Here is a 72,089-nt window from a genome sequence, read left to right as displayed (position 1 = left end):
ACAGCTGTCTATACCCTCACCAGTCAGCACTTACACTGCAGTGCACACTACACTACACACTACACTACACTACACTACACACTACACTACACTACACACTACACACTACAGAAGACAGCTGTCTATACCCTCACCAGTCAGCACTTACACTGCAGTGCACACTACACTACACACTACACTACACACTACAGAAGAAAACTGTCTATACCCTCACCAGTCAGCACTTACACTGCAGTGCACACTACACTACACACTACACTACACTACACTACACACTACAGAAGACAGCTGTCTATACCCTCACCAGTCAGCACTTACACTGCAGTGCACACTACACTACACACTACACTACACACTACAGAAGACAACTGTCTATACCCTCACCAGTCAGCACTTACACTGCAGTGCACACTACACTACACACTACACTACACTACACACTACACACTACAGAAGACAGCTGTCTATACCCTCACCAGTCAGCACTTACACTGCAGTGCACACTACACTACACTACACTACACACTACAGAAGACAGCTGTCTATACCCTCACCAGTCAGCACTTACACTGCAGTGCACACTACACTACACACTACACTACACACTACAGAAGAAAACTGTCTATACCCTCACCAGTCAGCACTTACACTGCAGTGCACACTACACTACACACTACACTACACACTACAGAAGAAAACTGTCTATACCCTCACCAGTCAGCACTTACACTGCAGTGCACACTACACTACACACTACACTACACTACACTACACACTACAGAAGACAGCTGTCTATACCCTCACCAGTCAGCACTTACACTGCAGTGCACACTACACTACACACTACACTACACACTACAGAAGACAACTGTCTATACCCTCACCAGTCAGCACTTACACTGCAGTGCACACTACACTACACACTACACTACACTACACACTACACACTACAGAAGACAGCTGTCTATACCCTCACCAGTCAGCACTTACACTGCAGTGCACACTACACTACACTACACTACACACTACAGAAGACAGCTGTCTATACCCTCACCAGTCAGCACTTACACTGCAGTGCACACTACACTACACACTACACTACACACTACACACTACAGAAGACAGCTGTCTATACCCTCACCAGTCAGCACTTACACTGCAGTGCACACTACACTACACACTACACTACACACTACACACTACAGAAGACAGCTGTCTATACCCTCACCAGTCAGCACTTACACTGCAGCACACACTACACTACACACTACACTACACTACACACTACACACTACAGAAGACAGCTGTCTATACCCTCACCAGTCAGCACTTACACTGCAGTGCACACTACACTACACTACACTACACACTACAGAAGACAGCTGTCTATACCCTCACCAGTCAGCACTTACACTGCAGTGCACACTACACTACACACTACACTACACTACACTACACTACACTACACACTACACACTACATAAGACAGCTGTCCATACCCTCACCAGTCAGCACTTACACTGCAGTGCACACTACACTACACTACACTACACACTACACTACACACCACACTACACACTACAGAAGATAGCTGTCTATACCCTCACCAGTCAGCACTTACACTGCAGTGCACACTACACTACACTACACTACACATTACACTACACTACACTACACACTACACTACACTACACACTACACACTACACTACACACTACACTACACTACACTACACTACACACTACACTACACACCACACTACACACTACAGAAGACAGCTGTCTATACCCTCACCAGTCAGCACTTACACTGCAGTGCACACTACACTACACTACACTACACACTACACACTACACTACACATTACACATTACACTACACTACACTACACACTACACTACACTACACACTACACACTACACACTGCACACTACAGAAGACAGACTACACACTACACTACACACTACACTACACACTACACTACACACTACACTACACACTACACACTACACTACACATTACACTACACTACACTACACACTACACTACACACTACACATTACACTACACTACACTACACACTACACTACACTACACTACACACTACACTACACACTACACACTACACTACACGTTACACTACACTACACACTACACTACACTACACACTGCACACTACAGAAGACAGCTGTCTATACCCTCACCAGTCAGCACTTACACTGCAGTGCACACTACACTACACTACACTACACACTACACTACACTACACACTACAGAAGACAGCTGTCTATACCCTCACCAGTCAGCACTTACACTGCAGTGCACACTACACTATACACTACACTACACTACACACTACACACTACAGAAGACAGCTGTCTATACCCTCACCAGTCAGCACTTACACTGCAGTGCACACTACACTACACACTACACTACACTACACACTACAGAAGACAGCTGTCTATACCCTCACCAGTCAGCACTTACACTGCAGTGCACACTACACTACACACTACACTACACTACACTACACACTACAGAAGACAGCTGTCTATACCCTCACCAGTCAGCACTTACACTGCAGTGCACACTACACTACACACTACACTACACACTACACTACACATTACACTACACTACACTACACAGTACACTACACTGCACACTACAGAAGACAGCTGTCTATACCCTCACCAGTCAGCACTTACACTGCAGTGCACACTACACTACACACTACACACTACACTACACATTACACTACACTACACTACACTGCACACTACAGAAGACAGCTGTCTATACCCTCACCAGTCAGCACTTACACTGCAGTGCACACTACACTACACACTACACTACACATTACACTACACTACACTGCACACTACAGAAGACAGCTGTCTATGCCCTCACCAGTCAGCACTTACACTGTAGCACACACTACACTACACACTACACTACACTACACTACACTACACACTACACTACACACTACAGAAGACAGCTGTCTATACCCTCACCAGTCAGCACTTACACTGCAGTGCACACTACACTACACACTACACTACACACTACAGAAGACAGCTGTCTATACCCTCACCAGTCAGCACTTACACTGCAGTACACACTACACTACACACTACACTACACTACACACTACAGAAGACAGCTGTCTATACCCTCACCAATCAGCACTTACACTGCAGCACACACTACAGTGTTCAACACTTGTTATAGATGATGTGTAAACGCATGAATGCATCATTTACAACACTTTCTGCATCCCCTAATCTAAAGTTAAACTATTCATCATTTGTAAATGTGTTACACATCATCTGTAGATTATCACTTCAAGAATCAATAAGGCATAAGATCTACGAATGTTATCTACGAATGATGAAACACAACGACCAATCTGAAAACAATTTAACAAGTCAGAAAACACGACAAGTCAGACAAAACGGAAAAGGTAGGTATATGTAGCGAATGGAATACTGACTGCTGATTGGATGATACATCTGTCAATCAAGACATGCAATCGTACAGCAGACTGCAGCAGGAGAATGGATCATTCAATTGACAGACATTGCATTCATGGGTGAACTATTCCTTTATGATCCAAATATAGTGGATTAAAAACACACCCCTGTTAAAACAGCTGTTATTAGTGATGTAAATAAAAAATGTAAAAAATTAAACAAAGATAAATTCATATCAGAAAATGTGCACATTTAGTGTAAAAAACTGTCACTGAAAACCAAAGTGACACATTTCACAGAAAAATGTAATAAAATCTTGGAATAACTAACTGCATAAGTGTGGATAATAGTGCAAAAGTGCTTTAGTTTGAAGGCGCCACAACTTGGACTTATTTACTTTAAATAAATTTTACAGCCAGTGCAATACTGGAGTAAATAAGTTAAGCATAATAATGGACTCTTAGGACATTTAAGTTGATTAACTCATAACTTGCTATTTATGAAACGCATTTTAGAAATTCTATGCTGTATAGTTCAGAAATAATAGGATCTTTTATAAATAATTAAGGGAAAGAGGATTGTTGGAATAAAACTGCTATAGGGTTTGAGCTACTTGTTGTGATGCTGCTTTGACCCTTTTAGCCTGGCCACTGTGTGACCCCTGACCTCCACACAGCTGAGGGTGTTCGGCAGACATATCTTCCACTGGTCTATAATCATTTCAGTGCATCAAAGTCTTTCATATGACATTTCTGCTCTGCACAACACATATCTCTCAAAAAAAAAGTGACAAGACCGAGAAAATGTGTGTTTTAGAAGGACCACAGAATATCCCCCTTTTTTATAGATATCTATACAGTTTGAAACACCCTCCATAGATTGTTCTAGGACACTGCAGGTCACACTGTATCATGAAATAAAAGCTAAAAAAGTAATTGGATTTGTATACGCACAACTAAATGAACTCATCATGAATATGATTATGAATAATGCATGAATGCATTTAAATGTTTCCCTGACATTAGTCACATCATTCTTAGTGATTCGGGTGACTGGCTCAAAACAATTGTGTCCAGTGGCTTTTACATGGAAGCTAGTTAAAGTGGCTAGCCGGGTACATTTAGTACCGGTCAAAAGTAATAATATTATATATTATATATAATATTGATATTATTATTTTTTTGTAAATAAGTATCTTATGTTCACCAAAGCTGCATTTATTTGATCAAAATTAGTGTAAAAAAAACCCTAAATATTGTAAAATAATAATAATAATAATAATTTTGCTCCATTGCTCCAGTCTTCAGTGCCTTTAGAAACCATATGCTGATTTGCTGCTCAAGAAATATATATTTTTATTATGTTAAAAACTATTCTTTTAATTAGAATGTTAAACTAAAATATTTTTGTGGAAACTGTGATACACCAACATTCAATCCACTGATCAAAAGTGACAGTGAAAACATTTGTAATGTTTCAAAATACACTATTTCAAATGAGTGTTGTTTGAACTTTTTAACTGTCTATTCATCAAAGAATCCTGAAAAAATACATTGTTTTCAACATTGATGATAATAATAAAATAATTTTATATGTGGAGTTTGGAGTGTTTAGCAGCCATCAAAATCCAAATTTGTTTATATTTACAAAACACAATTAAGTTGTTCAGTAGAAACATTGGAAATCTTTGTACTTTTGTCAGTTAAAAAAAGTTGAAAGAGAATTAACAAATCACAGATTCTTGATTTTATTGCATTTAACAGAATGTCCAAACTTTTCTGGATTTGGTATAATAATGGCATTATACACGTATTCCCTGTCTCTGTTGAAAAGAGCCTATTCACTTTCGAGGGAACTCAACGCTGTGTCATAACATTGATGCTATGGGAACACCCCTTGCGTTACCGGTGTCTGAAGCATGTGTGAAAACAAGCCAACTGATTGGCAGATGGCAGCCCTGCAACATCACATGCCACATACCACATACGCCGTGGTACAACGAGCACACTCAGGCGCTTAAGAGAGCAGCCAGAAAAATGGAGCGCAACTGGAAGAAAACAAACCTAGAGTTTTTTCACATTTCATGGAAAGAGAGCATGGTTGCGTACAGATAGGCTTTAAAAGCTGCTAGATCTGATTATTTTTCAACCCTTTTATAAAAAAATAAACAAAACCCTAGGTATTTATTTGAAACAGTGGCTAGCTTAACAAAAAATAAATCTTCAACCATGCAGCACAGCAGTAATGACTTTATGAACTTCTTTACTTACAATATTGATAATATCAGGGAGAAAATTACAGTACTACTACTACAGTATCGCATCAGGCAGTGCATTGTAGTCTCCTTGAGGAAAAATCCGATTCATTCATTGCTATAGAAGAGGAAGAATTTGCTAAACTCGTTAAATCATCTAAATCGACAACATGTATGTTAGACCCTATACCGACTAAGCTACTGAAAGAGATGCTTCCAGAGGTCACAGATCCTCTTCTTAATATCATTAATGCATCTTTGCCATTAGAGTACGTACCAAAAACTTTTAAGCTGGCTATTATTAAACCGCTTGTTAAAAACACGCAACTTGATCCTACAGAATTAGTCAATTACAGGCCGATCTCGAATCTACCTTTTCTGTCAAAGATACTAGAAAAATCAGTATCCTCACAACTATGTTCCTTTTTAGAAAGAAATGAAATCTGCGAGGATTTTCAATCAGGATTTAGACCGTACCATAGTACTGAGACTGCTCTCATTAGAGTCACAAATGATTTGCTCTTATCATTCGATCATGGTCTCGCTATTAGTGTTACTCGATCTTAGTGCTGCATTTGATACTATTGACCACAACATTCTTTTAAATAGACTCGAAAATGATGTTGGCATTAGTGGAATTGCTAGCCTAGATGCCAGCCAAACTTAGCCCCGCCCACAACATTTGAGGTCGGGAAGTTTGGTCTGGACTTGATCCGTTGTGGAGCAACTATGCTCAAACCAGAGCTGTTCGGACCAATCAAATTGTAAGGGCGGGCTTTATACGATGATGGACAGATGATCAACAGTAACGTTATCATCCACGTCACCAAAGAGCGCTTGGGTTGAATTAATTTACAACAAAGATGACTGCCGCTGGAGAATTGAGATGTGTAGATTCCACCATCGCGTCTGTTATAGAAGATATCGACAGCGCATCCATTTTAAAAGAGGAACAGAGAACCGCGATCAAGGCATTTGTCGATCGGAAAGATGAATGAAGAACATACGTCACTTACTCCGTTGCTCTGATTGGTTGTAGGTCTATCCAATTGAGTGCAGAGGCATTTTCTTTCCTGGTTCGGTTGAAACACCCCTTAATCACTTAGAGAGAACATAAGGGTTTTCTTCATAAGGGCGCTCCTTGTGACATCATAGGGCTGCCATCTGCCAATCAATTGGCATGTTTTCACATATTCATCAAAAACCGGTTCACGACATTATGACACAGCATCTCGTTCCCGGACCAGGGCTATATTAATAACCTATACGTTTATACAGACTTGATGAGCATAAGAGACTTCTTTCAAAAACATTGCTTTCAAATTTATATTTTGAATTTTCATTTTTAGGTAACCTATCACTTTAAACTTTGAATTAACTGGGCCTACAACATTCATTCGACACAAAATAATTAAAACCAGTAGTAATATCGAGAGTACACAGGAAAAGTCAGATTCTGTGACATTGAGTTGGAGGTATAGACTGACCTGATCAATACATGAAGCAAACTTCACAAAGGAATTCACAACAATATAAAGGGGGGAGTAGTGTTCAGCAGCCGGAGTAAAGAGTGCAATGCATCTGAGCCAATGTCAAACAGAGGTGAAGGGAATTCAAACTCACAAACACATTTAACGCTTTGACACGCTGACCTGTAGACTCTGTGAAGCACTGATGTGTATTCATGAGTGATAGCAAGCGAAAAAGCAAGCAGAAAAATGTGATAATACATTGACGAGCAACCACACACACTCACATAGCAGTAAACCATTTCAATAATTTCACTGAAGTAGAAGAAAAATATGTAAATGTGTACACACATACAGTTAAACACTGTTTATATGTACAGTACATATAGAGAACACATGTTGATTTATACTGCTGTTCTCTTATTATGTGTGGGCTGACCTTGAATCTCATGCCCTCGGCTGCTGCATTTTACTTTGATCTAAAGGCCACAGGTCAACATGAATACAGTTTCCACCCACAGAAAGACTCACCTCTGCTTTTCAGTGGCATCTGAATCAGTGGATCTCAAACAGTTTACATTGAACATCAAGTGGTCACCCAATACAGCAGCCAAATTATTTATTGTATGGAATGTGCTAATTTCACCATATGGGCAACCAATGTTTATGTACATAAATACAAGTTCACCAGTGTGGAGGTGGGAGAAGGGGACAGGATCCTATAGGGATTATTGCTTTAGCACTAAGTCATTTAAACATTCACAATAGTGAGCGGTAGTAATGAATAATAAAAACATTGTTGAATATAATGATAATGAAAGTTGAAGCCGAACCGTCATTTTAGATTGAATATATCATGCAGGCTTAGCCTCCTACAGGGAAGCAAGGTCATGGACAAATCTCTCAGTGTGACTGATATAAATTGAACATTTGTGAAAGTGAAATGTGTGTCCTAAGCAAACAACCACTTTATTGGCTTCCATTAGTTACATTTATAAAATAAAAAAATAAAAATTAAAAGTTATGAGTGAGATTTGTGTGTGAAGTGACCCTTGTTTAAATAAAAATGTGAGAATGTAAATTACTAGATGGCAGAGGAAGATAGTATGGCATAACATTCCAACAGCATGTCAAAAGCAATTCATGTAAGAGAGTGCACTCTGCATATTAAATGCTCTTTAAAACTATACAATCTGGCAATGCTTATTCTCGGCACCATCGTCCTCCCAGCTGCATGCGGGGAGCAGGCAAGAGAATTAATGAGCGAGATCAGCTCCTGTAACAAGAATGCCACAACATGTTACAACTGTCGTCCGATCCTGGTAACCGTCTGTGAGCACTGCAGTATGTGTACTTGAGGGCACTGCTGCGAGGAGAGCCCGTGGACCTGCTGCTGGCTTGCTGTTTGTGGATATTTGTTTTGCATTAACATCATAATTAAAATGACCTTTTAAAAATATACATATAGGTAACTGGAAACCACTGAATTGTGCTACACTTTTCTGTCATAATCCTTTGTTTACAAACAAGTATTCATTACTTCAGTTAGCTCATTGTTTCTGCCTTAAATTATTACATTGTTTCAATGCATTTTTTTGCCTAAATTATTGAATTGTTTAGTACATTTTTAGCTAACTGTGATTTGTATATATGTATATTTCTGAAATACATAACTTAGACAGTAACCTCTGATAACAGATCACTCTAAATTGTAATGTGGACTCGATGAAACGATGTGTATTGTGAAAAGCGCCGTACAAATAAATGTGAATTGAATGTAAATTGAATCAAACATGCAATGTGATAAGGTCAAGTGACAAATGTAGTTAAGTCACATAAGCATACTAGTTTATATTGTGGAATAATGCCTTGGAAAATGTCACCTCTTGTTTGAAGTCTAAGACTAGAATCATCCCTGATGTAGAAATCATTGAGTTATGCATATAACTGCTGTTCCCAGAAGAAGGGAAACGCGGTACAACATGTGACTATGGGACATTGCGCTCTTGCGCCATTCACTGAAGACACCTTTAGTTGCATGCCACTGTGTGTAGACATACCTGCCCAGAACATATCATTTATCTTGTTCAGTCCCGCTCTTCACCGAGCCTCTGACTGTGAGGGGATCAGAGGGGTTCGTTTCCCACCTTCTGGATCCAATTGGTAAAATCGAACAAACGTGTGTAGTGGCAGCACAAATGTCTTCCAGACACCTCTCTAAACAATGCCCATGGCGTCACCGTGCCGCCCATAGAGTGCAGGCAGAGTCAATCCTTTACTTTTAGATGCTATAGAAATAGCCTCCACAATCCAATGAGAAAGACACTGTTTAGATGGCGGCTTCCCACGGACCGGAGTTGGCATGCAAAAAGCTGGTAAGAAGAGTGAACAGCCTGCGTCTGCTTAAAGTATCTGTGTAAAACTCCTGTCTTCAGATCTGCCATCAGATGAGCCCATAGAGACCACAGTTCCAGCCGAGGGTGTAGATTCTGTTTTTTGAATAATGTTTCGGGAACAGTCTTATTATGATTTCATAGTTCAAATACATTCTCGTAATGTTAAGAGGAAACCTTCTTTAGAAAAAAAAAAAAAACATCGTTGGAACGTCCTGTGATGGATTTTTAAACATTAACATTTCCTTTCCTTGCAGGAATAACATTCATATGCTTTTAAAAGCGACACTTTGGTCAAAGTCAGTCAGTCAGTGAATCATCTCTGAATATAACAAAAGGGGAAATGAAACTAGACAGATGTGTAAAAATGTAAATTCATGACTTTGAGTAACAAAGCTTCTACCTAGTAACAGAAGGGTTTGCTGAATTGTGCATTTAAAGAACTAGTCATATTGTAGGAAAATAATGTAATGAATCATGTCACCATTTCAATTCTATAAAAACTGTTGTATTCTTTTTGCTGGTGGGATTCTCTCTGAAACTGGCCTGAGATCCTCCGGCCGTGAGTAAAGGATATTCTAAGGCATTGTCTGGAAACCGTCTGGTTACTGCTGCACATCAGGCTATAGGACACTAGAGATCTAGAGTGAAAAACGTTCTTAGAACAACGTTCTTGGAACGTTCTCACAATGTTATTTTTACTTGATGAACATTCTCATAACAGGGAGAGAAAACGTTTTCAGAACAACATTCTCGGAATGTCTTTATGATGTTATTAATATTTGCTAAATGTTTTTTGGAATGGTTTAGTTGGCTGTTCACCTAACATTTTTTAAAGGTTACTACTTGTTTGATCATTAAAGATATTTTAAGGGAACATGAAGTCACAAGACACATGCATAAGGAACAAACAATGAATGCAAATTGTATATAAAATATATGTTCCTCCAACATTCACATAAAGCCTAGAAAAAAACATTCTTATCACGTTAAAAAATATATGTTTTGAACATTCATAAAACTTTCAGAAATGATAGCATGGAATGTTCCTTTACTGTCCACGTTAACTAAGACAAAAAACTGTCTTAATACATAAAGAAAAAAAAAAAAAGAAAAAAAATTCATTCAGAAATAATGTTTTTTATAACTTAATAGGAATGTTAGCAAAACATTATAAGAACATATTTGTGTTAGCTGGGATAGTATGACTCGTTGTAGAAACTAACTAGCCCCGAAACCAGTCGCACCTATGTCATTTGAACCACGTTAGTTCAACAATACATAGTTGGCCGACAATGCTTTTGGGAAACGCACCCCAGGTTAGTAAAACTGAGTTGTGATGGGAACCTGCCAAGCAAGCTGAATTCCATTCTTCCACCAGGCTTAACCATAACATCTCACATGTCTGGACACTTCTCCGCCTCCCGCCCAGTAGAAGCTGCCGATCACCAGTAGACAGTAGACACCAGTAAGGCTCTCTGGGAGACATGAGGAAGAGCTTGTCTTTTCATGATAGAGCTGCATTTTGCTCTTGTGGTTCTGGGGCATCCCTGGTTAGTAAAGCACATCCTCATATTTGTTGTTGTCAGTATTCTGTCAGTATTCTGTGCCCTGCTGAAAGGGTACCTCTAGGCGGGAGTGTTGAAACCATGAACTCATGCCAACAAACCCAGAGAAAAAGGCATGGTTGGTCAGCTTTAGCTCAGCAGCTCATCAGATCTCCAAAATGTGCCATGAACAAGGTGGGGATGCTAAACGCAAGATGTTACCTAGACAGCAACATAGTGTCGGGCCTATATCCGGCCCACATCTGGACTGGACTGGACATCTGGACTGTGTGGAATCCATGTGTACCGGATGTGGGCCAGATCTGGGCCGGCACTATGTTGCTATCTGGGTAGCTGCTGTTACCCTTGATCCTGGGATGGGACTGGCCTAGCTAAGATCTCTATTGTGTTGGAGAAAATGACTACAAGATGATGAAGCCTATACACACTACAGCGTGTACAGGTTCCTGATTTAGGAAATCTCCACTGTCACTGTCACAAAGGATCATCCCGGATGGTTGCATCATTCTTCACTATATAATTAAAGATCCCCAGACCTCAATGATTATCCTTGTAACATACATTCAACAGACAACATCTATAACAAGAGCTTTTTAAAACAATTAAGGCCAGTGAATAGAAAATTGGCAAAGTGGAAACTGACTGTCATTTGGAGTTTTTGGAGGTTGAAATTATTTCTATGCTCTACAATACATAAAGAAAGAGAGAGAAAAAAAAAAAAAAAAAAAAAAAAAAAACCTTTAGGAACCCCGACTTTCACCTATAATTTGATAAAAGACCCCAAGGACAAGGTGAGACTTAATAACAATGTATTCCTCCCAGGAGGGAATGTGCTGGCTTCGGCAATAATTAAAAAAGGGACATATAATGGTGACAGACATAAATGATGTCATTTCCAACCACATGTAATTGCTTTGTTTTTTTCTTCTTCTTCTTTTTTTTTTTTTACTAAGTACTAAGAAGCCCTTGAAACCCCTACTTGGCAAGATAACATGTATTTAGTTATCTAAGACATGATTCCAATGACCAGGGCTGAGAGTGTCTGTAGACAGATAGTGTTGAGAAAGAGAGGAAATAAGGACGTTTCATCTTCCCTTATGTAACTTTGTATTCAAACACTGTAGTTTACATCACAGTGAGACCTTTTTGATATGTTCAAAAGATGCAGTCATCAGTTCATGCAGTTCAAACAACCCAACAGAAGGATTGCATTTTAATCAATTGTAAAATATTTGTGTCTGTGGCGCCGTAATGTCTAATAGGAATAAATAAAAAAGCAGATAGTTTATTGGGAACTTCATTTAGGTTCTTTCTGAACAGTGTGGGTTCTTGCATGTCATGTGACTTAACACTGTGACATGCTTAACACACATCATCACACAAGAACCAACAAGGTTTTGTGTTACTGACATTGCATTGTTGGCCATGAGTAAGAGTGCTTCTTATTCGGGTACTTAAAACCACTTTTAAAAAATTATCATTAGCCCCGCCTCCACTCTACACATATGCAAATGAGCCCCGCCTCCACTCACTCACAGCACTCGTTGACCTGATATGCATATAGTAAATGTGGCAAGGGTGTAGAATTGCGTTCAAATGCATTTCTTTTAGTTTTAAGGGATACAGTTATTGACTACAGGGAGACTTTAAAACGTTGATGTTACAATAGCTGTTAGCCTGATAAAAGCCTCTGAGGAGGCAGCTTATATGCCGTTGTATTTGACCTTATATGTGTCATCTTGGTTGCTCTCTGTAAGTTAGACCCCTGAGTGTGCAGCTTCAGGGTTTGTGTGATGCATCAGAAAAATGTAAATCTACCGGAACCACCTGCAGGTTAATCAGATCTTATTAGGGCGAGAGCAATCATAAATTGTGTCAAATCCTGAGTGTTTTGATCCACAGATAATGATGGTCTCAAGAAGACCAAATCTCCAACCCACACAACACTTGTTAGTTTTCAGCTAAATTTGAAATGCTAATATAAATCTCGTTTGCATTGTGCCTAAGGAACCTGGAAGTACGTGTGTAAACAGCAATTCCATGTCATATTTGGTGTGTTAGGATGATTCAGCGGTTGATTACTGTACAATCACATGAGAATCAGAGTTTGACAGAGAAAGAGCTGTTAGGATGAAGGTGTCTCAGTGTGAAGCGAAAACTCCCCCTTCTTTCCAATTTCATGGACTGGAACTTCAGTTGAGCTGGAACCGATTGTAATGGAATGGGATGCAAGAGTCATACGTGTAACACAAGAGGGTGTGGACCGCCAAAACTTCCTGGAAACGCACAACAGCATGAAAAGTACAATCTGTATTCGTTCCGTCTGTCCATTGAGGACACAATAAATGGCACGCACATATACAGTACGAATCTATATGTGACCCTGGACCACAAAACCAGTCACATGTCGCACTGGTATATTTGTGGCAATAGCCAACAATACATTGTATGGGTCAAAATGATTGATTTTTATTGTATGCCAAAAATCATTAGGATATTAAGTAAAGAACATGGTCCATGAAGATATCTTTTACATTTCCTACCGTAAATATATAAAAATTATTTTTGTGAGCAACTTCATTTGGACAACTGTAAAGGAGATTTGGCACCCTCAGATTCCAGATATTCAAATAGTTGTATCTCGGACAAATATCGTCCTATCCTAACTAACCACACATCAATTGAAATCGTATTTATTTAGCTTTCATATGATATATAAATCTCAATTGCAAAAAATGTACCTTTATGACTGGTTTTGTGGTCCATGGTCACATATTCTGTTCTACTCAAGCTTATTCTAGTCCCCCTGCTTCTCTGACTCGTTCGGTCTTGTTTTTGCTCGTCTGTCATGGTGACATATGTTTAGTTGGCATCTGTCCCAGCTCCCATGCCGAGTCGCTCTTGCTCTGGATGCTGCGTTGCCATGGAGAACAGCTTGCAATCACAATAGCACTACCGTAGTGAGCAGGTGATTTCAAAACAGCACTTTCACCGACTGCCGAGGGCCTCATACACACTACGGTTATAGTAGGCAGAAATCGATGCGTGGCATGTTGTGAGGCGCTTGGTCGTGTTCAAGATGCCGAGCTTCAGCAAGAGAAAATGAAAGCTAAGATTGTGTTTATGTAGGTTTGTGAGAGAATCCAGAGTCAAGTTACCCTGGTAATCCAGAGTTCTCGCGAGAGCACAAGTTGAATTTGCTCAGCGAGTTACTCTGGCGTCGAGTAATGATGCTCATTAAATATGCTCCTCGATCTGAGCTGCACCAATCACATCGGGTTATCTGATATAGGCGGGCCAGAGGCGAGATGACGACAGCGCTGTGACGTCGAAGTCATTAGTAAACATTGCAAGATGGCTATGGATGAACACCAGTTGTTTGAAACGGCTTTGGCCACTACAATGAACGAGTTAGACTTGGCTTTTTATCTAAAACAGGAACAGAAGACGCCGCTCGAATCGTTCATTTGCAAGGAGGACGTTTTTGCTGTTTTGCCGACCGAATACGGCAAGAGTCTAATCTACTAGTTAGCTCCGCTGGTAGCTAAGTGTATGGGGTTTATTGTTGTGATTGGTCGTAGTGTTATCCAATTGCGTGCAGTGAGATTTTCAAATGCATGCTTGGCGCCGCCCCTCGAGCTGGCCGATTTTCATTAGTCGATGCCAGACCATTAATCTTTTAGATTTAGGTCTGGATTTCCAGGCTAATGAAGCGCTGCAGGCGTGACGTATTTTTGTAGGCCAAAACCCAGACCGTTTCCAGACCCAGCATTTCTGGTTCCATCAGCCTAAATTCAATGGGTTTTTGGTTAAATGCCTGAAAGATCAAGATATTTTTATGTATTATCCTACAGCATAATATAGACCAGTAAAACCACCTTGATTTTTTAAAAAGCTTTTGCTCGTCTTGCTCCGAGAAGAATGTCACGTGTTGTCAGCTTGCAATTTCTACATTTTATCGTGCTCTTGCAAATTTTCAGGGAAAATGTTTTTTTTTTTTTTTTTTAATGAAGAATGAAAAGTATCAAACTTAATAAAAAGTTTGTGTTCAAGATGATCATGAAAAAAAAAAAAAGTGTAAGAATCAAAAACATTTGTTGGACAGAGCTTAGTTTCTGCTATAATCCAAAAGATAATAAATAAAGCTTGTTGAAACCTGCTAAAATGGTTAAACACAAACAAATAATAGTTAGCTTCATTTGTAATAAAATCCATACTTTAATATTTTTGATGCCCACCTGTAATATCCAAAAGATTGTGCAGTTTTCTCCGTTATTACAAGTACAAAAAAAAATTTGAATCCCAAATCATGATGATAAATTAGAATAAATAGATTTATAAATCTACATTTTCACTTTAATTCACAACCAATAGTAAAGATATTGTACATTCCTAAAATGATCCGACTTCCCTTTTCAAATGGTCCGTGTTTTACAAGAGGAAACTATGATGTGTTGGTGAGAATATTTGGCACACCCCGAACACATTATTTGATACTTTTACAGAATAACTTAATTGCACAGAAGCGATTTAGACATAAAAATAAAATAAAGAATTTTTGGACTATGATGACAACCCCCATATATAACTAAATACATTTGAGTACATGAAAAATATATATGGCACAATAATCATAAGAGTAAAAAAAAAAACAGTCAAGAACACTAAGTGAAAGTGTGCCACGAGAGACAAACACATCAATGCGACAGAAAAACAATTTTCAATAATGTGTTGACTTTATCAGCTATAAATATTCAACCATCTCACATGCATACACACACACACACACACACACACACACACACACACACGCAACTGAAGCATGGCGTGAGTTAAACAGCATCAAATAGCTGAAATAATACAGCCTGGAATACAGTTATCAACGTAAAATAAAACTGACTTTTGCATGAATGAATCCAACAGGCCATACGAGTGAACCTCATGAAACCGCTCAAGAACATATGCGGGTCACATTTCACCAAAACATTTCAAAAGAAATATTTAAATGCATAGCCTATTTTTATGACAAATTAGATTTTGTGAAAAAAAAAAATTGTGAAAAAAGGTGCTGATTTTAATAATAAAAAACAAAAAAAGTATAATAGTAATGATTTTTGATGTAATACAGAAAACAAGACTATTACAGCAATGGGGATATCTAAAATGAATTGTAAAGGCCCTAAAAAGGCTTCATTTTCTTTATGCAAAATATAATTTCTTATTTCGAATTGATGGTGAAATGTGACCTGGACTTCCTTTCATACATGCACATCAGCCTCTGGAGTGTCGTGAACTCATGAACTCGTGAACTCGTGTCATTTTCCACTGATGTCCTCGTCATAGACTCTACATTTAAAGGCTTTTGAATTGTAGTGTTGAAGAATCCCTGAACCGAGTCATGTGTGCGTTGTGTGTCCATACAGCAGAAGTCTCAGCAAACGCAAGAGCCTGCGTCACGCCATGGTGTATCCGTAACTCCCACAATGCAGTGCGACCAGCAAACGATCACGCAGGACGTCCTTGCTGGGGTATTCTGGGAGTTTCAGCATATTAATGCTGTGAAAACAGAGAGATGGGTAAGTGATGCTACATTGTGAGAGTCACACTGGTTTCATTACATGCACTTTTTTTATTTTTTATTTGTTATTCTTTTCTTCCTGGTCCCTGTCCTTCATCATCCATGTTATAAAGCAGCTCAGGAACACGAGAAGAGCCACAGTGCCCTCTAGTGCTCCAGTCTCACTCTCACCATGTGCTCGAGGTAGGCAGTAGGTTTGATGTGTAGGGCACAGCGGCGATAGTAAACTTCTGGAGACCACTGCCGCCCATCAGAAAAGCAAATCCTCCGTGAGGGACTCTTGAACTGATAGACAAAGAAAAAAAAAGGGTATTATGTTGCTGTTTGAGCCTGAAAAAGCTCTGCAAAGCTCCAGTTCTTCTCTATATCAGTGTCACTGTTTCTGAACTCCATTGAATTATTATTTAAATGAGGAACACACAATTTTCCTAATTTAAATAACTGATACGCAGAATAAAGGGGCGGGGCCTGGTTGAGTTAGTTATTAAACTGACGGTTACTTAGATCAGTCTTAAATAGTGTAAATTCATAAATGTTCATGCATTTTTTCAGTCTTTTCTGATTAGTGTATCAGGGATTTACATCATTTGTAATTATATGAGGGTTATTATTACTATTGTACATAATAAGTGACTTTCCTCACAAAAAAAGGTATTTGTAGTCTATAAAATATTTTAAGTAAAGGAGAAAAAAAAACTATAGACCTTTTTTTATTTTTATTATTCATTTTCATGATCTTTTTCTGCTATAACAAGGTTTAATTGTTTTGTGGGAGGGAAACGAAACACTAAAATACACTATTTTAACAGGGAATAACTGTAATAGTTATGCTATATGTTAACAATATTTCACAGTAATGTCAAGAAAATAAGAGACGAGCTGCAACAATGGAGAATATGGGGAAATAATGTATTTAACATTCAAGCATGAAAACCTGGTTTAGTAGAGCCCAAACACAACATCAAGAACATAGTAATAATATATATATATATAAACGATTTTAAATATATTACCAAAACATTTTGCATGTAATGGATTTACAAAATATGCAACCATCCTTAAAATTGTGACACCAAAGAATTCTCCTTCTCCATTTTTTCCCTCTTTTTCTCAGTCATTTTTTCTTTTAAAGGCAGAAAATTTGGAGAGAGAATCTTAAAGCTTAGTTTCAGGAAGGAATTATTGTACCCTATAAGTGTCACAAGCAATTGCTGTTGTAAGTGCCTGAACACAGCATGAGGAAATATCGATACGTACCTTCCTGTAACAAACTGTAGGAGAAGGACTCTTTCTTCTTGAGTGAGATTTTCAACCACTTCCCAAAACCACTGCAACAAACACACATGTAAGTCTGTGACCGTCTGGCTGAAACAGGCTGGGCTATAGAATCACTGAGACTATAACACAGCAGATATTTGTGAAATGATACATTTTTGTGTATTGTTTTTAATCACTACAACATTGCAAAAAATAAATAAAAGACTGTAACAATTATTTTGTTCAGCCATTTACCCTTTACTACTGTTGCTATCTCTGACAAGTGCTCTCACTATTAATAAATGTGTATACTGTGATGTGTAAAAATTGATAATATACTGTGTTACAATTTTTTTTTTTTTTACAATCTTCCACCCCTTTGGAAGAGAATTATAGTTGTGTATGTGCTGATGGGATACCTGTATCACAGGCTCCTGCAGGTCATAGCCACTAGTGTACTCTGTGTTCCTCTTCCAGTCCATCACATCGATTTCAGGCATGCCTGACAACAGCAGCTCCTACTCAAACACACACATTCAATCCCATCAAGCATCCGCAGCAGATAAACACACACACACAGGCTCTGATTTAGGCATTTCTAACACGGCCTAAGACTTTTAAAGAAACCGTTCTCTCAAAATATCAATATTTTAGAGACTTGTTTAGGATTTTGTAGTGTGTTGTTACGGCAACAGCGTACTAGCATGTAACGCCGTGTTCAAACCAGACGTGCCGCGACACACGATACAAGGCCCCTTTTAATCTGAGTTTTTGTCCAAACCAGCGACGACGGCAATACGCGTCGATTCTATTTTAGAAATGTAAAGTATAAAGTATGACAATGATAATCTCGGGTACTGATTTTGTGCTTTATTTAATGTTAAAATAATTTAACGTGAGTTTGAAAATCATTTTGCATGACCTTTGGCAGCTATACTGAAAGCTGCAATGAATAATTTACCTTAGAAATTGAAAATAAATTGAAGTAAACAAAACTGTTTGAACTGTAAACTCAGTTTACAGACATGAACAAACGTGTGTATTCTTTGACAAAGATTGTTTCAGTCACTCTGTATGTATTTTACATTTTTAATGTTAAAATTATGTAATGTTAAAAATGCAGTGCTCTTGCAGAGAGACTCCGCCCACACACTCTTCTGATTGGCTGTGGTTTTTGATTGATTTGGTTACGAGTGCAGTGCACTTGCAGAGAGACTCCACCCACACGCTCTTCTGATTGGCTGTGGTTTTTGATTAATTTGGTTACGAGTGCAGTGCACTTGCAGAGAGACTCCACCCACACGCTCTTCTGATTGGCTGTGGTTTTTGATTAATTTGGTTACGAGTGCAGTGCACTTGCAGAGAGACTCCACCCACACGCTCTTCTGATTGGCTGTGGTTTTTGATTGATTTGGTTACGAGTGCAGTGCACTTGCAGAGAGACTCCACCCACACGCTCTTCTGATTGGCTGTGGTTTTTGATTAATTTGGTTACGAGTGCAGTGTGCTTGAAGAGAGACTCCGCCCACACACTCTTCTGATTGGCTGTGGTTTTTGATTGATTTGTTTTGCGAATGTAGTGTGCTTGCAGAGAGACTCCGCCCACACACTCTTCTGATTGGCTGTGGTCTTTGATTGATTTGGTTACGAGTGCAGTGCGCTTGAAAAGAGACTCCGCCCACACACTCTTCTGATTGGCTGTGGTTTTTAATTGATTTTGTGGCGTCACATCTGGTTTAGACAGACAAATTGCTTGTCGCTGGAATCGCATCGCGTCCGGTTAAGAAACCGTGTGTCTTGATTCGTTTACTTGTGCATTCACAGCAACAGCAGTGCAAATGCAAGCGGTAATATGTTTATGTTGTGGATTAATCTTCTATATACAGGATGTGTTTGACAGAACTCATTAACCTGCTGATGTTTTAATCCATACTACAAAACATACTATGATTTGTTTTTTTCTTTTCTTCAGTGAGCACAGGAGAGAAAAAAACAGCAGAGAGAAACTCCAAATGAAAACTGCAACATGAGAACATAAAGAGATCTTTGCAGGAGTCTCATGCAGAGATGAGAGGAGGAATCCACTGACCAGCTCATATTCATCAAAGAGCTGAATGAGCGAGGGAAGGATGAAAGTGTGAAAGCCCTGCAGGAAAGCATTGATCTGAGGCTGAATGGCTCGGGTCATCCTGAGCTCCGTCACCAGCTGCACATACTCCTCCTGACACACACAGAAACAGCACAAATCAAACCATCACTCACTCCGTCACCACCATCGAGACAGCGCTTTGTACTCGGGTAGTCTTGGGCGACTGCAATGAGGACGAATACCACTAACTGCTTTTTCAATTACAATTCATCTTATTTTCTAAAGTACCTTTGATTTCATGTGTGAGAGTTTTTAATGAGGGAAATTATTTAAAGCATGATGGTTACAAAGAGACACGACTAGCTTCAAATGGAATGAATATTAACTAGCCTGGAAACTGGCTCATCTTACCCCAATGTTCCCTTACAGATGATTCCAGAGGTTTGATGTAGACATGTTTTTAGTAACACTAAAACGGTAACGCCACAATAAGGTTCATTAGTTAATTAACTAACATGAACTAACACTGAGCAATACATTTGTTACAGTATTAATTCATCTTTGTTAATGTTAGTTAATAAAAACACAGCTGTTCATGTTAGTTCACAGTGCATTAACTAATGTTAACAAATACAACCTTTGATTTTGATAACGTATTAGTAATGTTGAAATGAATACTAACTAAGATTATTAAATGCTGTAGAAGTATTGTTCATTCTTAGTTCATGTTGGTTGTTAACTAATGAACCTTATTGTAAAGTGTTACCATTTTAACCAACTGCTATTTACTGCAAATAAATGCTCTAAATGACACATATATACTGAGTAAATATAGATAGTTTACTTGCCTATAAAAGAGAACTGAGACTCTTCTAACTGAAAACAATGACAATATGTATATATATTACCTTGTTGTCTTGTGTGACCTGAATGGCAGTTCCTCCTGGTTTGAGCGGGAACTCTTCCATGTTTCCGAACACATCCGTCTCCACGGAAAAGGTGAGCTCGAGGCCAAGATCGCTGATGTCATTGTCCAGGATCCACTGCAGGTTTTTGGCGTACTCTGGGTCAATGGACGACACATCCTGATAGCTCACTGGGATGCCTGCAGAGATCACACACAAAACACATTTTAACTCGTGATGTATGTATCAGACACTCTTGTTAACATGCACATACTTTTCCCACTCTACAAACCGTAATACTGGCTTGATCAGTGTGTGGCTTATTGGGTACATGATGCATATGACAATTTCTGATCCTTGTGCTTGTAATCATGCGCAATGACAATGACCATCAGGGTACTAAATGTTTAAGTTTCCGGCCATATATATATAATAAAATTGATTTCATACATTCATTTCTTATTTAAACTAAATCCTGTCATCCAGCCGTCTCCTCCCTTCCTCTTTCATCTGTGTTTTAGGTGGACAGATCAATACAGCACAAAGAACATCCCAAAAATGGAGGATGTTGGAAAATAACAATGTCTGTTAATCAAATGCTTTTTAATCTTTGCTATTGCTTCAATGCAAATGAACAAGCGCGCCGTAATGTGTTGTGACCAAGCGGCAACCTCCCCGTCTCTCTCTTGAAACCAACACGGAAGTGAGTTAAACTGCAATTCATTGACTGGCCGCTTGGCCTGGCTGCAGAAGTGAGTCAAATCTGTATCTCCCTCATGTTAAAATTACCAACTTTACAGCAGAAAAAAATATGTTTACAGCCTGGATCTCTATGTGGCTTTGGTCTATACAGCTAATTTTGCCCTTCATAACAACTGTGAGGGGGGTGAATTATTTTATAACTCGTCCGTTTAGTTGATTAATATTTAAATTTAAGGGTGTGGCCAGTGGCCACTTGAGTGACAGATGGATTGCCGCTGTCAGTGCTAGCCGTTTGTCTGCTGTTACTAGCCGTCACTTCACCTCAGCAAAAGTTGCTGCTGAAATTGCCATCTCTGCAGTGTTTGTGCTTTTTTTCGGGATTATTTCATACAATTTAATACTTGGGTACAAAGCCCACGTCTTTGGATTCCGTCGTTATCGTTCGAGAGAACAACCAGCGCTGTATTTCAGTTGTTTTCCTCCGTGAACCTGCACTAATGGATGTCTGACAATTTCGTTGCTTTGGGGGGTTTTCAAATTTAAAACGTCAATAAATACTCGTTCGCTCTGCTCTCACGGGACAGATGGATTATAATATGCTTATGTACCGTCAGATGAAATCATGCAGGCGTCGGCGCTTTCTCCGTCCATGCAATAAATGCACATGAATGAGCGCGGATTTTCTAGCGCATTTACTTGCACTTCAAAGGCGATATATCTATGGTTTACCCATTTGAGAGACGGCCAAAATCCGAATTTAAAATGGACTGAATAAGCTCTCTACGAACTTGAGCAATGCCGCGCTGACGGACCATGAAAGAGTGACGGACATGTATGCACATAAATCACTGTCACACACAAACACTCTCGAAGTAATACACAGTCTCACTTGTAGCCATGTCTTTTAACTATTATAATATTTCGAAGGGCAAAAATAGGAACGTTTAATTGGCTTTACATCATCAGCTAATTCGATCACATCGAGCTAGGTGATTTCAGATAGCCATGCTCCTCAGCTCCACTCAACAAACAAAGTATGAGAACTCAGGAAAAGACTATGTAAGACTATGTTTACAACGATGAACTAAAAACGAAAAAGTTTTTAGTTCATCGCCCCGCCTGTTTGCCTATTTTCTGTTATCCGGGAGTGACGCAAGGCCAAGATGGCGACGGCCGGCTCCGCCCACTTTAGGCTTCAAAAATGCTCTTCAGAAACCTACGGGTGACGTCACGGACACTACGTCCATATTTTTTTACAGTCTATGGTTGTGACGTGTGTGTTCAAGTAAGCAGATCTGAGCAGATTCTGCGCAATACGCTGTATTTAATATATCATGAAGACTCACGAGTATTTGCGCTAAATCTGCGCAGATTAGTCTTACACAAACTTCCCCAGCAAAGAGAGTAAACATAATACGTTTAGTAACACGCCAAATTGGCTCGTGATTTGACAGCGTTAGCAGCCACTGTCGATATTTACCCGTATCTGGCGGGTGTTAATTTCAAACCCTGATGGCCATGTATTGAGTTCACTCAGTTGATTAAAGCGTATCAAGAATGTCTATACAAGTTCATCTGTACACATATGCATGCGAGAACAAGTTCAACAGACAGAGTCAATGTAAAAAGAAATGTGCGGATTCAGAGTGACTCTGAGAGTGGAGTGTGTTACCCAGTATGTGCTTGTAAAAGGAGCGTGTGAAGTAGATGTTCACCAGCTGTCGATGATAGAGAGCCAGACCCAGGATTTGACCAGCAAATCGGAAGTAGTTCAGATGGTCTGGATTTACAGAGGAATTACTGTTGGGTTGAAACGTGGTACCTGTAAATGAAAAATAAATAAATAAATAAAAATAATCCATGCACACACATGCAAAACACATATATATAAATATTTAAACACAACACAGAGTATCTGAGAAGGGATGGGAATGTTGTGTATTTCCGTATATATCCCAGAGGAGATGATTCTTCTGAAGGTGGGTTCCCACTTGCCAATATCTCTTTGCTGATTTGATTTTGAAGGCATTCATTTAAAGACTCAAGAGTCTGAGCCAATCCCTGCATGTGGCACATCTCTCAGCGGGTGATGATGATGTCCTCAGCCAATCCCAGCTGAGTTCACGGTCCTCAGACCCTCAGACAACATCAAGCCGCCCTTTGACAGAGACCGAAGAGCTTTCCCCCACACTGAGAGAAGCCTTCTCTGTCTCGTCTGGCTCAGATCACCCCCAGCAAGCAATAGCCACAATTTCACCGTCTCCGTTAACCATAGACCCAATATAGTCCGGCTGTGAGTAACACACTTCTAGCCAAAATAACCTTGAATTTGGTCACACGTCGTTTTTGCCAGAATAACTTGCGAGATGTGTGATATTCCATCATGTACGCAAAGTCAACAGTGATTACAAGGTGTTTGGTTTCATTTCTTAACTCATTTCATTTCTTTGTGATCTAATTGATGACTAGTCTATTCTTTGGATGTGGTTTAGACGTCTATAAAATTTTCTCTGACAGCCCAAAGTCTGCCTTGTTTTAGCCTAGACGTCAGGGCTGTGTTTGGACGCTGTTAGACGTCTTTTAAACGCAGAATTGCTTGCTGGGCCAGATCAGCTCCGAACTTTCCCCTCTTCAAGAGCAACATGGTAAAAGCAGACTCTTCCCTGGTGATTGTTCAATCCAGTGGGATTTCCTGCACTTGTATTTTTATCCACCTTATTTTTAACGTAAGAGCGGGAGCGGACATTTGTAACTTCAATTTGTCAACCCTTCCGGTCTCATCGCTTCCAGTACTTTGAGCTGTACTAAAACTGTCTGTCATGCTGCTTGCTACTGCAAACTGTTATTTGTTATATATTCTTAAATGTATTATTTTACATGCTGGTTTGTAGCGCAAATTATTTTTTCATATAAAGGCATTTTGTTATTCTTCAGGCTAATGAATCGGAAGTCACAGAAAATAGCTTCCACTTTGCAAAATGAGGTGGATAGAATGTAAATGTTTTTCACTGAAAATAAACATGTACATAGAATTTATATTGTATGTCCGTAAAAAATCAAATCCATATCACACCCATTCAAAGGGGAACTGCATCAACTGCAAGGATGAACTGAATCCTATTTTTTATTTTTTACACTTTTTTGTCACTCTATTTCCATATCATATCAATTGATGAGTGTTACAGACAGAAGAGAAGATATTTCAGTAGAGCAGCTGGCCAATATGAAGTTGGCTAGTTGGATCCTGCTACACTGCATTTTAGAGATGATGTCACTTACCATCGGCAGATTGTGTAAACAGCGCGTAGTCCGGGTTGATGATCTCATTGGACAGAATGTCAAACCACTCTCTGACCACACCCTGACCCTGGAAAAAAGACAGAATAAAGATGTTCATGACATCAACCCTAGCACTTACTGTATGGAAGCTTGTTTCTGCCACAAAAAAATGTAAAAAAAAAATTAATTGCGACTTTTTACCTCAATTCTGACTTTTTTTCTCACAATTGCAAGTTTAGATTTTCTTATAAAGTCGCAATAAAGTCAGAATTGCGAGATGTAAACTCACAATTGTGAGATAAAAAGTCGCAATTATCTTTTAAAATGTTTTATTCTGTGGCAGAAACAAGCTCTCATAAGATCCTTGCATCAAAATAATCTAAAATCTTTGTAAAATAGCCAATACACGCACAAATATAGAAGACTCTTGATGCAAAGCAAGTTAACGCTGCCTTCACTGATCATGTTCACATTTGGCAGGTTTGGTTGGATTAAAACGAACTCTGCTGTGATTGCTTTGTGCGGTTCATTTGAATAAGTGCCAGTTTTTAGTGGAGTAAAATCTAGCAATAATGTATTTGGGTCATAATGCCAGATTGAAAAGCCTTAAAGGGACAATCCAGCCTAAAAAATGTCAAATTCTGTCATTATTTACTCGCTCTCAAGTTCTTCCAAACCTGTACGTTTCTTTGTTCTGCTAAACACAAAAGAAGATATTTTGATTCCTGCTGTCAGTAATTACTCACCGTGATCAGGTGAAGACACAGGTGGCAGGTGGGATGGTACGCTGAGACGCCGTTAAGGCCAAAACCCCTCTTTAAAAGTTATTTACCCAATTTAATCTGTAATCTTTATATAATATAAGAAACTGGAATCGTTTGCGCAGGAGACAATTGAAAGTTTGGAGTCCTATATCGACGCATACTGCGACAGAATGGCAAAACCCGAGAGTAAGCGTGGAAGAAGCGAACTGGGCTCAAGTGGCACAGAGGAGGACTGTTTGCTTACCACTGAAATACATAGTATTAAAGACGCTTTAGACGGCGTGAACAGCAAACTTCAAAAGCTGGACATGCTAAATCAACTATCGGAAGATGTGAAAGATATGAAACAATCACTGGAGTTCTATATAGCTATGGTCGACGTCCTCAAACAAGAGAACGCGTCGCTGAGATTAGAGGTCAATAATCTCAAACAACTGACCACTGAACTCCAAGGAAATAATACCAAAATATCAGAAAGCATTTTGGATCTACAGAGTCGGAGTATGCAAGATAATATAATAATCCATGGTGTGCGCGAGACAGCGAAGGAAACTTACCAAGTCACAGAGCAGCTGGTGAAAAAGTTCATGACGGAGCAGTTAAAAATGGAGCAATCCGTGGTGCAGAACATTCAACTTGCTAGAGCGCACCGGATCGGGAAACCCAAAGAAGCGAAGGATAAACCTAGACCCATCGTGGCAAAACTGGCTGTGTCGAAGGATAAATCCACTATTATGGCAAGAGGTCGGGAACTGAAAGGATCCACTTTCTCCATCACGGATCAGTTCCCTCCGGAGATTATGAAGAGACGAAGGCTACTTTATCCAGTCATGTCGGAAGCAAGGAAAAGGGACAAAACGACGCGTCTAATTGTGGACAAGCTTTACATTAATGGAGCTTTGTATCGAAATTCCCAGATAACATATTGGTTGTCTGGAGGGGACGGCGCTGGTAACTTGTAGTATGACCAGATGATGTAAACATCGCGCGATCTGATGACGTCGCACACAACTATGGTCTCTAAGCAACGAGCCTAACATGAAATAACTGGCTTTCACGCTTTCATGGGGCCATTGAGGTGGAGAAGAGAGATTTCTGTTTATTATGGACTCTAAATGGATAAAGTGGACTATTGCTCAAAGTGGTAAATTTGAATACTATGAAAAAGTGTGAGGGGGGACAAAAACAAGCTACCTGGTGATCAGTTCTTGGGAAGAGACAACGTTACCTACCCTAGGGAAGAGTAAAGGACAATGGAGGACTGTAGTTTTAGAGAGAGGTGGGTTGTAACGTTACTTGGTATGTTGGTTTTTTGGTTTGTGTTGTGTGTTGGTATGTGTAGGGTGAGTGTATGTGTGTGCGTGGTTTGTGTGGAAAAAGTTTATTTTGTTGGGCCACTATATTATATTGATAAAGATTTAAATGTTAAATAAAAACAAGCCTATAGGAATTTCTTCATTTAATTGTAATGGTTTAGCAAATATCTCTAAAAGGAATGAAATTTTTACTTGGTTAAATGATAAAAGCGACATTCAGGTTGTTTGTATGCAGGAAACACACTCTAATTCAGGAAATGAGTTAAAATGGAGATCTGAATGGGGAGGGGATATATACTTTAGTCACGGTCTAAAAAGCAGTAGGGGTGTTATGATTTTATTTAAAAACAATGTAGATTATACACTGCACTCCGTATTTACAGATAAGGAGGGTAGGTGGATTGTAATTGATATAATGATAAATAATTTGCATATTATTTTATTAAATATTTACGCTCCTAATGAGGACAATCCGTTATTTTTTGGTGAAATTAATACATATCTAAACTCATTACAATCTAATCAGATTATAATAACTGGGGATTTCAATACAGTCTTAGATATAAATAAGGATCGTAGTGGTCTACATAAATTTAATAATCATCCCCATGCACTTAGGGAAATTCAAGAAATGGCTGCATCATTAGATCTTGTTGATATCTGGCGTTTGCTAAATAAAGATACTATGAGGTATACATGGCGTAGAGGGAAACAGGCCAGTAGAATTGATTATTTTCTTATTTCTTTCTCATTGGTTCCTAAAGTATTAAACTGTTGTATTGGTGACTGCTTGAGATCTGATCATAGTCTGGTTACATTGCTGATTGATAATCGGCAATGTTCCAGAGGACGGGGTTACTGGAAATTCAATGTATCGTTTCTAAATGACGAATCATTTGTTGATATTACCAGGAGATTTATCAAAGAATTTTTTGAAGATAATGAAAACTCCTCTAGTCCACATAATGTTTGGGAAGCTTTTAAATGTTCCTTTAGAGGACATGCGATTAAGATGGGATCAATTAAGAAAAAAAGAAACCAAAAACAGGAACAAGAACTTATTGATGAAATAAATGAGCTACAACAATTATTAGATAGAAGTTACGCTACTGAAATAGAAATATTAATTAAAAGAAAACAAGATAAATTGGAGAGTCTTTATCATGAACGGGTAAACGGAGTTATGGTTAGGTCACACGCTGCCTGGATGGAGAAGGGAGAGAAGTGTACAGCACACTTTTTACGGTTACATCAAAGAAATTCTGTTAAAAAGAATATCATGAGTTTATACAGAAATGATGTCTTAGTTACAAATCAACAAGAAATATTGCAGGAAGAATGTGAATATTTTAAAACTCTATATTCTAATGATGCAATATTGGAGTCGTTAAATGGTGTGACTGAGCAATATTTCCCTTTGAAAAATGTCTCTGTGCTTTCTACTTCGCAGCAATTAAGCTGTGAAGGCGAAATAACAGAGCAGGAGTTATTGGAGGCAATTAATTCATTTTCATCTGGTAAATCTCCTGGTATCGATGGAATTCCTATTGAGATGTATAAGATTTTTTTTACAGAAATTAAAAAACCCTTATTAGAATCCTTCAACTATTCATTTCAACAAGGTATTTTATCTAATTCACAAAGAGAGGGAGTTATCTCAATACTCTTAAAACAAAATCCTGATGGGAAATATAAAGATCCAAAATGGTTAAAAAATTGGCGTCCATTGACCCTGCTCTGTTGTGATACTCGTATTCTATCTAAATGTATTGCTTTAAGAATAAAAAATATAATTGGAGATGTTATAAACAACAATCAAGTAGGTTTTATTAAGGGGAGATTTATTGGAGATAACTTGAGACAAATACTGGACACTATACATTTTTATGGGAACCATCAGGAACCTGGATTATTGTTTATTGCTGATTTTGAAAAGGCGTTTGATAAAGTTCAATGGAAGTTCATAAAACAATGTCTTATCTTTTTTAATTTTGGGAAAAACTTAATACAGTGGTTTGAAACTCTTTATAATCAACCAGTTAGTCGAGTGATTAATAACGGTCATATATCAGACACATTTTTATTAATGCAAGGAGTCCGTCAAGGGTGTCCTTTGTCACCGTATCTCTTTATTTTATGTATTGAAATTCTGGCTATTAAAATTAGGAACAATCCAGATATATCAGGTCTATTTCCAAACGGTAAAGAGATTAAGTTAACAATGTATGCTGATGATGCAGTCTTTTTTATAAAACCAACACAATCAACTTTGGAAGGACTAATAAGGGAATTAAATACGTTTTCAAAAATATCTGGTTTGAAACCTAATTTTGCGAAATGTAACATTTTGAGAATTGGGACATTAAAAGACACAAATTTTATTTTAAACAGTTCCGTTCCTGTTAAATGGATTAATGGAGACGTTAATTTATTAGGGATTTATCTACCTGACAACTTTAAAGAAATTGTTAAATTCAATTATGAGAGAAGGATGGAAAAAGCAGATAGAATTTTACAACCTTGGAGGGGGAACTCTCTGACAATTCAAGGAAAAGTAACTCTGATTAATACATTAGTAATTCCACAATTTGCCCACTTACTAATGCTTCTTCCTTCACCTAGTATGAAGTTCTTCAAACATTTTGAACAAAAAATTTTCAAATTTATATGGAACAATAAACCAGATAAAATTAAAAGGCAGTATTTATATAATTCTTATGATAACGGCGGACTGAATTTGAAAAATCTTCGAATGATGGATTGTTCCTTGAAAGCCTCCTGGGTTGCTAAAATTTATCACAACAAACAATGGATCATAAGCCAGAGATTATATTCAGCCTTTTCCTTTTTCTCGAATAATATATTTCCTTTTTATCAATTAAAAGCAATACATATTGATAAAATATTTCAAAATAGTTTAAAAGAGTTATCACCTTTCTTCAAGGATGCACTGAAAGCTTGGTTGAATTTCCAGTACCACCCTCCAGATACAATTCAAGATATTCAGACACAGTTGTTATGGATGAATTCAAATATTACGGTTGGAGACAAGCCATTGTTGTGGGAGGAATGTGTCAAAAATGGGTTAATTTTTGTCAATGATCTTTTAGATTTATCTGGAGATTTTATTTCTTATGAAAACTTGAGAAATTTTTTTAGCATTTCTCTCAATCAGTTACAATTCAACCAGCTGATTTCTGCAATTCCTAAAACTTGGAAAGTGAAACTGCAAAATGAAAAGAAGAATAAATTAATGGTTTGTCTCCCACCAATAAGATGCCTTAAATGGTTGTCTGGTGTAAAGATAAATAAAATAATATATATTTGGAATTTAAATATCACGGGCACTGCACTTTTTCCACACAGAACCTGCCTGTTTTGGGAAAATGAATTTAATGATCCAATTTTGTGGAAAGATTATTTTAGAACAATTTATAGAACTACAATCGATTCATATTCCAGAATATTTCAACTTAAAATCTTTTATAATATTGTTGCAACAAAAAAATCTCTGTTCAAATGGCAGATAGAAAAGGATCCCTGTTGTAGGTTCTGTGGGGATGAGGAGGAGGACCTGATGCATTTGTTTTATTTTTGCCCACATGTGGCTAGGTTTTGGGTCAGTATACAGTTATGGTTAAGGTCTATGGATATTGTTTTGCAAATCACACCTCAGAATATTTTGTTATGTGTCTTTGAGGGTAAATGCATACATTTTTTGAATATGATTATTTTGATGGGTAAAATTTTTATTTTTAAAGCTAAAACTTTATCAAATTTATGTATAAAACACTTTAAGAATAGAGTGTGTTATCAATATATGCTAGAAACAATTATTGCAACAAATAATAATAGAATAACTGAGCATGAAAATAAATGGAATGTCTGCTTATTTGAGTTAGAGATATAAATATTAGGCGTTCGTTTTTTTTGTTGTTTTTTTTTTTTTTTTTTTAAAGGTGCTGTTAAAAACAGCTGCTGTTGGTGTTATGGCATAATTGTTTTGCTAATTCTATTGTGATTTTTGTTTATTGATTTTTTGACCAGTAGTATTGATTTATTTTATTTTTCATTATTAATTTTGTTTGCTTTGTGCTTCCTTTTATTTTGCTTTCTTGTCATGTGTGGATGATTGGGGTTGTGGTATGAATGCATGGGGAGGTAGGTGGGGGGTTTGAAGCTTGTCTTGTTATTTTACTTGTAATAATAAAAAAAAAAAAAAAAAAAAAAAAAAAAAAAAAAGAAGATATTTTGAAGAATGTTGGTAACCAAGCAGTCGATGAACCCCAGTGATCTCCATGATGGAAGTCAATGGTGCCACATTCAAAATATCTTCTTTTGTGTTTAGAACAAAGAAACAGGTTTGGAACAACTTGACGGCGAGTTTTAAAATATATTAACCCTTTAGAACCGGCTGTGTCGTCGCCGACGAGCTGTATTCATTTTACCGTAACTCTTCAACCGTTTGCACTATCAAAACCATTCAAATGGCCCCTGACAGTAGACAACATGCGCTTTTCTGCAATAAACGGCTTATTACGGTAATTTCATGCTTTCCGTCAGCAAATGACAGCAGCTCTCTGGCAGAGCGGGAAGGAAGGATTTGAACAGAGAGATTCATAATTCGCGCAGCAGTGTTTTGGATTGCATAAAATAATAAAAGAAACGAACAAATACATGGCGAAAGAAGCGGTAGACAGCAGAAGAGGGGATTGGGATGATTTTTAATGAAAAATGGGAGGCGGATAGCGTTACTCTTTTCACGCATGTAGTGTGTGCATGTGTATGTGTGCATGCCTAGTATGAATGCATGCATTTGTATGTGTGCGTCTATGAAAAATAAGTGTCCTAAATGAAAACGGTGCAACCCAAGACTTGTATATATGTATTATAGTTCATTTTTCAAGTAAAAGTGTTAGTTTCTTTCGTTCGTGATTTTTTTTTTTTTCTAAATAAAAATCTGTACATTTATTCTAGTTTTTTTTTTTTTTTATCATTTTTATTTAAATTCTATTTACAAACTCACCACACACAATAATGGTCAATAACTGTAATTAGTTGAAAGCTAATCTTTTTCTGAAAAAGATGACACCTTGCACACGAAGATAGCACATTGTTTTAGAATTTTACAGTCAAAAAAATCAAAATATGTGAAAAACACCTATTTTAGCTTCAGGTTCTAAAGGGTTAATATTAAATGATGAGAGAATTAAAAAAAAATTGGGCCGAACTATCAACCAATCTGATGTGCATGATCCGAATGAAATTTTGATGGGATAGGAAGGGTGGTGTAGACCATAGGAGGAAAAATGATTAGGCAAACACTTGAATCCGACTATCTTTTCAAACGGACACATTGCTCAAGCGCAGTGCGGTGATGTGTATATTTACATACATTTTACATCTTACGAACATGTCTATGTTTATTTGCATCCAGTGGAGGAGACAGAATATTTACTAAATATTGGCTATAAAGCTCTTGCTGTTGTATTTTTGTTGTTGCCATTATGATACTTTTACCACTCTGCATTGTGCCAAACAACACCACTTAACTGTGGTACGATCAGTGTAACGAGGCCTCGTTTGGTTTGTGGTTTACTCTCTTTTGACAGGGCTGCATGTCTGAGAGTAGGGCTGGGTATTGACACAAATTTCACAATTCGATTCGATTTCGATTCACAAGCTTGCAATTCGATTCAATTTCGATTACGATTCGTTTCAATATTGATCATTTTGGATATCATTGCAAATTTTCTCAAGGAAAACAAATCTCTTAACTATTATTGTAAACTATGGGGGTCAGTTGTAGCCTATAGGCTTCATTAGCCTACTAATATATTGGTAAAAATGAACTGATTTGTATAAAAAGACTTAAAATACACTTTTATTTATTTTTATAATAATAAAGGTATATGAAATTATATAAAAATGTAAATGGTGGCCGTCATAAAAACTTGCCAGATTTATTCAAACATGCATTAAATATTGAAGAACATTAAAAATGATAATGAATATGTAATATGGTGCATATATTTAACAAAATGCTCCCCTCTAGAGTACATTTTTCTAGCTGACTAACGAGTTTGTGGTCACTGGATGTGGTTTTTCTGAGGTAAATGTGACGTTACATGACATTGTTTACAAGCTGTTTTACTGACGTCTTTCCACGGTTGAAACACTGAGTGATTCCATGTCACATGATACGGACTTCGATAAGTTGTACTCTATCTTTTAACACACTTTCAGACGCTCATTCATGGTTATTTCGCGCTGTAACTGGTGTTATTAAGGCGGAGGAGAAGATCATGTGCTTCTCTTGAGCTGAGCCAGAGCGATCTCACGCCACAGCGACAAAACGCTATTTATGTTTATGAATTTCGTAAGAAAATGGATGTAATTTCTGTAAATGTAAATCTGAGACTTTGTTTCATATCAATAGTAACAACGCACAAAGATCGTTGTGATTTATTGGATGGGATGCGCTACAATGTTCCATTCATTCATCAACTGAAAAGAGGATGACTAATCGATTCTTGGGATTTAAGAATCAATATCGTTTCGTAAAAATGAGAATCGATTAAAATCGAGAAATCGATATCTGAATATCTGATACCCAGCCCTATCTGAAAGTGCCAAAAGATATTCCTGGGTGACATGAACAAGCTTACCATTCCCTCTTCACCGTGGAACCGCACAGCAATGCCTTGTTTGAGTTTCTCGTTGGAGGACTTCGACACAACCTCACAGCTGCTGCGGAATATAGAGTCTGAAAGAAGAAGAAGATGAAAACATGAATCAAGGAAGTGGAGACAGAAATATGAAGGATCCTTTTAACAGATAATGTGGAAATTCTTCTACCTCTGTGAACAAGAAGAATATCATTTTCATTAACCGGCCGGTGAACCATATCTGAGTCGGGCTGTCCGGCCAGAAGATGTTCATAAAACCACTCACACCTGTCTTTAAACGGCTGAGGAAGAGAGATACACAAAGACCCGTTAAACACAATGACGATCATTACGTCTAGATGTCACAGATGAAGTCTTAGGCCAGAAACAACTGAACACAAGGATGCAAGTGCAGACCTGAACACTTGAACAATACAATGCAAGCACACAGCAGGTCAAACTAGTGCTACACCATATATCCTTTTAGCGTCGGTATCGCGACTACGAAGAGTCACGTGATCGCAGGATGTGCCATGTCAAGAACAGGGATCGTAGCTAATCTGTACGGACCAGGCACCTCGGTTCCAAACGCACATGATTCTTGGATTAATCGCAGAGTTTAACCATCACAGAGTGAAAGTTCATCATTTTCATGCATTTTAGGTCCTGTCAGTTTAAACATTCAAGTGCTTTTAAAGCATTCACACACACAGAGCAGCACGCAAACACCGAATCATGTTCTGTTTCTCGTCTATTTGTAATTGAATGGACACGCAGAAGCAAACTTATGATAAAAATGCCCGTCTCGGTGAGTATCCTCACGGTCGCTTATGGCTCACACGAACAAACAATTGAGAAAGAAAACTGATGCGTATCATTATCTTGGATCCGTGCATTCGGTCTTAAAGTGACAGCAGCCTAATAAACCTGTTGCTGTCTGTGTCATTATTGTTAATCGAAGAACTAAATACAAAGCAGGGCTGGGCGATACGATACGATACGATACGATACGATATGGACGATACTGGATGTTAGCCTAGTACTATTAACTGCATCATGAAATGTGGGATATACATATTGAATTGTATTATATTATTAATGTAGACAATGTATTAAAGGACTAATGGAATATAATTACAGTATTTAATCATGTATTTAGGCTACTGTTTTTCATACAAATACCATATAAACCATAAAGTTACATTTTGCCATGACAGTGAGGTGCTATAGGCTATGCCTGGTTTTATCTGTGGTTATCGTGATCTAAGTGCATGATACTGGATGACTAATGGTTAAGTTTAATAAAACTCAAACAGTCAGAATATTACATTTTAACAAATAAAAATTTGCACAAACTAAGAAATTAATTTTCCAATAAAGATATTTATTTTGTTAAGGAAAAATGACAAATGGTTGAATGTTGTAGCTCAGATTTGTGAAATGTTCACCAGTTTGGCAAGTGTTTATCATGATATGTTCTGACAGTAAAGAGTAGTTTAAAACCACAATTAATGATATCGATATCGACTGATTTAAAACAATTATCATGATTTTTTTTTGTTTTTGCCATATCGCCAAGCCCTATACAAGTCAAGTCAAGTCGCCTTCTTTTATATAGCACTTTTTACAATACAGATTGTTTCAAAGCAGCTTTACAGAGATTATTGGAAATTAATGCAACAAAGATTGTTTTGGATGTACAGCAGATCTAGAGGAAAGTCATTGTCCAGCTTAAGTAGGTTTTGACTGATTCATTTCTGTTGTAAAAATCTTTATTTATTAACTTAACCGCTGACATGAGACCATTTTCAACTGAAAGCAGAAACCTTTAATGCGTTCTGGCCGTTCATTTACACGACAATAGCGTTTTGGTGGCCTGAGAACGCACACTTTGAAGTAGGTTTCATAGTGCAAGTTTTGGAGAACGGGTTTTGAAAGCGATACCGTTATCATCTCCGTGTAAACTTCAAAAACGTGAATCTGTGAAGATTCTGTGAAGCTTTCTTTACAAAGTGACATTGCCTATTACTTGTCTGGCCTGCATAATACAGCGTTTTTAGTCGTTTCCACGGATCCGTGTGAACGGGAATCATTTTGATAACGTTTTCAGAGGAAAAAACTTTTGTCGTGAAACAAAAAAACTTTGAACAAAAAGAAAATCACTTTTGTAGCTGTAACTAAGATTAATTATATTTAATTTATACAGAGAAGACTATGCAGTGTTATTTAACATTTGATTATTCAATTTCTGTCCCTGAATACTGTCTTCCCTGAAAAACATAAAGCTCTTTATTTCATTTGTATCTTTGTTCTATTGTATTCATCTATGCTTGTAATTTGTTTATTTTCTATGCAGATTCACTCCAGCTACAAAATCACCTCAATCATTCTAGATGGATTAATTATTTCCAAATAGAGCTTTATTCAAATCATCTCCTTTTCCCTAAAGTTGTTCAGTGCCCAGTTTCAGGATTCATCATGCTTACCTGGCCTTTGATAATATGCATGAAGCGAGACATGAGTTCAGGACATTCCAGCAGGAAGTGGAAGTGGTTGAAGATAATTTTGGGATTCCTGAGAATAATGAAAGAGCAATTGTAAGAAAGTGTTTTAAAAGTATAGGGCTACACATATGCACACCGCTAGCCATAAAGGTATAGTTCACCTGAAAATTTAACTCTGCCATATCCAGGCATATATAGTAAAGTGTAATTTATTCCTGTGATCAAAGCTGAATTTTCAGCATCATTCCTCCAGTCTTCAGTGTCACATGATCCTTCAGAAATCATTCTAATATGAGGATTTGATACTCAAGAAACATTAATGATTATTTTCAGTGTTGAAAACAGTTGAGCTGCTTCAGATTTTTGTGGAAACTGATGAACTTTAATAAATAGAAAGACCAAAAAGAACAACATTTATTTGAAATAGAATCTTCTTTATCATTATAAATGTCTTTAAATGTCACTGATCAACTGAATGTGTCCTTGATGAATAAAATGTATAATTTCTTAAAAAAAAAAAAGAAATCTTCCACCCCAAACTTTTGAAAGTCGTGTCGACTAGTTTTATGATATTGCTTTTGTGATTGTTTAGAGCTTGGCAGATGCTGTCACTATGAACATTCATTGTATAGAAAAAGAGATGCATGAAGATTATTTAAAATGTTCTTTTTTTTTCCTCATTAAACTATTCTTTAATAAGCAGTATAACAGATTTATAAATGTATTATATGTTCTTGGCTTACCTCGTCACAAAACACTTGAGTACTTCATCATGTTTACAGACAAACTCGATGAATCGAGGAGAGGTCATGCTAGATATCAGAGAAGGAGAAAGAGTATGCAGGGTCTCAGACTTGGCCATGAGAGTACATAAATTATGCATTAATTAAAGAGCGATTGAACAATCTAATAACATTATCATTAGAGAAGCGGCGGTGCTGTCAGGTGACGATTAAACCATATTATGAAACAATTCATAACGTAATAACTGCACATAATGTAATAAGCATTTCATTATTAATGCAATAACATTTTCATAATGTAATAACGCAATAAAATCTTGAGTTCAGAATTTAATAACCATCTTTCATATTATGTAATAGGTTATTGTATGAGACATTTATTACATCATGAACACACTGTAGCAAATAATGCAACCACAGTTCACAGTTGTTTACAATATAATTGTCTTTCAATATAATAAATTTGATCACAAAATGGGCTACATTGTGAACTCAACATTTTTGATAAATATTGTAAAAATGTTGTGCTTATGACATATTTCATCATTATAAGTCATAATAACCCAGAAACACATTTTTTTTAAAGAAATTATAAGTTTTTTAATCCTTTTTGAGATATAGTCATATAAATGGTTGTCATATAAACTTGTTTATATTCTACCAAATTGTATAATGCATTTATAATTCAAGTGATATGATTCTATACAGAGTTGATTTTCATTTCTCTAAATAATGAATGGACTAATGAACTAAAGACATTATTGACCAAATCATTAGGTGAAAGCTCTTCACAGGCTGTTATACTGATTATTTGGGTTATGTAAATAAAAGTAATGCACAGTAATAATAATAATAGTGTGAATATTTGAATCTGGTGCCTTTCACAGGTTAAGACTGGATTTAGATAAAAAAATGTACTGTTAGGGAATACTAATACCTTTTTATGTTTAATAAAAAAAAATATATAATAATAATAATAATAATAATAATAGTATGAATATTTAAATCGCATGCATTCTGTAGGTAGTTACAGACTGGATTTAGATTTAAAAATGTTCTGTAATGGAATAATATTTTTTTCTGTTTAAAAAAAGCTAAAACAATTATGAAAAATATGACGTTTTTGCCGAGATTATACTTTAATACATTTCTCATAAAGTAAAATTTGTTTTTTCATTATGAGCTCAATATTTTATTAAAAATGATTACATTATGAGTTGGTACATTTCTCAGTTCTCCTGTCTTCCCCATTAACTTTACTTATTCTACACTTTTGAAGCATTTAGGTCCACGTATAAAGTTCACATGTAAATGCGAGATGTTGACGGTTCTTTTGTCCAAAGCCTACAGTGTATTCAAGATATACATTTTGTCAGTATGTGTGTTTTCCTGCTGGATATCGAACGCATGGACATGTTATCCCTTTCAAACAAGCCATTTTCTGCGGTTTATTTTTTGATCAAATGGTCTGTGTGGACTGTGGGAAGAAACTTTGAGGTGAAGTTTCATGTGTGAAAATTATTCTTCATGCTTCATCACAACCATTCTCTCACAATTTTAACCCTGATGAATCTTGACATTGTCATCCTGGAATATGGCCATGATGTGTGTTCCTACATGGTTGTTTAACCTGACAACATGACCTTTACTCTGTGTCACATTAAAGGAAGCTGTGCTTCTATATTTCACGGCCAAATCCAGGTTACAATAGATTGATAAACAACTAAAAACCTTAATAATATGCTTCAGATTAATTTTAAATAAAACTGATTCTAGACTGACTTTGTTTAAACCCCTTTCAAGGGTGTCAGAATACATTTAAGGACTAGAAATATTACAGGACAAAAACAAATGTTCCAGATATTTTCTGTGAGTGAACCGTGTGGTATCAAGTGTAAAACACTTGCTCCCAGCACGATTATCATTACAGAATATACAGCTTTTATACATTGGTTTTATGTGGACTGGTTTGAGTTTGAGGTCAGTCTTACCCATGAGGCATCTGACAGGAACAGCACATGTAGAAGGCCTGGATCACGGCGCTCAGGCGATTGGCTATCATCGAGATGACGTCCTGACCGTCGGCATAACCCTCTGGTGTCTTCATCACGGAGTTGGCGTCCAGTAACAGTGGGGCACTTTCACTGGATCCCGAGGGGTCGACCTCCTGCTTTTTCAGGAAAAGTGAGGCGATGTCATTTCCTGAGGATGAGGTTGATGCGTCTGTACTCTCTTTCTCCAGCTCAGTGGAGATGAGGACCAGCCATTCATCAAGAGAGTGCCATAACAGCTCCAGAGGCTAGACAGAAACACAAGAGAACGTCACTTCAACACAAGACCAGAGAAATCATGTTCCTCTGTGCAGCGTTCAACATTAGGGCCAGGTGATATATTGAATATTTATAAAACTGTTAGTTCTAGTCCTTGATTCTGATGGTCAATAGCTGTGTTTTATTCACGATAAAACCAGAGACGGTCTTATATTAGGGAGATGCGAGGGTCTGTATCTCTTACCATTGGAGAAATTGTAACGGCTAACTTGGATCACATGAGGCACCTCAGCCAATGGTGTAATGATAGTGCCCGAAGTTCAAACTTTTATGACAGTGTGCTCCAGCTTACATTAATCAGTTTCATGTGGATTGTTACCGGTCTGACCGGCGTTAGCTTCGATATAGCCGAAGCAAGTCGATCACAGGAATGTAGGAAGTATGGCAGGGCGACACAGCATACGTTCCCTTCTCAGGGAACTAGGGTTACAGTCGTAACCTGAGACGTTCCCTTTGTGGACATATGTGTCCAGAGCTCAGCTTTTCCTGGTCCTGAGTAGTAAAAGGAGGAGGACAGAAAGCTTGCAACACGATAGGCCTTGGTAAATTGGTCGGCACTTCAGGGATGTAGCCCTGCTTAGGGTAAAGAAATGCTGCTTAGGTGTGAATTCAAGGCAGGTGGGAGAAACCGGAAACTGATTCCAGGGGCTCGAAGGGAGCCACAGATAGGCCTTCTAGGACTATAGCAAGGTCCCAAGCCGGAACCCGGGTACGAGTTGAAGGCCTCAGCCTCAAAGTTCCACGGAGGAAACAAATAATCAGAGGGTTTCTCCCCAGAGATGCATTAGTCACACAGGGAACGTGGTAAGCCACAATGGCCGCCATGTAAACTTTAAGGGTGGAAGGAGATAACCCTGCTGAAAATCGATCTTGCAAGAACTCAAGCCAATACCAATTGGGCAGTTAACTGGATCCCACAGATGCTGACTGCACCAAGAAACGAAAACCTTCCATTTCAGACCATATAATATCCTTGTGGCTGGAGCTCTAGAGTGAAGCATGGTCTCCACAACATCGGTTGACAGACCAGCATCTATGAATTGGGCCCACTCAGAGGCCAAACCCACAGGTTCCATATTTCTGGACGGGGGTGAAGGATTGTGCCCTCCGCCTGAGATGGAAGGTCTCTCCTGATCAGAATCTCCAAGGGAGAGCCGTCGAGGAGAGAGATCAGGTCCGTGAACCAGGATCGGCTCGGCCAGCGTGGTGCTACCAGCAGTAGGCTTAATCCACCCCGGTGGACTCTTTCCAGAACTCCAGGGAGCAGAGCAATTGGGGGAAATGCGTACAGATGCAGCCTCGGCCACGTCTGTACCATAGAGGGAAAACCAGAGTGGACAGTATGTTGTGTTCTGAGACGCAAACAGATCGACTTCTGCTTGACAATAAACTTCCCATATATACTCCACCACCTCGGGGTGGAGTCTCCAATCCCCTGGCCTCAGCCCCTGTCTCCACAGGATGTCTGCTCCTATATTTTGGTACCCCGAAATATACACTGCTCTCAGGGAGAGTATCTTCCCTAGGGACCACAGGAGGATCTGGTGCGCCAGTTTGCATAGTGGACACGAGCGCAGACCCCCCTGGTGATTTATGTAAGACAGACCTTGAGCTGAGCGGCCTTCCATTACCGCTCCCCAGCCAGTGAGGGAAGCATCTGCCCTCATCTGAGAGCGCAACTCAATTGCAAAGAGCTCCCAACACTAGACCCTGGGATAGGAACCAAAGTCTCCTCCATATAATCAAGGCGCGGAGACACCACCTTGTGATCTTGATCGTACAAAGTGGGTTTCCCCTCGGGGAGAACCCTTTGGTCCTGAGCCACCACTGCAAAGGTCGCATGTACAGCAGGGTATCACATTGGACGCCGCTGCCATGAGGCTTGAGGCATGACTGGTGACTCTTTCGTGGCTGTGAGGATAGCAGCTACACGAGCGGGCGATAGGACGGCCCGCATCGTGACCGAATCCCAGACAACACCAAGGAAAGTGGTTCTCTGTACTGGAGAAAGCACACTCTTCTTGGCATTGAGTCTCAACCCCAATTTTTGCATGTGTGCGAGGACGACATCTCGATGCCGAACCGCAACTTGCTCCGACTCCGCTGGAATGAGCCAGTCGTCGATATAGTTCAGAATGAGTATGCCCTGCAGCCTGAGCGGGGACAGAGCTGCATCTACGCACTTCCTGAACGTGCGGGGTGATAGAGCTAGATTGAATGGAAGCACCCGATATTGGTATTCTTTGCTCAGGAACTTCCTGTGCTGAGGGAGGATGGAGACATGGAAGTATGCATATTTTAGATCTATCGTGACAAACCAGTGCTCAGACCTGATTTGAGTCACGATCTGTTTGAGTGTCAACATCTTGAATTTGAGTTTCTTGACTGTATGATTCAACTGATGAAGATCTAGTATAGGACGCAACCCCCCATCGTTTTTTGAAACAATGAAGTTGTTTGGGGCCTTCAGGGACGATGCTGAACCAGGGGCCATATAGCTGGCTAATGTCTGTTCAGCCCTGGGCATCGTCCCATAGCTGTATTCTTTCAACCCCCATATATCGGAATAAATATGTACTTGGGGGCTGAAAAGTCAGGATGAATACGGCTCATTCCATGATCTGGGCAGCTCACTGTGCAGAGCAGGAAAAAAATGGAAGGCCCTGTGATGGAGGTGAAAACATTAGTTTGTGACAGAAAGCGATCGTCTAATTTGCTTTTGGGACGAGCACTTTGTTTCTCGGTCGGCCAGTCATAGCATGCTCCGCTCCCAAACGCACAACACACAAATCATGTGTATCCCCATGTTAAATAACGTGGACAGGGAGAATCACACAATTTGAATGACTGCATTTGTTTCACCATGAAATACTGAGTGAACAGACAATACAACAGTAAATATGACAGACAGTTTCAACATAGAGCGCTTGCTGAGGCACAGAAGCTAACGGAGGTCAGACCGGATGTGATTATCCTTTCCTGGTCGTGACGTCATCCGCCCATGATGTTCACTCTCGCCATTGGACTAGTTGACATACGTGCTTCAGACGCAATCACGAAGGGGCGTTCCCAAAGCGTCGTCGACGCAGCGCGAGTTCCCTCGAAAGGGAACTACATTTAAGATTACACTAAACTTTATTGTATTTAATACGTATTTAATTAAATATTTAAATTTTTATTAAATAAAATATGTATTTTTTACCATCATTCATTAAAAAGCGTTATATAATCATCATCAGGCACACAGTAGTTGACACAACAGTTCATGTTTTATTTTAATTAAACAACATAAAATATAACAATATTTGTAATTAAATTAATAATTTTGTCTTTATTCATTATTATGAATTTGGGAAGATGGTTGGCTCATGTTGCGTTCCCAAATGCAAATGATAAGCGACTCAAACACACAGAGTAGCATTTACTGCGAATCGAAAGTGAAAATGAAAAAGGCTTTGGTGAAACAGAACATTAATTTATTTAAGCATCTGAACATTGGCATTGAATTAAGATTTGTTTGCAATGTAATGCCCACTGACCTTGAACACCTGGCTACGGGGCGTCTTGTTTCCATTGTAGCACATGTCACTCCCGTTGTTTGGGGAGGACGGTCCCAGGCAGAACACATGACAGAAGATCCGGATAATCCGGAGAAAACTCTTTGTTTGGACCTCAAAGTTACTGGACAAGCTGAATGGAAACAGAGTGAGAAACTGATTTGAGTAAAGGAAGGTCTAAATAAGAAGAGGAATTTCTTGAAAATTGTGGATAACGCAGATGCACCTCAGCAGTTTATGTCCATTTGTGGTGGCCACGTCAGCCAAGCTGGTCAGGATCCTTTGGTAGTTGGAGTCGTTTTGCTGAGAAACATATTCTAGAACCTGCCGTAGCTTAGAAATAATGGTAACACTTTACAATAAGGTTCAACTAATAATTAACTGCACTTCTATAGCATTTATTCATCTTTGTTTAAATTAATTTCAACATTTACTAATACATTATTAAAATCAAAAGTTGTATATCTTAACATTAGTTAATGCACTATGAACTAACATGAACAAACAATGAACAGCTGTATTTTTTATTAACTAACATTAACAAAGATGAACAAATACAGTAACAAACGTATTGCTCATGTTAGTTAATATATTAACTAATGTTAACAAATTAACCATATGTGACCCTGGACCACAAAACCAGTCTTATGTGTAATTTTTTTTAAATTGAGATTTATACATCATCTGAAAGCTGAATACATAATCTTTCCATTGATGTATGGTTTGTTAGGATAGGACAATATTTGGCCAAGATACAACTATTTGTAAATATGGAATCTGAGGGTACAGAAAAAACGAAATATTGAGAAAAATCGCCTTTAAAGTTGTCCATTTCTATTGGCGATTGTGCTGCATCCATTCACAAAAATTAATGTTTTATATATTTAAGCTGGGAAATTTACTAAATATCTTCATGGAACATGATCTTTACTTAATATCCTAATGATTTTTGGCATAAAAGAAAAATCTATCATTTTGACCCATACAATGTTTTGTTGGCTATTGCCACAAATATACCCGTGCAACATAAGACTGGTTTTGTGATCCAGGGTCACATATTGTAAAGTGTTACCAAAGTTATATTCAACATGTAAAAAGGCATTTAGGTACATAAACGTATGAAGGGCATACCATGTTTTCTTTCATGTCGTCATTCTGGGTCATCTGTATCAGCGTCTGGAAGAGTCTGCTGTGGTGCTGGATGAGAATCTCACACGTTTCACCATAACCACCCTACATTTAGATACACACGAGCTTTAGTGTCCTGCATATGAGTACCGGAGTTATTATCGTTAGCTAAAACTAAAACTAGGGGTGTAACGAGGATGTAAACAATATGAATCAAAAAGTTAGTTTTATCCAAGACTCAGCTTACTGTATTTATAAGATATAATTTACGCCAAAATGTAAATTCTGTCATCATGTGCTCACTCTCATGTCAAGATTTTCGTTCAACTTACAAACACACATGAAGATATCTTTTATGAAGCCTGAGAGATTTCTGTCCCTCCATTTAAAGCCCATTCCTCTAAAACTTAAAAGATCCCCAAAATATTTCATAAAGGCATCGTAAAAATAATCAATCGAGTGGTCTAATCTAAATCCAAGTCTTCATAAGAGACACGACGGCTTTATATGATGTATAGATTCACAACGACACACAGACTGCAGTAAACACGGACATTCACATGCATGCGTGACGCAAAAACAACATGAGAGTGAGTACAGAGTACAGAGTTTAGTGACAATACTAAATAAAACTACTTTATGAACAATGTATAATAATGCAATGGGGGAATATTTGTGGGTCATGATAATCAAATAATAATAATCTTATTTTCATAATATAAGTAATAATAATAAAAACCTCTCTTCTTTATTCTGGCTTAAAATATCGCAATAGTATCGTATCGTGAGTTCAGTCTCATGATCTGTATCAAATCGTGACATGAGTATATCGTCACACAGCGCTAACAAAAACTATTAAACACATTAAGACATTATTTCACTATAAACTGATAATAAACATTTGTTGAAAAACTTAAACTAAAATTAGAAATGTTGCCTTGGAAATAAATAATAAGTTTAAGATGAAACACTAAAACTGTTACCTGGAAATAAAAACTAAAACTGAAATAAAACTAAATGAAACTCCAGTAAAGAAAGCATTTACATTCGCCACAGAAGTAATAACATCTCTGCGAGATCTAGTGAGAAGCATTCACATTTCTCCGTTATTAACCGTAGATCTCTATTAGATCAAACAGCGCTGACATTGAAACCAGGAGAAACACTGTGCCATGAATGAACTAGTTATAGGCTTTAAGTCCCCAGATCAGCAACATTCACCATGGATTTACCGTAGTAACACTAACTGTAACCATGGACGTTCGGCAGGAATAGTGAAATGCTTTCAAGTACGTCACACGTCTTTTTCCAGCACTTCAAAACTCAAATATTATCATATAATGTTATTTTTAATGTGATGACCAAAACATTATTTGTTCATCCTTCAAAGATTACCCACATTTATAAATCTAAAAGTTTCAAGATGCAGGAAAACTCACACTTCTTTAAAAATGAAGTAAAAATCAAGGACATTTCTCTGACATTTCTTTATTTTTACTGTATCGAAAACGTATTGAACCGTGACGCCACTGTGTCGTATCCAAGCGAACCGTGAATTGTGTGAACCATTACACCCCTAATATATATATATATATATATATATATATATATATATATATATATATATATAAACAAATTAAATGACAAAAGCACATAACAAAATCACAAAAAATTAAACAAAACTAAAAATGTAAAATGTAAATGTAAGATGTGAATGAAGCTGTAGTGAAGCTGCAGTAGGAGTGTGTTCACCTGCACACACAGGTCCAGTGGCGTGACCCCGTTCTTGTCGGACAGATACTTGGCTCCCCTGAGCAGCAGAATCTGGGCCGTGTCCCTCTGACCGTGACTATAACACAAAGACAAAAGCTTGACAACTGCACAATATCAATATCTTCCTTCCATGCCAACAAGTTTCGATCCCTCCTCATTTTTCTATGATGTTTTGCACTTTGTTCACTGCAAGTAAACAAAGAAGTTCTTATCTTGAGTGTAAAATGAACATGGCAGATTTGGGCGCAACAAAAATAGTTACAACTTACACACTCCGAAATATTTTTGCATTGCACCGTTTATGTTTTAAGTTTAACATGAAACATATAAACGTAATAATTTACGGAAGCTTCTGATCAGGAGTAATGGTTGGAATAAAACAGCAGATTGACTGAACTCCATAAATAAGCTCTTCTTTTTAATTCTTTAGCCATAAAAGAATATTTTGGGGATATTTGGGGATATTTAATTTAATTAATCAATCAACAATACTATTGATCAGCATTACCAAACGTGGACGTTTTCCACTAGAAACAAACATTGATGTATTATTTTAATTTAATACTGTGAAGCTGCTTTGATACAATCTGTATTGTGAAAAGCGCTATATAAATAAACTTGACTTGACCATAAACTGTATGATAAAGCTGACACTTACTCATTTTAAGAGAGAGAACATTATGTGAATAAATGTGAATAAATGAAAAGCGGACCCGAACCCGTCCTAAACAGCGTGCCGCTGACAGTATGCGTGACAAATAAACTCAGTCATAATAAATAAGTGTAATTTCTCATATTTTTGTACCAGTATTTATTTATTGATGCTTAAAAATGTAAAATACCATTTCTGAATGTTATTTGCATGTAAAACTACCAACTACCTTGTAACCAATCAGATCAACGTGTGAGGCATGAAGAATTTGAGGCATGAAGAATTTGAAGGAAAAAAACATTTAAATATGTAATTTTGGTGATCAAAGATGAGTTTTAAGGAATACAATCATTGACTACAGGGGGACTTATTTTTACGGATAGTTATATGAGGCAAATCAGCAGAAATTCACAGCATTTCAACAACTTCTGCTCACGTATTTGAAGGCTGCTATTGGATTATTGAGGGTAAATGTCATATTATGCGACTTACGGAGAGCTTACAACCTACTAGCTATGTTCTGCCTTGAACGTACACGGTACATTTGTTTGCTAGCTAGTTGTTACAAAGTCTCTAGTGTGGATTTTACAAATCGTGCCATGTTGCACAGCATTCCTATCTCTCTGTTTTTATTAACGACATCATCAGCGATTAGTCGACTCAGATGAAACAGATGCGTATGGTTCATTTACAATACACGAGATTCACAAAAGCTGCGAGCGAGTTATGAAATTAGGCACAGAGCAGACCCAGAATTCATGTTTTAAAACCGATCATCCGTAGGTTTAATTGCTCTTTCTAATTATGTGTTGTGAGGCATGTTAGTGTTGATCACATCATCATCAGCCTTGAGTGGACTGATATCAGTAATCAAAACAAGAGACGGATGAGTGCTGTTGCTCGGCAACCAAAGCAACGTTTCCTTATCAGGGTGATTCTTATTAGTCTGTCATTACAGCAAAGGAAGCTCAAATCTCTTGTTATTCTCATTAAACTCACAAGAAAGCCCCGTGTTAAAAGGTTATATACAGGAAAGAAATGTGTTCAAACCCCTAATTACCCTAATTATGTTTCTTGTGCGGTCAGAAAACTGTCCAGATTCAGTCACTGAAAGGAAGTTGATTTCTTAAAGGGGTCCTTTTCACAAGATGTACAATAAGTGTCTGATGTGAGTGTGTATGTGAAGTTTTAGCTCAAAATACCCCACAACATTTTTTGTTGTTAACATTGTCACTTTTTGAGGGTGAGCAAAAACATGCCTTTTTGTGTGTGTCCCTTTAAATGCAAATGAGCTGCTTCTCCCGGCACAGAAGGCGAGCTTCAAAAGCTTGTGTGTGTGTGTGTGTGTGTGTGTGTGTGTGTGTGTTAGCAGCTCTGATTACCTCACAGACAGGCTCTGAACATTTTAAAAACTTTGGGCCTTTTAATGTTCAAACCGGAGTCAGACAAAGATGGAGAGACTCAAAAAGAAGTGACAACATGTAGAAGCAACAGGACGTTTCTGAATGGTTAGTTGATGAATTTATGTAGCTGATGTGGAGTTAACTATCTTCTAGTCATTAATTAGCATATTCTGTCATGATAATCTATAAATCGCGTTCCCGGGGGCGAGGTGTATGCAAATTTTAGGAAGAAGCTCATTGTAGTCTCTACCAGCCGTTTGTTGTAGTCCTTAAACAGCGATTTCTGTGAGAGAATAATATCTCCCTTTGCTTTGAGCTTTGAGCGTTGTAACTTTGCAGATGTTGTTTATGCTCAAACAGCAACATTACACACTAACTAAAGTTAGAAAAGTGAAATCATAATCAACCACCCCTTTAAGGGCCACATTCGACCTGTTGACCGTGTGTGCCACTTTCAGGCCGGAGTGAAACAGACCGTAATCATGGTAAACGCTGGTAGTTGTGTGAATATGATCACCTGCAGGCGAAATAGAGAGGAGTCGCTCCAGACACATTGGGCCTGTTGATGTCCGCTCCACTGTCCAGAAGACACTGCACTGTCTGTGGGAAACAGCATTAGTACCATTAGTAAAAGGACTCTTAGTTCTAGTGTGCAACTGTGGTAGACAGACAGTTTTCGTACCGTCTTGTGTCCGTTCTGGCAGGCCACATGCAAGGCCGTCTGGCCCATGGCGTCCTCCACGTCCACATTAGACACGTGCTGGACCAGGTCATGAAGAAGCTCGGTCCTGCCATTCACTGCCAGCCAATGAATCTAAACGCACGAGAGGAAGAACTTAATATCAGTAAATAATATTATAGGGTCATTCCGTGCCAACTCAACCAGAGGGTTGCCAGCTAAACATTTTGATTATTACTTTTTTTTTCTTTTTTTTTTTGTGAAAGAAATACATAAATTACAAAATATTAAATGTCATGGATGTATATACTGAGTAACCCACTGTTTTGTAGAGGAGAGGGTCAACAGAGATTTGGCGCCAGATTACAGCCGGGGTAAAAATAACTCTAGAAAGATGCAAACATTTTGAATTCTAATGCTATTCGAATTTTGGCTTTCATCACTATTTCTGTTTGTGTTTCTTCAGAAAAAAATATAAACAAACATAAACATTTAAGGGGAAATATCTGAACTTTGACACGGAATGACACAATATTGGTTACTAAAACACACATACACACACACATATACATATATATATATATATATATATATATATATATATTCATTTGTTAACATTAGTTAATGTATTAACTAACTTGAACTAACAATGAGAAATACATTTGTTACAGTGTGCATTAATCTTTGTTAGTTAATAAAAATGCAGCTGTTCATTGTTTGTTCATGTTAGTTCACAGAGCATTAATTAATGTTAACAAATACAACTTCTGATTTTAACAATTTATTAGTAAATGTTGAAATTAATATGAACTAAGATTAATAAATGCTGTAGAAGTGCAGTTCATTCTTAGTTCATGTTACCTAATGTAGTTAATAATAAACCTTATTGCAAAGTGTTGCCATATCTATATATATATATATATATATATATATATATATATATATATATATACACAGTTTACACATATACAATATTGCACATATTAAAACTATAAAAATGTTATGATATAAACCCTAAAATGTAGTTTTTTATATATATTTTAATTATATATTACAATTATATATGAAATATATTAATTGTCAGAAAGTGAAGGAGTGAGGATAGTAATAATCATATATATATATATTTTTTTTTAATAATATTTGAATTCTATATTACAATTCTATATCTGAAGGAGTGAGGATAATAATAATACTATTTGTTGTTGTCATTGTTGTTATTTCAGTCTCAACTGTGCAGATTTATCATCATACTCACAGCAGTGAGACCTTCATTATTGCAGATATTAACATCAGCATTGAACTCTAACAGTCTGCCCATACACTTCTTCTGTCTGTGAAAAGAGAAGACAACATGGAGAAAAAACATCATGGGTCTCAACGTAAATGTATTAAAAATGACTGATCAGTTACCACTTTCTGCATGCAATACACACAAATGCTCAGGCTATATACAACAATCTCGAAGGGATTAATAGTAATGCATGTGAACTGCTCTGCTTCCAGCAGGAGGCAGAACCGCAGGAGTTTATTAACCCTTCGTTTACCCGTTTCTTGCAGCCAGATGCAGAGGTGTGCAGCCGGAGATATCCTGATAGTTCGGATTCGCTCCACGCTTTAACAGCAGGACGAGACACTCTACTGATCCACAACTGAAACAAGAGCAACAACAAATAAAAGAACATATTCAATCTGGGTGATTAGAGAACAGTAACACTACTGGAAACCGCTTAAAGAGGACCTATTATGCCCCGTTTTGTAATGTAGATGTAATATAAGTCTCAGAGTCCCCAGAATGCGTCTGTGAAGCTTCAGCTCAAAATCCCCCACAGATCATTTATTATAGCATGTTGTAAATGCCCATTTTTGAGCCAAAGCCAAAACAAGCTGTTTTCGTGCATGTATCTTTAAATGCAAATGAGCCATCATCAAAGATTAACCATCATAGAGTGGACGTTTATCATTTTCATGTGCTTTTAAGTCCTGTCAGTTCAAGCATCAAGCCCAAGAAGCAAGGGCGAAATTGTCAATCACACATTGTGGGGGACAGCTGTGTACTTGGTACCTCTAGCGGGGTCCGGGGGCATGCTCCCCCGGAAGAAAATTTTGTACATTTTAAAGGTAAATTCATTAATCTGGTGCACTTTGAGTCACCCGAATCCACTGTTAAAAATAAATAATCCACCCGCAAACCGCCCGAACCTATGATATTCTCTGATTTAGATATCTGCATCTGATCATCACATTACAATTATTCAAATTCTTAGTGTTAAGCATGATGATATGGTAACATATCACACTGACATGCTGATTTAAAATGAACATTTATTTAAAATAAAAGTTCTTCTTTTGGCAAAATTATATTTCCTTAATAGCCTAAACAGAGGCTTTACTCCCTTCAAACTTAAAATTGTCCATTTTTCATTACATCACTGTTTGAAAACACTCAGAATAGTTTTTTGTACCTTTATAAAGGGCATTTTCCCCCCTAATTTTATTAACTGTTTGCTCCATCTTTCATTTCAAATTCTTAAATTTGATAAATATATCCAATTAAAATAATAAGACACTAGGCTGTTACCAATCAAATTAAATAATTTACATTGAAAAATTATAACTGTATTAAATTAGATTATTTTAAATATTTTTATAACCGCAACAGAACCATCACGGTGGGGAAAGTGTATCTGACCATGTGACTGTCTGTCCGAGTTTTGTCGAGAGCCGGAGGCGGCACGAAATTTGACGGAGGCAGCCGCCTCATAATTCTCTATGCAGGAAAAACTCTGGCAATACCCATAAATGGAAACATAAATTTACAACTGTACTTCGGTTTCTCTGCGAGGACACCGCCGTCACCTGCCATATGAGATTTCACCATGTGAGACGACACCGCCGTCACCTGCTCTGTCAGATTTCGCGCTCCTAACTCTTCTTCTGTTTGGTTTTTCCTAACTCACTGATGGTGCACGAGCTACTAAAGGTATAGGGAAAACATGACATGGATTTCAGGAGAAATAGGTTTTGTTAATGTATAGTGTAAGGCCAGTCGAATGGATTTGGGAAATGGACCGGCCGGGATTTTATATTTTCGGAGCTGGAAAGAAAGACGTATTTGCAATCACATCGATATTGCCCGCATAATCATACAGTATGATCAAATATTGGGGGGGACAAATTGTCCTTCTTTGAATATTGGGGGGGACGTGTCCCCCTGTCCCCCCATAGAATTACGCCTATGCCAAGAAGACTGGAACTCGCTCGCACACACACAGAGCCGCGCAGACAGCACGTCAACACCGAGTTCAGTTCTCTTTCTAGTCTCTTTGTGCTTGAACGGACATGTGCATTATTACATTGGGTCTGTGCATTCGCCTTACATTTATGCATTTGGCAGATGACTCACATTGCATTTCAAGGTACACATTTACATTCTTATCAGTTCTTGCTTTCCCTGTGAATTGAACCCATGACCTTGGTGTTTGCAAGCGCCAACTCTCTACTGTTTGAGCTACAGGAAAGCCATAAAAGCCAGTCTTAAAGTGACAGCAGCCTAATGTACACACAACATAGAAAATCACTTTTGTAACTTTAACAAAGATAAACTGAACTAATTATTTAAATAAATTATTTTTATTTAATTTATACCGTGAAGACTATGCAGTGTTATTTTACATTTGATTATTCAATTTCTGAAATTACCTTAAAAACATAAAGCTCTTTATTTCACTTGTATCTTTGTTCTATTGTATTCATCTATGCTTTTAATGTGTTTGTTATTTTCTATGCAGATTCACTTCACCTACAAAATCACCTCAATCATTCCAGATCGATTCATTCTTTAAAAAAATAGAGCTATTCAAATCATCTGATGAAATTGTTTTCATATATCGCAGAAAATGTCAGTTTTTTCCAATTTCATGCAGCCGTACATATATGCTGTTAATATGAGTCAAACAACAAAAGAAAAACAGAAAATCTTTAGTAGCTTTAATAAGAATACATTTCTTCACTGAATGCCGCTTAAATGCTGTGGCGAGGAGATAAACATGGCGGACTGTGTACGGCTCAATGAGGGGCGGAGCTAAGCTAATAGGGCAGATCATGTGCCAGTTGTGGGCGGGGCCTAAGCATTTGTAACGTCACACTGGAACACATTCCTGAACGGCTCATTTTCAAACACTGTTTCAGATTTATGTGGAAAATAGCAAACGGAGCGGATGGATTTTTACCACAATAGTGTGGTTGTGTACACACACTGCAGACACATCATTTTGCATAATAGGCCCCCTTTAATGAAGAGCTTCAGAAAGACATATTTAAACAGTGGTGGCAGAACAGGGAATACAAAAGTGGTTAAGTCAATTCTGTAATTTTGTGAGAATGTGAAACAAACAAAATGACTTACTTGGCAGCAATGTGTAGAAGGCTTCTTTTAACACGTCCAAAGGCGTAGTTGACATCAAACTTTGAGTTCAAAAGCAATTCAGAAACTGACCTATAAGCATAAAAAAAGGATATTTTAAATTAAAAAAATGGCAATAAACAGTCATAGTTTTAGCATTCATTAGTGTGGCCCAAGAGAGTTTAATTGTGTTCTAGGTTGTTGCATTCTCACCGTAGTCAGGAGAAAAACACATCGGACTAACGAGAGAGACACGCACCTGTGCTGGTCAGCCATGACCATGGGCATGAGTGTGTACACCGCCGTTTCACTGTCTGCAAGAACGGAAAGACAGTTATTATTGTAATTGATTTAATAATTTTCTGTTTCTGTCAAACAAAGACCGACCCAACATGGAGCACTTGGAAGATGGAATATAAATATAAAACACATCAGGGTAGTGCTGCACTATATATAATTTATGTATTAAAATAACGAGAATATACTGAGAATCGCCATCAACAACAAAGACAAAATGTGTCCAGATGCATTAGAGAGTTGTGAGAGCCAGTCTACAATTAAGGGCACATTTCATTGATGTCCATTGGTGATAATGATATTTTTAAAACACTTTTTCAAAAATTAAGGGAATACATTTTAAAACTTCAAACATATTGTATGCAGTGCTCACTATTGTGTCTGTTTGTTTGAAATTGCCTTCATGTCCCTTAAAGTAAAGTGAGTGGGTCAGAATGATCTATATTCTTATATACGTTTACTGTTTTTGTGTCTTAGTTTGATTTTAAATTGAATTTAGGAACATCATATAATGTTATTTTCTACTGTAGTGGACATTTTGAACACATATAAGTGTCTCTCTTTAATATTTTATCTACAATAACCAATTGTCAAGGAGTATATTAACTGATCATCAAATTTGTTAGGTATGTTGTAATGATTTACAATATTTTTATGATTTCAGGTCAAATATATATTGAGATTTGAGGTTAACCTCATTAAGAGAATAACATGTGGTTGGCCAGACCAGGCCTGGCATTGAGATCATGCTAACTTCAAAGAGATTTGTCAACTATGCTGTTATCGCTCAACTATTTGCCCTGCAGAGCAACTCTCAGATAACATAATGTGTGACTGTCATAGCCTATATTAAATTGTGAATAACTAGAATGGTTCTTCTCCTATCCTTTCACTGTATATTTTTTCTTCTTTATCATTTAATTTTGGGGTAAACTATATCCTGACCTGAGAATAATACACCTTTAGGTGTTTGGTAGTAATTGACCATATTTGGATAAACCCGAATGAATGTGTCCTTCCCGGAAGCAGAGATGATTACAACATATCCACGGTCGCCTTGACAACGTCAGAAGTCTTCATAAATTGGAATGTTTGTGAATAGAATGTAATGCGTGACGTCTCACCCTCGGGGAGTTCCACGGTCCTCGCGCGACGCAGGGAACGCGTCAGTCGATTCAGCTGTACATTAAAATGCTCCATCGCCCGTTCCATCATATGAGACGAACAACACGGAAATCAGCTCATCGAACTCTTATTCTCTCTCTCTTCCTCTCTGAAAAGCCAACGCCTCGATCTCTTCCATCGGCTGTCGGCGGATGCGCTGTGTTCACGACTCATTCCACCGCACAATATCCCTCCATCGCTCTATGATTCATTTTGGGACAATATTTCCTCATGGTGTCTTTCTTCCTGTTATCATTGCAATGCATTAAGGGAAGTGTAGTCTTGCTCGGGACAGGCACGCATGTAGACGTAAGGGGTCAACGACGTGACGCCGTTCCATTAATCAGTCTTTAAGCGATTCATTCATTCATTTATTCTTTCTTTATTTAGGTTTCTTTCTGACTTAAATATTATAAAACAGTTAATATTCGCAACTTAAAGGTATTTAATCCATTTGTATGCATCACAGTACAGTGTTGTGATGTTAGTAATTTCCAGTTTTTCCGGAAGATTTGATTATTATTACTCTGAAAAGAAGTTTAAAAATATAAGATGGGGCCTTAAGAACAATCTGCATTTACTCCACTCTCTCACGCCATGAAACATGACGAACTGTGTGACGTATCATTATTGGCCAGGCTGTCATATACAAAGAAATTATGATCACATGCAAAATTACAGAGAACCAACCAAATATTAATAAATGTTTATGTTGTAAATGTTTATGTTATCCCCTCCAGAGATCACAAATGTTAAATATAAAAGTAATGTTTTTACTGCTGTAGGATTTTTAGAGCATTGGATAGTTTTCAGAAGTCATTAAAGGCAGGGTAATGTCTGTGTCACCCTGTTTTCTTCCTTTTTGGTCTTTGAGCTACAGAGGTTGCAGTGGAGAGAAGTTCTTGCTTCTCTGCACACATCTGCTTTAACCTGTTAAAGGCAGGGTAGGCAGGATTTTTCTACAAAAACTTTTTCCAAAATTAGTTTAAACTGTCTTTATATACCAATACATAATTAAAATGTAAGTACTCTGAAAAAGAGAGTATAAAAATCGAGTGTCTGTAGTCCTCTCAGGGCTGCAATAAACACAGCTACTTATTCCATTCACTCCCACCCCCTCCCTTCTGGGCTCCTCCCAAAGCCACGCCCCCAAAACACATGCACGCGCGATGCCGACCGCTCAGCTGGAGGACGCGTTTGCCAGCGCATGTAGTGACATCATGTCAGAATCACATGTAATAAAAAAATACCTAACTTTATCATTATGAATATAAACAACTAACATGGTTGTTAGTACTCACTATCAAGCTAGCATATCGATACTGGTAAAGTTTAAAATATATTGAGTTTGATTCGGTAACGAGCTAGTAACATAAGGCAAAGCTAAAAACAGGTTGCATTGATACACGTTTTCCCATTACCATCAGTTACACTGTGATGAAGGTGAATTTTGTGCAAGATTCATAACATATACGGTGTTTTGCATGTAAGAGCTTCGGTGAAAGCACTGTTGGCTCTGATGAGGACAAACGTTACACTCCGGTGACAAGTAGCCTAACTTTCTACCTTACTAGTTCCTTTTTTTGCCTTGTTTGCCTTCGCTGACTGTATATGCAGGTACTGGGGATTTTGACTGCTCTTTCTCTGCCATTATTGTGATTCTTCCTAGCTTCCATGCCTCTCTCCGTGCCTCTTCCCCTCCTCGAGTCAAACGGGTGCGCGCATGTGGGCAGCTCCTGTAGCAGCGGGGGTGGTAGTCATGGTAGCGAGGGAGAGTGACAGTCGCCCAACCAATCATTTCATTCGTTCCAAATGGAAATGTTTATTGCGCCCTGAGAGGACTACAGACACTCGATTTTTATACTCTCTTTTTCAGAGTACTTACAATCAGTGACTACGTTTACATGCAGCCAATATCCGGGTTATGGTCGGGTTAAGGTCACTATTTGGGTTTCTGAAACATTCGGAATAACCCGTTTACATGCGTGAGCAGAGAGAGTTATCCTGTATACATGGAATTTGTAATCAATTGGCAATATCCCGATGTAAACGGCGACGCACGGTTAGCGTCAGGACGTACGGACAACCTTAAGACGCAATATGCGTCATTTCCAATTCTTCTTCCTGTATCCAAAGACAACAACAACAGCAGCAGCACGCGGATAATGAATAGTTCGGGGCAGATAGCGATTGCCTTTGTTTGCGCTTTCCTCCTCGCTCCAAAAGTGTGGTGCTGTGCTGCGTCTCGCCATGTTAACCTCTACTTATTGTTTACTTCCGGTATACTGCACGCGGGTTTTTTTATGCGCCGTCTCTACTCAAAAGACCAAGATTCCTTGCGAATAGAACATGCGCAGAACACAAATCAATGTTCCTTTTGATGGGGATATGCCGATACGCGTTTACATGACCAAATATTCGGGTTAGAAAAGGGGTACCCCAGGGGTAATATCCGGGTTTTTAAAAACCGGGATATGAGCATATCCGGGTTTTTGCCGGTGTTTACATGGCCTTGCGCGACCGGGTTATTGCTAATATCCCGGTTTTGAACGGGTTATTGGCTGCATGTTATTTAATTATGTATTGGTATATAAAGACAGTTTAAACAAATTTGGGGAAAAGTTTTTTAGAAAAATCCTGCCTACCCTGCCTTTAAAATCATAAAGACCACTATATTTGCATTTGTACATGTAGTATTTTGCCAGCAAAATATATGAATAGTATGATATTGTCGTTCACTTTCTCATTGTTTGAGTAATCAAACATTCAACAACAACAACAAAAAAATCTTTAAAACTAAAATAGAAGTCACGTACTACATGAGACTAAAATTACACATTTTCTGACCCAGATTTCTGTGGATGGGCATCAGTACTAAAACAACTGAGAAATATTTTCCACTGAGAATCTGACAAGCCCTTGATATCAAAATCTTACAGAAATCTGACACGAGTCACCAAATAGGGATCTATCGCAGTGCTTCTTTTAATAAACCGAACAATGAAGATACGGTACACAAGACAGATAACTGAACTATTAATAACAATAACAGGGAACACAGAACACAACGACAATACAACAGAAATATTCAGAGCAGAATCATTACAACCTGCAGGAAAGGTGAGATTTAAAAATAAATGCTGGTAATTAGCATGAATATTCAGATTTACATGACTAATATAGCCTAATAATCTGAGCAATAAGCCATCATTTTGAAAATACATCACTTCATTTGATCTTTTTCTCTCACTGTACCGTTTTATATTCTTGTTTTATACTAAAGCCATTTTAATTTGAAAGATAACAAACAAACACACACATTGCTGACAGCAAGTGAAGTTATACGTCTGTGAGAGAGATGGGAGTCGATCCTGATGGATCTAGCTAGCAGCTGAGTGTCATTCTCTGTCGAGCTCCTCCGTGAAGTTGCCCTATTGACCCGGAGAAGAAACAAATGAGTAGGATGTATAATATAATATAACAGCACGACACACGTCACAGCATGTGTGATAGCAGAGAGAAGAGAGACGTTCATTTCCAGTCCAAACTTCTCTTCAGCCTCCATTGAGGTTTAGATGAAGAGAGTCAAGCAGAAAACAGCAGTATCAGACATACTGGGATTTTATGATTAATTCATTATGAATATATGAACACAATCAGATTTTATTGTCAGAAAAATGTGGGTTACTGACCTTTACTCTTTACTCACAACTACTTTTATAAAAGCATACTGTTATACACTCACCTAAAGGATTATTAGGAACACCATACTAATACTGTGTTTGACCCCCTTTCGCCTTCAGAAATTCTACGTGGCATTGATTCAACAAGGTGCTGAAAGCATTCTTTAGAAATGTTGGCCCATATTGATAGGGCAACTTCCGTCCTTCGGATGAGACGTTAAACCGAGGTCCTGACTATCTGTGGTCATTAAAAATCCCAGGATGTCCTTCGAAAAAGAGTAGGGGTGTAACCTTGGGCCAAATTTGCCCATTGGCCTCTGTCCATCATGGCCTCCTAATCATCCCTATATACTGATTGGCTTCATCACTGTCTCCTCTCCACCGATAAGCTGGTGTGTGGTGGGCGTTCTGGCGCAATATGGCTGCCGTCGCATCATCCAAGTGGATGCTGCACATTGGTGGTGGTTGAGGAGATTCCCCCTTTCATATGTGAAGCGCTTTGAGGACCCAGAAAAGCACTATATAAATGTACCGAATTATTATTATTATTATAGGATAGCATCTTGCAGTTGATGGAGATTTGTGGGATGCACATCCAGGGCACGAAGCTCCCGTTCCACCACATCTCAAAGATGCTCTATTGGGTTGAGATCTGGTGACTGTGGGGGCCATTTTAGTACAGTGAACTCATTGTCATGTTCAAGAAACCAATTTGAAATGATTCGAGCTTTGTGACATGGTGCATTATCCTGCTGGAAGTAGCCATCAGAGGATGGGTACATGGTGGTCATAAAGGGATGGACATGGTCAGAAACAATGCTCAGGTAGGCCGTGGCATTTAAACGATGCCCAATTGGCACTAAGGGGCCTAAAGTGTGCCAAGAAAACATCCCCCACACCATTACACCACCACCACCAGCCTGCACAGTGGTAACAAGGCATGATGGATCCATGTTCTCATTCTGTTTACGCCAAATTCTGACTCTACCATCTGAATGTCTCAACAGAAATCGAGACTCATCAGACCAGGCAACATTTTTCCAGTCTTCAACTGTCCAATTTTGGTGAGCTCGTGCAAATTGTAGCCTCTTTTTCCTATTTGTAGTGGAGATGAGTGGTACCCGGTGGGGTCTTCTGCTGTTGTAGCCCATCCGCCTCAAGGTTGTGCGTGTTGTGGCTTCACAAATGCTTTGCTGCATACCTCGGTTGTAACGAGTGGTTATTTCAGTCAAAGTTGCTCTTCTATCAGCTTGAATCAGTCGGCCCATTCTCCTCTGACCTCTAGCATCAACAAGGCATTTTCGCCCACAGGACTGCCGCATACTGGATGTTTTTCCCTTTTCACACCATTCTTTGTAAACCCTAGAAATGGTTGTGCGTGAAAATCCCAGTAACTGAGCACATTGTGAAATACTCAGACCGGCCCGTCTGGCACCAACAACCATGCCACGCTCAAAATTGCTTATATCACCTTTCTTTCCCATTCTGACATTCAGTTTGGAGTTCAGGAGATTGTCTTGACCAGGACCACACCCCTAAATGCATTGAAGCAACTGCCATGTGATTGGTTGATTAGATAATTGCATTAATGAGAAATTGAACAGGTGTTCCTAATAATCCTTTAGGTGAGTGTATATCTATCTATCTATCTAAAGCAACAGAAAAGATCATAGCCATCCACACGTTTTTATCCGAATTAAGTGATATCGAATGAAAAATGCCTTATGGAAACAGTAAAATTCGATTGAATTTCATGAATATCGACTCAAATGAAATACGTTCGGTCTCATCGGATTTTATCTTGATCGGTTTATTATTTGATCGGCTTATGCGATAAACGCTGATGGAAACGTTATGATGGCGCGATCCATTTTGTCTAGCAAAACTTTGTTCGCAAATGTTTGCTTGAATGTTGTGCGATTCATTGCGAAAATGAATGGAAACACCTTAAAATGTCTCAAATCAATTCGATATACCAATTTGATCGCAAAACATTATGTGACGTCATTACGCACAGGTTTTTATTCGCTTTCGTTGGATGGAAACACACTTTCACCAGCTTTATTCGCATGAGCTTTTTTTTACCGAACTTCAGATAATTCGATTCGAAGTGGATGGAAACTTAGCTAGTGTTAGAGATTTATAAATATGTTTTTGCGATTTTAATTTCCACATACGTAAAAAATTTTGTGTAGGCTATTTCAAGAGATTGACCTTCAAGATAAGACATCATATCTTTTGTCGCACACAGAAACTACAGACTACAACAACACTACTGTGTTCCAAAATAACAGCATTAGAATGCTCAGCTGTAACTGCAGCTCCGCGCGCTGACGTCATTAGAATGTTACACGCTCTGCTGTTGTACAAACCCATATCTATGGTACAAACCAAGAAAAACAAAGCATGTAGGCTATTCCAGAATAAATGTCATTTATTAAATGGCCTGCAGTGTGTGTTCGGTAAAGGAAAAGTTCACAAAAACAAAAACTATTAAATAAATAATTAAATAAAAGTAGAAAAACTAAGTGTGTTGTCTTTAAAGCTCCACCGCTTGAGTTAAAACAAACAAAAGTTATGTCTAATAATGAACAAACAACTTTTACCTCCAGTGTCATTTGATCACTTTAGTAGTTAAACAGAGCTGGGGAAAAAAGCAGGAAAGTTTTCAAAAGTTTTCTTACTTATTTTCTTGCATAACTCAATGGAAAAGAGTATCGACGGTTTTTGTTATTTCTTCATATCAGCTAATTACATTCAAGCTAATCATATTCAACGGTCCAGAGGCTGAATGTCTGTGTGTAAACGCAAGAGGGCAGCAGAGCATCACTTACTGCTCTCAACACCGAGAACATAAAACACCTCTCAATTACACATCTTAAAAATAATATTAATAACAAAAACAGTTCAATAACATGTATAAAAATGATTGGGTATATGTATGTACTGTGTATGTGCTCAACACATCTTTTTTTTCCCCAGTTTCAATTTGTCGGTCATAATATGAAGTGTTAATAAATTACATTGTGTCATCTCAAGCTAAATTATTAAATGAATGTTTCCTGGGATATAATTGCTCCATCAGAAAAGTAATGTGATTCGTTGCCATTAAAGGACAAGCGTCTTAGAACGATAATTTAATGTTGATACTTGTACAAACATCTCATTTTTAATGACTTATGATGATATATGATTTATGACATATCTCATTACTAAATGAATAAATCCACACATGGTTAGGTTATTCCCATTTATTGACTAGAAAGTCACCATGAAATAAAAAATATATATTCTCTCTTTTTTTTTTTTTTTTTTATGGAATATTGCAGTATTTATTATAAATAATTTATTAATGGACATTTTTTGTATATTCATGTTCCTGGTAATCTTGAATCAGAATAACTTCCCATCCCTCTTGCAGCGACATCTCTCCAATCTCTTCTCTTCTCTTTTGATGAGGGCGGGGCAACCTGTCACTCACATGAGATCAGCCAATAGCGAACCACCATCCAATCAATTCCCCACAGACACAATCAAGCCCCGCCCACATTTGTTCTTGTTCCAGAAGCATTTCACTCGGATATACGACACAATAGAGAAGAGAAGACCAGCACACCTTCACTTTCACAACAACTTTAAAATCTTCAATTTACTTTTCAAAACTTAAGGTCTTTGGCAAGAGTGCAAAACCAAACCATTTGTATCAAATGCAGACTTTGAAAGAGTAATCCACACCGTATTCTAGCGCATCTAGATTTCTGTAACTCTGTTTTCTGGAGTCACCGCCACATCTTTGTCTCAATTACAATTGGTAATTGGTAAAAATGCCACGGTGAGGCTTAAAGGGATAGTTCACCCAAAAATAAAAATTAGCCAATGATTTACTCACCCTGATACGGAAGCGTATTGCATTCACTTGAGGAAAAAAAAATCTACTCTGTTTTTCTGAATTAATGACTTAATTATCTCAGAATTCCGAGATAATTTTCATGAGAAAATTTTTTTTGCTCTGTTTTTCTGAATTAATGACTTAATTATCTCAGAATTCTGAGATTATTTTTTCTTGAAATAAAAATATTTGCTCTGTTTTTCTGAATTAATGTCATTTAGTCATTAATTCAGAAAAACAGAGCAATTTTTTTTAAATGATAAATTATCTCATAATTCTGAGATAATTAAGTCATTAATTCAGAAAAACAGAGCAAATATTTTTATTTCAAGAAAAAATTATCTCAGAATTCTGAGATAATTAAGTCATTAATTCAGAAAAACAGAGCAAAAAAAAATTTTCTCATGAAAATTATCTCGTAATTCTGAGATAATTAAGTCATTAATTCAGAAAAACAGAGTAGATTTTTTTTTCCTCAAGTGAATGCAATACACTTCCGTACCCTGAAGCCATAGGTGTAAATGACATTCTTCTTCCAGATGAATACAATCGGAGTTACATAAAAAAATGTCCTGGCTCTTCCAAGCTTGATAATGGGAGTGAGTAAATTGATAGTGGGTAGTTTTTTTGAGGCCATCTGCAGTAGGGGGAGAGTGGGGTGATTTGTGCCAGGGGGGAAGTAGTTCCACCCCTTGTTTCTGGAAAACCATAGAAGAAATTGGTCATGTGACCACATAATTTTGAATAGCAATCACTTTTACTCATCCTCCAAAGAAGAGAGACACATGGCATGAGAGTTAAGCACATTTTAGTGCAATAAACTGATTTTTCCCTTTCAAAGTAAAATTTCTATGATTAAGGTTTTCTGATTGTAGTGTCTGAAAAATTATAGACAAGCTTGAAAACATTTCACACATGTTTTAGTGCTTTAGGCTACACAATGAGTCTATACAGTTAGCATGATGTTAGCTCTTAACTGCTGGATCATGCTAGTTTTTCAAACTTGTGGGTCTGGGGTGATTTGTGCCAAAGGGCCTGGGTTAAGTTGTGCCAGATCCAGACCACCTAGACCTACATACTCACAGGGGATAATCTTGAGAAGTGAGGAGATGGGCATGCCTCATCATTGTTTGACTTAGGCCTGCCTGCTATTTGTTTAATTTAGCTAACACTGATTTCAGTTGTGACTGTGAGTTTGCACTATGTTATTAAAGAGAAGTTTTATTCCGTTTTTAAGTGGCCTATGTCACAATAGGATGTTTAGAAATTAGCCTAGTCACTTTATTCTTATATGTTACATAATTAACAGACATCGCTATGTCAACAGGCATCTATTGCCAAAGCCTTTTTGCCTGAAATGATTCACAAATATCATATATTGTGTTGCTATGGTGCTCTAAATGGTTGCTAGGGCGTAGCTTGATAGCTTCACAATGATCCTGAGAGACTGATTGGTCGTCTGAGTAAAATGAGCCCACCCCCTTGTCTCTATGACACTGTGATCCTGAGTTATGTTCAATACAAAATCCCTATGCAATTGACCATAGTAGGAAAAACACATGCTATGGTATTCCAGGGTGACAATATCTAAATAAACCTTAAATGAGTAATGTTGTATTGAATTTATCTTGCTTTCATTTGGCATTACGGTTCATAACATTAAAATGTTCTGTTTTACTTCAGAAATCACTGGCACAATTTACCCCAATGTATTCCCCCAAAGGCACAACTCCCCCCGCACCAGGGGCAAGTTGTGCCATGAGACCACTTTTTTCCCAAAAGCTATATTTCTGAAACAATTTATTTCAGATCCAAAGTTATTGTTCTCAGGGATGCACCACATCCTGAAATATATGTACATCCTTAAGTTGAAGGCATTTCTGCCATGGCCTCACTTTATAGTCACTTTGAGTAAAAGCTGGCACAACTCACCCCACTCTCCCTATATTGTGTCAGAATCAGAGAAATGAAGTGTCCAATAGAAAGGGTTATTCTTCTCTCTCTCAGTGCATGAACCGATAACTGAACCCAATAAATCCCTTCATGTAAAGATGCATATGCAGTCAAACTCATCTCACAGTCCTCGGGACGTTTTAGTTGTGCATCAATTGATCAAAGAATTTGTTAAAAGTAGCCTTACATTTTGCCCAATGTAAAAATGTACAACTCAAGGATTCAGAGTTTGTTTTTCTTCTGCTTCCTATTCATACAAAATATGAGTGTTTGATTCAAATTGGAAGGACATAAGAGGATGTTTGAGGTTTCACAATGGCATTAGAGCAAATTTTAAAACTTCGATTCTTTCTTTAGGACTAAGACTTTTATTTTGAAGTCTTAACTCCGTCTTTGAAGTCCTGTGTCATTCAGTATAATCTCTTCTAGTTCCTATTGGTGGGATTAAATAGATTAGCCAATAATAAAGTCATGTACCGCATGTACCTCCTGTCAAAATATAAAGCCATGCATTTGTTTGATCTGACTAATTAGATGTACTAACAAATAAATAAAAAAACACTGATCGTAAAAGTTATATCACTGGAATGGTAAAGGAAGATGAAGAGGACTTTGAGGAAGAAGATGATGAAGATTATAGAGTTGAAAACAGAGGGAGCATCTCAACAGTCTTTTCTGTCATCTCCAGCGTTTTGTCTGGTGAGTTTTTAAATGCGTAATAACCAAATTTAAGAAAGAGTCTGTAAACACTGTCACCTGTTCGCATTAGGCTAAAGATCCGCTGAAATAATGATCATACTATATTAACTTCATTGACATACATTATTCATACATCGTAACAGATTTTGTTTCTGAATGTTTCGAGTTTTGTTTAGTTGGAAAAATATTAAGGGTAATATAACAATATAAATGTCTGAGAGACATCTGGTATGTCAGAATTAAGACATGTATGTTAATTCAAATATTACACAGACAAAGTCACTGATACACACGTTACTGCTTTGGAGCTGTAAAAATAAATAAATCAATAAAATATATGCACAGGTTCAAAAGAATAAATAATTCCAAACACAATAAGACCCATATCAATGATTACAAGATCAACACAGGGGGAATTAAGAAAATGTTATAAAATTAAATAAATAAAATATATGTATCAACTAAATCCAGCAAAATCCCATATTTTAATTTTGACAGGGCTTTTATATATTAGATTTGTAATAGATTCGACTTTTATTATGAAATCTTTATGATCACCCGAGCACAACAATGACGTCATATTTCCGCGACAGTTTCTCAAGCGCTAGGAACTAGGTGCTGCTGTAGGTGCTGTTATGACAGCAGTGTCATCGCTACTGCTTATTACTTTTCTCTTATATCGGTGTGTTTTTAGAGCAGCTGAATTGGACCATGTTGTCATGTTTGATAGGTCAAAAAATTTATAATAATAAAGCCACCTGCCAAAATGAGGAAGTCGCATCTAATTATAACACTCTCATAACACTTCCTCCTCCTCCTCACAAATAAACTCCCACGATCAGTGGCACTCGGTGTACTTTTGCCAGTTTTTATGTATCTATGTTTAGCTCCTGATTAGTGATTTCCAGTGTGTTCGGGCAGGTTTTGTCAGGAACTGGGGTTGTTTTAGAGCATCAGAGATGTTGAACGTGCCGTCGCAGAGTTTCCCATCAGCCGGATCCCAGCAGAGAGTCTCGCCAGCCGGACAGAGCAGGAATAAGGTTAGCAGCTAGATACTACGCTATTGTCATTCATACTGATTTAAGGGGTCTGTGTCTGAATGCAGCTGTAAATATGCTGTGTGTGTGTGTGATGAATCCAGGTGGCGCTGAAGCCCGGGCACAGTCTGCTGGACTGGATCCGACTGACCAAGAGTGGCCGCGACCTGACCGGACTGAGAGGAAGACTGATCGAGGTGACCGAAGACGAGCTGAAGAAACACAACACCAGGAACGACTGCTGGACCTGCATCAGAGGTACAACCTCAAATATAGAAGCAGCACACCTGTATTCAACAGTGACAATAATCATAAATGTTTCTTGAGCGGCAAATCAGCATGTTAGGATGATTTCTGAAGGATCACGTGACACTGAAGACTGGAGTAATGATGCTGAAAATTCAGCTTTGACCACAGGAATAAATTAGTTTAATAATATAGGAAATCTTGATTTTATATTTAAAAAAAAATTCAAAATATTACTTATTTTTTAAATGCAACCTTGGTGAGCATAAAGATACTGTGTGTGTATAATATATTTACATGATCACACATGCAAGTTTTACTTTCCTACAGAAAAGTCCTCAACTTTTGTAAATATAGTATTTTGATATTGTAATAAAGTCCCCATGAAATTCTTACTTTTAATGGAATATTGCAGTGTTTATTATAAATTATTTATCCATATCATTATTATTTTTTTAATTCATGTGATGATCTCTTCTCTGATGACGAGGGCGGGGCAACCTGTCACTCACATGAGATCCACCAATAGGAAACCACAACCATCCAATCAATTCCCCATGGACAAACTCAAGCCCCGCCCACATTTGTTCTTGCTCCAGAAGCTTTTCACTCTGAAACACGGCACAATAGAGAAGAAAAACTAGAGCAACTATCGTTTAATGCTGATTTGAATACAAGTGTTGCATTTTTCATCTTGTTGGCACTGTCTTGTCTCACTTTTTTTTTTTTTTAGAATAGTCTCATTTTCTAATGCTTCATCAATCCAATAACAAGAGATCAGATCTCCATCAGTCCCACCAGTGTTTGTTCCTGTCTTCCTCCCCTCAAGGCTGTGTCGTTCTCATGCTCCCTGTGCTTGTGTGTGTGTGCTGTAGGAATGGTGTATAACGTGAGTGCGTACATGGATTTCCACCCTGGTGGGGAGGCGGAGTTAATGAGGGCTGCTGGGATTGATAGCACTGACCTGTTTGACCAGGTAAAGTCCTGCAGGAGCCGAGCATTTGAAAACTTTCAGTTTTAATCTTGAACGCTTACAGTGATAAAGTACTTGCAAATCATTTGTAAAGTATAGTTGATAGTTTATAAATTAAAGTATCTACATTGTTGATACATTCATTAGCGATATACAACTATTTAGTTCTTCATTTATTGTCATTTTAATTTTCAAATGATCAGTGTTTAATTAGCTCATATGTGAAGAGCTAGTCTGTTTTTGTACCTGTAAATGTTTCATACAAATATTTACATATAAACAGTGAGGCCAAACCAGAGTTGCTAGTAGTTCATTTATAGAATTTATAGTAATAAATAACAAGTGTAAAGAAATGTTTATGTATAAAGTGAATTTATGCTTAATGTATTTGTTAACATTTTAAGAACCATTAGTTTGCATAGACACAAAAACATACAGTTTTGACAGCATCTAAAACATTAATAATTTATGTATGAACAGCTTTACTGATGTACAAATGTTTACAAATCTTTAAAGAATCTATGATCATTGAATTCATGGAATGAATCGGTGCGTTCTATGGAATTTGTGATCCATGACATTGGTTTCAGTTGACTCAATTACTTCATTATAACATTTATTTTCTGAATATCTATTTTTACAGTATATTGTAACTATGTAAACTATATGTATCCAAACATACAAAAAAAGTTAGTTGCATACGCATATCTACATGTTAAAACCAGACCATTCTCAGTAGTAACTGAGTTATGGTCTGGCAAAGCTTCATTAATAACTCATTTCCAAAGGGGCGTCACCAACGGACGTCGCTCAAATGCCTCTGGGCGCAATTGGATAGACCTAAAACCAATCAGAGCGATCGTCATCGTGTAAAGCCATATGCTGCGTCCCAATTCGCCTAAGTTACACTACGCCATAAAAGTATGTACTCTTTTTGTGAAGAAAAGGTATTTACTTTTGAATGTGTAGCAAAAGAGTAGGCAAGCTTTGGGACATACTACTTCGTCATCTTTATCGGACGGATCTGTCGCGTGCGTCCTGTCACGTAAACTGCCCTGTCAATCATCTTGTCACAGTTAAAATCCTCTATTAAATCTAATTTAATTTCCTACCGTTTCGGAGAGAAATGCAGCAGCACGTTCATCTGCCAGTGGGTCTTTCATGGAGACTGTCCTCATGTGTTTGCAATTTGAATATAATAATGCATTTAAAAGTTGGTGCGCTTCACCAACGGACGTCGCTCAAATGCCTCTGGGCGCAATTGGATAGACCTACAACCAATCAGAGCGATCGTCATTGAGTAAAGCCCACCTCAACGTTGGTGCCTCGATTTGGACGGATTAGAAATGGGCCTGAATGAGCTCTTTGCCAGACTACTTGCAGAGCAAATCTAAATTTTCCGGAAGTTTGTCTGGGTTTTCCCAGGCTAGTTTATATGTAGATATGCGTATGCATATCTAAGGCCAGTCTTATTTTAAACCAGAGTTGTTAATAGTTAATGAAAACTCTGAAAAGCTAAATGAATAGTAATTAGTAAATATAAATGTTTATGTATAAAAGTGAATTAATGCACATTTTAGGAACCATTAATGTCCAATAAAGGTTAGTTTTAGTATTTCCCATGACCTAATCTAAAGTGAGGACTATTTACTCCTAATAATCATCAACACATCCTTTTCTATTGGTTTAAAATACTGTACATCTGTTAGGAATGGTTAACAAAGGATAAAACACACTATCTAACTCTTTACATATGAGCTAATTAAACAATAATAATTACAGTGACACTGAATGAAGACTTCACTATTTTTATATAGTCTATTAATGTATCAACAATGTAAAGACTGCAATTTATAAATTATGAATCAAATGAAAGCTAATAGTTTGTAGATGATTTATAAGGGCTGTGACCTCACTTAAGGACGTATTTAGTAAGATTATGCCTAAAAAGGTTTTGGATTTTTTATCAAATGTTAATTAAAAAAAATCTTGTATATGACTTGCTGTTTTTTCTTGTATTTATATGATATTTGTATTTTTGTAATTGAATTTTTGCCATGAAAGTAGCTTTAAATGCTGAGATGGCACTAAATAAATCAATCTGAATAAGGGCTGTGTTACTGTATGTGTGTCCACCGAAGGTGCACCGCTGGGTGAACTACGAGTCCATGCTGAAGGAGTGTCTGGTGGGACGGATGGCAGTGAAGCTCAGTCCTGCTCCTCAAGGTTCTGTCAGCACTTTCAGCAGTAGATGGAAACATATCATTATTTTCACACAAACATATTGTCTCATGACCTGGGAATCAAATAATCAGTCGTTTCTGGGCTGAAATGATTTTCTCTTCTAATTAACTGATGCTGTTGTTTGATTTAACCTGAAATGTTCACAATCAAACAAGCAAAGTTTAATTCCTTGTTACATGGCTCTTTGGTTATTACAGCTCAGACGGAGAAGACTGAGAGCACTCATGTGAACGGTATGACAGCAAAGCCATGTGGATTTCTAGTTATAAATGCTGAGTATGTATGCCAATACTTGACTCATGAGGAGTAATTGTGTGTTTGCTACTCTTCACACCAGGTTTGTCTGTTCCTCCACCTTTAAGACTGGAGCCTTTATCTGCTCCTCTCCCTGCCAAAGATCATCGCCCTCGGTATGTTTGACTTTCATTATATCACTATTATACAGTGGCAGTGTTTCACAGAAATCTAGGGTATGGCATGATTCCCTCTGGCGGTACAACAACGACATTCCCAAGTATTCATATCATATCTAAACAAAATGTGGACAAAAATTCACCTTACTAAAATGTGTCCACGGACATGCACAGACTTCTGTTCACCCTAGTTATTTTAGTTGATAAAGTTATAAATATGGATATTTTTCTTATACAACCGCATTGCTTTGCTTCAGAAGGCCTTTATTAACCCCATAGAGCCGTTTGGATTACTTTTATGATGGATTAATGCACTTTTTTGGGCTTCAAAGTGAGAGTTTATTGCGCTGTCAGTCTTACAGCACTCTAAAAATATTAGTATTTTATTCAGATTAAATAGCATTTTTTTTTTATATATCTTTAGGTATGATTGGTTCCAGACAGATGCCACTGTCAATATTGTTGTTTACACCAAGCGAAAGGTTGGTAAAGTGCAGTTGGTTATGTGGTTGTCTTCTCTCAGATTAGAAAGGTTAGGAAAGTCAAACACTATTGTTTTCCCCCCTCCAGATTCCCAGCTCCGGCTGTGCGGTTGTGGATCTACAGGGTGAGACTCTTCGGGTGGAGATGCTCTTGGGGAAGATGTCGTACCTTCTCTACTGGCGTGAGTCTTTCACCAGCCACACAGACACGAACATTGTTGTGTATCTGCTAACTCAGTTATCATGCTGATAACACTGTTTCTTTTTCAGGCCTGTCCAGTGAAGTTCAAGGACGTGTTGATGGTGAGTAGTATGTTAAATTAGACATGCTTTTTTGTGTTGAATCTAGAACTATATTGAAAATTATCTGTACAAAACAAAACCCGTTATGGCGGTACCATTATACATTGAAGGACTCAGATAATATCACTGTGGTCCTTTAAAATGTACAGTACCACGGTGATGAATCATTATATTTACGTGGTACTCCAGGGTACTTCAGAGAATACCATGGTGTTACTATGAGACATATCCTATAAACATGGTAATGTCATGGTGCTTTTTGCTACTTTTTTTGTTAGTTAAATACAGAAATAGCCCCAAAGATAGAAAAAGAAAAAAGTTCAATTTCAATGCTTCTTGTGAATTATAAAAACATGTTCTTATTCTAAATAAGTGTTTCTTTATTTTTCTCTGCTTATAGTCCAGACGGCCCACTCTGTAGGAAAAGTACAGGTGTGTCTGCGCAAATCTGTTAAAGACAAGTGGACGAAAGTGGGGCAACCACTGGAACTCCATGACACATTTACTCAGTGTAAAGATCGTGGTGAGTAACACACTTGTGAACTCAATTGTCAGGCAAAGATCTAAATTAAGTTTGTAAAGATAAAGGTATATAGGAACACATTTGAGAAATAACATTGTTTTGTAACGTAGCTTGGACTAAAGGGGTACCACAAGGCTCGGTGTTGGGCCCCTTATTATTTGTCTTTTATATTACTCATTTATGACACAGTGTTCATTTATGGTACATGTTGATGTATTACTGCTGTGCTTCTACATTAACAATGTTCTTGGAATGTTCACACATAGCTTTTGGAATATAACAAAACTTCAGGATTTTAAATGAGATCTAAATACAAAGAAATAATGATTTTTACCATTTAAGGTGTTCATGTTCAATCAAATATTCCTGACTACTTAAAATATGAGCGTTTAGTAAGTGCATCAGTACCTAAAACGAGGACTGGGTTCGCAAAGAAAGTGTTTGTTTCTCCTGCCCCTTCTTAGAAAACTCTTAAAGTCTAAAATCACAATTTGTTAAACAGGTCTAAGACGGAGTAAAAGACTATTTAAACAGATATTTTGTCTGATACCAATAATTTAATAAAAATGTAGATAGTACATTTGCCTGTTTACCCAATTTCCTCCTCATTGCATTTACTTTCCTGTTTTATGTGAAATGTCTTTATTGTTGTAATATGCTGCTAGATCTCTCTCTCTCTCTCTCTCTCTCTCTCTCTCTCTCTCTCTCTCGCTCTCAAATAAATAAATAAATAAAAAAAATCAAAGAAATAACTTGGTAAAACATAAAAATGAATATGTTTCATCACAGGGCTCTTCTACAGGGAATGTGTGTTGGTTTCAAAAACAGAAGTCACACATGACACGCAGGTCTTGCGTTTACAACTTCCTCCAGGGTCACGTATGCATGTTCCTGTGGGGAGACACGTCTACCTCAAAACGTCTGTCCAGGGTAATTATTCACGTGATGTCACACATCAAATGCTCTAAGCGGATGGAAGGTGACCTGTTTGTGGGGTGTTCAGCAGGCTGGTTTTGTGTGTTTGGTGAACAGGTACAGATGTTGTGAAACCCTACACACCAGTGGATCAGACACTCATACCTCCTGCACAATCCAATGCTGAAATGGGCTCAGACATACATCTCATGATAAAGATCTATCCTGATGGAGTGTTGACCTCACACCTCGCCAACCTTCCTATTGGTTAGTATTTCTCATATCTATTTGTTTTAACCTGGAAGGAAAGAGTATTATGTGCTCTTGGCTGGGAGAAATGCATCCTTTCATGAATTGGAATAACTGAGAGTTGA

The 72,089-nt window shown here is 37.8% G+C and overlaps 2 protein-coding genes across 2 annotated transcripts in view; one reads left to right on the top strand and one right to left on the bottom strand.

The window, feature by feature from the left end:
- Positions 1-15,356: 15,356 nt before the first annotated feature.
- On the bottom strand, positions 15,357-54,637 carry hace1 (HECT domain and ankyrin repeat containing E3 ubiquitin protein ligase 1). Its single transcript, XM_084435270.1, has 24 exons — positions 54,316-54,637; positions 53,154-53,208; positions 52,898-52,987; positions 50,037-50,141; positions 49,748-49,823; positions 48,493-48,624; positions 48,328-48,410; positions 45,735-45,831; positions 43,986-44,087; positions 43,081-43,187; positions 42,837-42,987; positions 38,959-39,266; positions 36,968-37,036; positions 36,207-36,294; positions 33,911-34,022; positions 33,721-33,818; positions 24,973-25,060; positions 23,366-23,515; positions 20,995-21,191; positions 20,087-20,218; positions 18,417-18,515; positions 17,998-18,068; positions 16,912-17,025; positions 15,357-16,718 (listed from the first exon to the last, which is right to left on the bottom strand). The coding sequence occupies exons 1-24, from the start codon at positions 54,404-54,406 to the stop codon at positions 16,616-16,618; spliced, it is 2,718 nt and encodes a 905-aa protein (XP_084291396.1). The 5' UTR covers positions 54,407-54,637; the 3' UTR covers positions 15,357-16,615.
- A 9,655-nt stretch (positions 54,638-64,292) lies between these two features.
- Positions 64,293-72,089, top strand: part of cyb5r4 (cytochrome b5 reductase 4) — a 13,960-nt gene continuing 6,163 nt past the window's right edge. The window contains exons 1-13 of the mRNA XM_084385088.1: positions 64,293-64,579; positions 65,501-65,619; positions 65,721-65,874; positions 66,738-66,838; positions 68,977-69,061; positions 69,277-69,312; positions 69,417-69,489; positions 69,917-69,974; positions 70,063-70,156; positions 70,245-70,277; positions 70,678-70,800; positions 71,590-71,730; positions 71,833-71,982. Coding sequence (XP_084241214.1) covers positions 64,468-64,579; positions 65,501-65,619; positions 65,721-65,874; positions 66,738-66,838; positions 68,977-69,061; positions 69,277-69,312; positions 69,417-69,489; positions 69,917-69,974; positions 70,063-70,156; positions 70,245-70,277; positions 70,678-70,800; positions 71,590-71,730; positions 71,833-71,982 — 1,279 coding nt within the window. The 5' untranslated portion in view covers positions 64,293-64,467. The remainder of the gene's footprint in view (positions 64,580-65,500; positions 65,620-65,720; positions 65,875-66,737; positions 66,839-68,976; positions 69,062-69,276; positions 69,313-69,416; positions 69,490-69,916; positions 69,975-70,062; positions 70,157-70,244; positions 70,278-70,677; positions 70,801-71,589; positions 71,731-71,832; positions 71,983-72,089) is intronic.

The sequence above is a fragment of the Rutilus rutilus genome, assembly GCF_951802725.1.
Source record: "Rutilus rutilus genome assembly, chromosome: 17".
Lineage (NCBI taxonomy): Eukaryota > Metazoa > Chordata > Actinopteri > Cypriniformes > Leuciscidae > Rutilus > Rutilus rutilus.
The sequence above is the reverse complement of the archived record's forward strand: the minus strand, read 5'-3'. Positions and strand labels throughout refer to the sequence as shown.

Coding starts and splice junctions, on each gene's coding strand:
- hace1 (XM_084435270.1), bottom strand. CDS start 54,406: ATGATGGAACGGGCGATGGAGCATTTTAATGTACAGCTGAATCGACTG. Junction 18,069..18,416: donor TGCAGGAGCCTGTGATACAG/GTATCCCATCAG, acceptor TGTTTGTTGCAG/TGGTTTTGGGAAGTGGTTGA. Junction 16,719..16,911: donor CTGCCTACCTCGAGCACATG/GTGAGAGTGAGA, acceptor CTGTTTTCACAG/CATTAATATGCTGAAACTCC.